Source organism: Ornithorhynchus anatinus, chromosome X1, assembly GCF_004115215.2.
Source record: "Ornithorhynchus anatinus isolate Pmale09 chromosome X1, mOrnAna1.pri.v4, whole genome shotgun sequence".
In the NCBI taxonomy this organism is placed as follows: domain Eukaryota; kingdom Metazoa; phylum Chordata; class Mammalia; order Monotremata; family Ornithorhynchidae; genus Ornithorhynchus; species Ornithorhynchus anatinus.
Genome location: NC_041749.1, coordinates 79,538,855 through 79,599,802, shown reverse-complemented (window position 1 = coordinate 79,599,802; position 60,948 = coordinate 79,538,855). Strand labels below are relative to the sequence as shown.

The following is a 60,948-nucleotide window of genomic DNA, read 5'->3' as shown; positions in this document are numbered from 1 at the left end:
TCAGATATGAGGGGGGAGGGCGTTTCAGGCCAGGGTCAGGACATGGGTGAGAGGTCAGTGGTGAGATAGATAAGATCAAGCCACAGTGAGAAGGTTGGCATTAGAGGAGTGAAGTGTGCGGGCTGGGTTGTAGTCGGAGAGTAGTGAGGTGAAGTAGAAGGGGGCAAAATGATTGAGTAATTTGAAGTAATTGTAAGGGGTTTCTGTTTGATGTGAAAGTGAATGGGCAATCACTGGAAGATCATGAGGAATGGAGAAACGTGGCCTGAACGTTTTTGTTGAAAAATAATCCGGTTCGCAGAGTGAAGTATGGAGTGGAGTGGGGAGAGACAGGAGGCAGGGTGGTCAGCAAGGCAGGATAGAATAAATGCTTGGCTTAACGTGGCAGCAGTTTTGATGGAGAGGAAAGGACAGATTTGAGTGGTGTAGTGAAGGTTGAACCTACAGGAGTTAGTACTGGATTGAATATGTGGGTTGAATGAGAAAGGAGTCAAGTATAATGCCAAAGTTATGGGCTTGAGAGACAGGAAGGATGGTGGTGTAGTCTGCAGTGATGGGAAAGTCACGGAGAGGACAGGGTTTGGGCTGGAATATAAGGAGTTCTGTTTTAGACATGAATAAACCTATACACACAAGTACTGAGGGGATGGGTGTAAATAAGTGCTAGTAATGGCTGGTGGATTTGTATGTTTTGGGTTATTGGAGATTAAGTGGGGAAGGCTTGTTGATATTTTATTATCCCAATCAAGCATTTAGTTGATGGCACAATTAAATTCTGGAGGTTCCTCCTACTTCAGAGAGTAAAGTCAAGGTTTTCTTTCACTGAGTTTTATTTTAATAGTATTTGTTAGGCTCTGACTATGTGTCAATCACTGTTCTGAGCATTGGGGTAGATACAAGTTAATTAGGTTGAACACAGTCCCTGTCCCACATGAAGCTCACAGTCTAAGTAGGAGGGAGAACAAGCAAAGCTGAGGCACAGAGAAGTTAAGTCACTTGCCCAAGGTTACACATCAAGAAATTGGCAGAACTGGGATTAGAACACAGGTCCTCTGACTTCCAAGCCCATGCTTGCTCCAATAGACCATGATGCTTCTCTGTGCATTTTTTTTATCATTTTGTAGAATGTAGGAGAGCTTTGAATATAAGGATGGCTTTGGTCTGATGGATTTGGGAAAAGAGGGAGTTCCAGACCATAGGGAACAGACGAAGTGTGGATAGAGAAGCAGAAGAATTCAGAATGAGATAAAGTCAAGGGGTTAGTGAGAGAGGAACAAAATGAATGGGCAGGAGAATAGCAGGTGAAGAGACCAGATGTGTTAAATAGGGAGAGGTGGTGGAGAGCTCTGAAGCCAGTGGAAAGATTTTGCTTGAGGAGAAAGGAAATTGCCATTGTAGGGTTTTGAGGAGTGGAGAGGTGTGATCTGAGCAGTGCTTCAAGACTGTGATCCTTGCTGCAGTGTGAAGTATAGATTTGGTGTGAGGGAAAGGTTGGAAATTTGGCAACTAGTAAGGAAGAAAAAATGGTGGTATTTGTTAAGCGCTTACTATGTGCCAAGCATTGTTCTAAGCGCTGGGGGAGATACAAAGTTATCAGGTTGTCCCACGTGGAGCTTCATCCCTATTTTACTGGAGGAAAGAACCAAGGTTGTGGACTTCTTGAATAGGAAGGGGAATATGTTTTATATGTAAATAATAATGTGCCATTAACTATCGTCTATGCTACCTTCAGCCTTCTGGGTGCCCTTTGAATCATCATCATTATTAGTAATAATAATAATGATAATAAATATAATAATTGTGGTATTTGTAAAATGCCCCACATGGGACAACCTGAATACCTTGTATTTATCCCAGTACTTAGAACAGTGCTTGACACGTAGTAAGCGCTTAACAAAAAACTATCATCTTCTAGACTGTGAGTCTATTGTTGAGTAGGGATTGTCTCTATTTGTTGCCAAATTATATTTTCCAAGCGCTTAGTACAGTGCTGTGCACACATTAAGTGCTCAATAAATATGATTTAATGAATTGAATGAATGAATCCCCATTTTACAGATGAGGTAACTGAGGTCCAAAGAAGTGCCCAGGGTCACACAGCAGACAAGTGGCGGAGTCAAGGTTAGAACCCAGGTCCTTCTGACTCCCAGGCCCATGCTTTATCCACTAGGTTATGCTGGCTCTATTTATTTACAATTTTGGCCTATTGGAGTTATCATTAGGAATATAACAGCAAGAGGAGCTAGATCAAACAATTTATCCCACAGTCTAACTCATTTTCTGTTTCAGCTTTTCAGGAAGGGAGTTAATCAAAATCATTTTACCAGGTACTGTTATTTTTACCCCAAACACATATTTTCCTGGAAGTCAAACAGTTAATTTGGCTCTATTTATCTCCATTAATAGCACAGATGCCAACTCAATGGGGGAAGATGGAAACTGTTGCCCTTGTGGATTTCCAGCTTTGGGAGCAAAGTCATTGTCGTCACACCTACAGTTTTTAGGACTGATCTCCAAGCCTTGCTCATCACTGATCTCTGACAAGACTTGAGAGTTTACAAGCAGGGCAGAAAAGACTAAAATTAGGTGTCTGATGCGTCAGATCTTGGAGTTCCAACCTGCCCAAGGTTGGGACTAAAAACCTTCATCGTCATCAATGGTATTTATTTAGTGCTTACTGTATGTAGAGCATTGCACTAAGCATTTGGGAGAGTACAATACAGCAGAATTAGTAGACACGTTTGCTGCCCACAAAGAGCTTACACTCTAGAGGGGGAGACAGACATTAATATAAAATCATTTAGGGATATGTACATTAGTGCTGAGGGTGGGGTGAATAACAGAAAAAACTTAAGCGAGCAATATGTGTTGTGTGTGGTTTCAGTATTAGCATTACAGATTGTGCTGAAAAATAAAGAGAAGAACTTAGAAAATAGGGAGTAGATTGAAAGAGAATGATTTAGATTTGCTCTCTAGGCACCATATCACGTCTAAAAGCACCTGCTGTCAGAGTCAGTGGCCCACCTTCAAATCCCGCCTAAAATCCCACCTCCTCCAACAACCTTTCTCCAACAGCTTAGTAGTTCCCAGATACTTATCACTCCTTCAGCATCCTTTTGTCCTTATGTATTTATTTATGCCCATCCTCAACGTATACTTTTTCAATATTTCTGTGTGTCTCCCTCATTATAACGTGAACAGGAAATGTGTCTTGTGCTTCTCGAATCTCCCAAGTGTTTATTTAGTACAGTGCACCGCACTGCGCAAGCCCTCAGTAAACACTATCACTCCTGACTGACTACTAATACATATTTTTTTGGAATAAAAATATTCCCATTTACCCTTTTGCTAATAACAATAATAATAATAATTATATTTTTTAAGCACTTACTACGTGCCAGGCACTGTACTAAACACTGGGATGGATACAAGGAAGAAGAGTTGGACACAGTCCCTCTCCCATGTGGGGCTCACAGTCTCAATCCCCCTTTTACAGATAAGGTAACTGAGGCTCAGAGAAGTGAAGTGACTTGTCCAAGGTAACACAACAGACAAGTGGCAGAGGCGAGATTAGAACCCATGACCTTTTGACTTTCAGGCCTATGCTCTGGCCACAGGCCACACTGCTAATCAATTACTGGTGTTTACTGAGTGCTTAGTCTGGGCAGAGCAATACTATGAAGCTGGCCTGAATTAGGGGCAGGCAAGGATTTAGCCCAGGTCACAGTACCATTCCTCAACTCAGTCACTGCCATGAACAAGCAGAATTTGAACCACCCACCAACCATTTTACTACCCTTCCCCTGTTTGTACGCAGAAGCACTTGAAGAACATCCTTTTTTTTAATCGTCTCTCATCCTGTGACTACTTGAAATAGACGGGTAAAGTCAGTGTTTACTCTGTGAATCTGGAAACCACACCAAATGCCTGTCTCCCCCTCTAGGCTGTAAGTTCTTCGTGGGCAGCAAACGAGTCTGCCAACTCTGTTGAACGCCACTCTCCCCAGCACTGAGTAGAGTGCTCTGCACATATTAAGCGCTCAATAAATACGATTGACTGAAATGTAGTCACCGCCCTATCCCCAACCAAGCCAGAATCTGGCTTATTTCTGTGAGGTTCCATTACAAAAGGTTAAAAAACACCTTCGGTAGAATTTGGTCTTTCCTAAGCAGTCAAGTGAGCAGGTGCCGGGCAGGTCGATTGAACCCTGGCCCCAGTGGAAGTGTGTGCGAGATTCATTCGTTCAATCGTATTTATTGAGCGCTAACTATATGCGGAGCACTGTACTAAGCGCTTGGGAGATTGTCATCGAAAGCGTCTCCCCCCTAGACAGTAAACTCGTGATGGGCGGGAGACGTGTCTGTTTATTGTTATAAAATACTCCAAGCGCTGAGTACAGCACTCTGCCCGCAGCGCTGAAGCAATACGAACGAACGAACGAATGAAGGGGGTCCGCTTTTATCCTTGCTATCGACGGTTCTTCACGCCCGAACCATGTCTTTCCTTTCGCTTGAAAAGAAGTTCATTGCCACCCTGTTTTCTCGGGGCGTCTAGCGGGAATGCCGCGCTGGAACGTTTATTTGTCTTACGTACTTCAGTCCCTCCAACCGCATTTGTGAGGCGCTTGCCTTTCCCCGTCGGCTAGTTCCATTCCGTTGGTCAGGGCCGGAACAGGGTGGCACTTCCCAGGAGCTCCAAACCAGCGACGTCTTTCGAAGATAGGGGGCAGAGTGGGCGGTTGACCGTTGGCCTGGTAGATCGGGGGTGGGGAGAGCTGTTGCTTTCAGTACGTGGCCTTGAACCCCTATTCTGTTGCTCTCATTCGCCCGATTCATCCTCATCCGGGGTTGGAGGGCATCGGTGCCCCCTGTCTCCTTAATGAAAAGTTCATTTTAATGACCCGTCTGGGACACGCCCGGTCCGGCACCATAGAGACTCCGGTGGGAATCCCTGCCTCGGGGCCAGGTAGAGACGAAAGGCCGGGGGGAGACAGGGCACCACGAGGCGTTTGGCTCGTACCGCTCTCTAGCAACCGTCGCAGTAGCGTTCTCCCCTCCCTCCCCCCCCTTTCTCCCTTCCTCCCTTTCCCCCTCCCTCCCTTTCTCCCTCCCTCCCTCCCTTTCCCTCTTTCCTCCCTCCCTCTTTCCCTCTTTCCCTCCCTCCCTCTTTCCCTCCCTCCCTCTTTCCCTCCTCCCTGTCTCCTCCCTCCCCCCGCCCCCGCCTCCCCCGGTCCCGAGGAGAACCTGGCACCGTTGAGCCAATCGGGAGCCTCCCCAACACCGCCCCGACGGCTGGCCCCGCGCCCCGTGGGGCATCTCTGCGCCCACAGCCATTAGGGGCGGCATCGGTTCGGCGCAGCCTGGTCCTCCGTCCCGGTGCCGCCGTCGTCCACGAGGTCACAGGAGGGCTTTGGCAGGCTCGTCTCCGCCCGGGCTGCTTTGGCCTGGAGGGGGTGTCGAAATATGAAGGTTCGGGGGGGCAGAGGTAATGGGGAGAGAGAGGGAGACGGGAGGGGATGGCGAGCCGAGCGGACGGCGGAGGGAGAGTTGGGAGCGGGATGGGACTCGGACATGGAGTCCCAACTTCGGGGTTTGGGGACCGGCAGGGAGGCTCCTGGGTTTAGTTTTCCGGGTTCCAGTTGCAGCCACTACGAGCTTTTGGGGGGTGGGGAGAGGAATCCTCCTCTCCGCGGTCTAGGTGTTCCCGCGTAATCCTTTTCCCTCTCTTCCCCGCTTTGCCCGGGGGCTGCGTGACCCCCACATTCCTGTACTTAGCCCCACATCTGCCTGGGGCCGGGGCATTTTCGTTTGGACAGTCGATGGCACCATCTGTTGTTGCTCTCAGGGCAGGTGAAACAGCCCCTTCGTGTTTTGATCTCTTCCTACTCTTCCCCACCCCTCTACCTGCATTGCTTTGGGGGACGAGATTTCCCCCCGGGGTGAGCTCGTTATGTGTAGGGGTTGGGTCTGCCAACTCGATTGTATCATATTTTCCCAAGTGCTTAGCCCAGTGCCCTGCACGGAGTAAGCACTGGATAAATAAAATTGATAGGAGACTTAAGCTTCCCGTCTAATATCGCCACCCCTTCATCTTCAAATATTCCCTCAATCCCAGCCAAGGCTCCAGCTCCCAGCCCAGGTAGAGAGAGGAATCAGTCAGCTAGCAGCATTCTTTTAGCACCTATTCCGTGCAGCACACTGTACCGAGCACTTGGGAGAGCTGAATAGAGTTAGAGAAGTGGAATGTGTGGCATGTAACCTGCATCCCCGGCCCCCTCAGGTTTGCCCTCCAACCCTTCCTTCTCCCTTTTGGCAGGGGGGTTGGGGATGCTCCGGTTGCATCTCTGAGGTAATTTATTTTAATGTCTTTCTCCCCCTTAGTCTGTAAGCTCCCTTGTGGACAGAGATGGTGTCTACCTATTCCATATATCGTACTCTCCCAAGCACTTAGTACAGTGCTCTTCACAGTCAGCGCTCAGTGAATACTGTTGATTGACATCTGCCACGTTTTGTAATTAGACTTATCCTCTGTCTTTGCCTCCCTAAAGTTCTGACTTCAGGTAGCAGTAATTTGGAAGTTAATGCGTTGTCACTTGTCTCTCTTCTCTCCGTCACAGCTCCCGGTTCCAAAGCCTGGATAGGCATCCATGCTTAGAAGATGGCATTTCATGCATCAAAATTAAAAGATAATACCAAACTCAATCCTGCAGCAGATTTGAAGGAAGAAGATTTGTCTAAGCCTACGTATTTCTCCGACAGAGCCATTTATGAAAGCAAAGAACTGGACAATGAAGCCGAAGAGCTGGAGCATGAGGCCGAAGACGTGGACCTTAAGTCCGAAGAGCTGGACCATAAGACCGAAAAGCTGGACCATAAGGCCAAAGAGCTGGACCATGAAGCCAAAGAGTTGGACCGTTGCACCGAAGAGCTGGAACATTGTGCCCAAGACTTGGGTCATCATGCCCAAGACCTGGGTCATCGCTCCCAAGAGCTGGGTCATTACTCCCAAGAGCTGGACATTGACACCCAAGAGCTGGATGTTGACCCCGAGGACCTGGATGTTTACACCGAAGAGATGGGCTCTGAGACCCTACTGCTGGACCCTGAGTCTGAGGGGTTGGTCCTTGAGGCTGAGAAGGTGGACCGTGAGACAGAAGAGGTGGACCATAAGGCAGAAGAAGTGGACCATAAGACCCAAGAACTGGAACGTGCAGCCGAAGAGCTGGACCCTAAGCCTGAAGACCTGGGCCCTGAATCTGAAGATCTAAGAGATTATCTTGGTAGGGAGGGTGGCTTGCTTTCTGACCAGGCCGTGTTGGTGCCCTGCACATTAGCCATCTCCGTGGCCTTCCCAGAGGTTACTGGTAGGTATTGAAGAAGACCTATGACACCACTTTACCCCTTTAGCCTTCTAAGTCTTTGGGCTTCTGTCAAAACGACACGGGTAGTTAGGAAAGCCTCTCCCCCCCCCCCCCGTCTCCCCGCCCCCCACAAAACAGGGTGGCGGAATTTGCGGTTGAGTGTGGGACCCATTGCAGCAGCTGTTCCAGCATTGGGGAAACTTAGCAGTTGAACGGGGGCTCTTGCAAGTGTGGGATCCAGGTCAAAAGAACTGGTTGAACTGTCCTTGCAACAGTGTTCCAAGTACTAAACTGGAAAGTAGACACATGGTTGTAATTCAGTAGTTTTCTAGTCCTGGTTCTGAGACTGATTCTGTGGCATTGAATTAACCACTTTTGTCTTGTTTTTGGCCTCATTTCTCTGATAGATAAAGGATAGTAACGTCAAACGAATACATTAGTCTAAGGAAAAAGGGACAGTGTGTATAACCATGGTGGGAATCTATTTTCCCTTGCTGTTTGTCTTCATCATCATCGAAAGCATATCTGTATGTGGCATTCTGCTAGGCACTGTACAAAATGAGTTAAACGTATGGTTCCTGCCCTCTAGAAGCATATCATGCAAGGGGTAACTTTGATGCTAATGGACATATTAATGACTTTAAAGTCAAATGAACAAGCACCGAATCAATCCATAATTGTATACATAACTAAACCAATATACGTGTTAACAAAGGAATAAGGGCACTTGATGGGATGGTGAGGGAAGAGAAATGAGCAAGTTGAAAGTTTAGACATTGTGGAGTCTCAGGTAGAGAAAGGTTCATTGTGGAAATATTCACAGACCTCCAAATAAATAGACTTAGAGAAGGAAAGAAAGAGGAAACCTTCGGCCAGTAATTATTTTAAAATGAAGTATGGCTTTTAAAAGTGCATATGGTCACCTCAGCCCCACAACACTTGTGTAAATGCCCATCTCCTTTGCTATTTCCTTTAGTTATAAAATAAATTATAATTTCTGTCTGCCCCTGCAGACTGTAAGCTCCTTGTGGGCAGGGATCGTGTTTACCTACTCTATTTTATTGTACTTCGCCAAGTGCTTAGTACAGTGCTCTGTACACAGGAAGCACTATTGATTGATTGACTGATACATATGGTCATTTTGGGAAAATCGCCTTATAGTTACCATTCGACCAATCGCATTTGTTGAGCGCTTAATGTGTGCAGAGTGCTTGGAAGAGTCCAGTGCAACAGAACTGGTAGACACTTTCCCTGCCCTCAGCGGGAGTTAATGGGTAAGGGGGTTGATGATTTGAAGACAATACCATGGCGTTTTTCAGTACAAATTGTATAGTTATATTTTGTCTGCCATTTGCCTCTCATTGCTATTTTATTGTATTAAATACTATAAATTTACAGAAACACAAAGTTCAGTATGGCGCAACAGCATGGTTGGGGCAGAGGCTGGGCAGCGCATACCAGTTCCACTTCTTGACTGACGCCAAGTGGATCCACACAACTGTTTCTTCCACCACTGAAGCCCGTCAAACGGCAGGGACTGTCTCTATCTGTTGCCGACTTGTTCATTCCAAGCGCTTAGTACAGTGCTCTGCACATAGTAAGCGCTCAATAAATACTATTGAATGAACTTGTATCATTGCGGATCATGTTGTACCTGAACAGATTCACGGTGTTGGAAGAATGTTCCCTACTACTTCCATTGTGTTATATTCTTGCTGTGTATTGAAACGTGTGTCAGAGCAGACCTGACTTTGATTAAATCTCAGTGCTATTCTTCTAGTAATTTCAAAATAAATATTTGGATACTTCATAAGGGTTAAGGCAGCATGGCCTAGTCATGTCCAAGATTGAGCTCCTTATCTTCCCTCCCAAACCCTCTCCTCTCCCTGACTTCCTCGTCACTGTGGATGGTGCTACCATCCTTCCCGTCTCACAAGCCCGCAACCTTGGTGTCATCCTTGACTCTGCTCTCTCATTCACCCCACACATCCAATCCGTCACCAAAACCTGCCGGTCTCACCTTCGCAACATCGCCAAGGATCCGCCCTTTCCTTGCCATCCAAACTGCTTCCTTGCTGGTACAAGCTCTGATTCATTCATTCATTCAATAGTATTTATTGAGCGCTTACTATGTGCAGAGCACTGTACTAAGCGCTTGGAATGAACAAGTCAGCAACAGATAGAGACAGTCCCTGCCGTTTGACGGGCTTACAGTTTAATCGGGGGAGACAGACAGACAAGAACAATGGCAATAAATAGAGTCAGGGGGAAAGACATCTCGTAAAAACAATGGCAACTAAATAGAATCAAGGCGATGTACATTTCTTTAACAAAATAAATAGGGTAATGAAAATATATACAGTTGAGCAGACGAGTACAGTGCTGAGGGGATGGGAAGGGAGAGGGGGAGGAGCAGAGGGAAAGGGGGAAAAGAGGGTTAAGCTGCGGAGAGGTGAAGGGGGGGTGGTAGAGGGAGTAGAGGGAGAAGAGGAGCTCAGTCTGGGAAGGCCTCTTGGAGGAGGTGAGTTTTAAGTAGGGTTTTGAAGAGGGGAAAGGAATCAGTTTGGCGGAGGTGAGGAGGGAGGGCGTTCCAGGACCGCGGGAGGACGTGGCCCAGGGGTCGACGGCGGGATAGGCGAAACCGAGGGACGGTGAGGAGGTGGGCGGCAGAGGAGCGGAGCGTGCGGGGTGGGCGGTAGAAAGATAGAAGGGAGGAGAGGTAGGAAGGGGCAAGGTGATGTAGGGCCTTGAAGCCTAGAGTGAGGAGTTTTTGTTTGGAGCGGAGGTCGATAGGCAACCACTGGAGTTGTTTAAGAAGGGAAGTGACATGCCCAAATCGTTTCTGCAGGAAGATGAGCTGGGCAGCGGAGTGAAGAATAGACTGGAGCGGGGCGAGAGAGGAGGAAGGGAGGTCAGAGAGAAGGCTGACACAGTAGTCTAGCTCTGATAATATCCTGACTGGATTATTGCATCAGCCTCCTCTCTGATCTCCCATCCTCCTGTCTCTCCCCGCTCCAGTCTATGCTTCATTCCGCTGCCTGGATTATCTTTCTACAGAAACGCTCTGGGCATGTCACTCCCCCCCACAAAAACCTCCAGTGGTTGCCTATCAACCTTCCCATGAAACAAAAAACTCACTCTTGGCTTCAAAGCTCTCCATCACCTGGCCCCCTCTTACCTCACCTCCCTTCTCTCCTACAGTCCACCTTGTACCCTCCGCTCCTCTGCCGCTATCCTCCTCACGGTGCCTCATTCTTGCCTGTCCCGCCGTCGACCCCTGGCCCACGTCCTACCCCTGACCTGGAACGCCCTCCCTCCTCACATCTGCCAAACTAACTCTCTTCCCCTCTTCAAAGCCCTACTGAGAGCTCACCTGCTCAAAGAGGCCTTCCCAGACTGAGCCCTCCCTTTCCCTCCCCCCTCCTCCCCTCCCCATTCCGCTTACTCTCTCCCTCTGCTCTACCCCCTTCCCCTCCCCACAGCACTTGTGTATATTTGTATATATTATTACTCTATTTTATTAATGATGTGTATAATTCTATAATTCTGTTTATCTTGATGGTCTTGATGCCTGACTGCTTGTTTTGTTTTGTTGTCTGTCTTCCCCTTTAGACTGTGAGCCCTTTGTTGGGCAGGGATTGTCTCTATCTGTTGCCGAATTGTACATTCCAAGTTCTTAGTACAGTGCACACAGTAAGTGCTCAGTAAATATGATTGAATGAGTGAATGAATGAATGAAAGAGCATGGGCCTGGGAGTCAGAGGACCTGGGTTCTAAGCTTGGATCTGTCAGTTGCTTGGGACCTTGGGCAAGTTTCTTAGCTTCCCTCTGCCTCAATGTCTTCAACTCTAAAATGGGGATTAAATACCTGGCCTCCCTCTTAGATAGACCCATGTGGCACAGAGACTCTTCAACTTGATTAAGTTGTACCTACCCCAGGGCTTAACAAATGCCATAATGATTATAGAACAAAGGATAGATGTGGTCCCTGCCCATTGCACAAAAACCCCAGAATTCATAAGAGAAGCTCATGCTATAGGAAGGCAGGGGCTCAATAAACACTGTTTAAGATGGCAAGCAAGCTGAGGGGAAAGATGGATCCAAGTTTGATGCCAAGGTATTAATGTACAGTGATATCTAACTTATCCCATTTAATTTTCTATGTAAAGGAGGAGAGCTTGCTTTTCCAAATAAGACTAAAATTAGTCTTCATTGCTCTTGAGGCTTACAAGTTTTCATGGTTGCCTTCTAGCTACGAAGCAAAAGAACCTGCTTGCAGTGGAAAAAAAAAAAAGCTACCTGAAGTAGTTCCAGGAAAACAGCCACGTTTCTATCACATTGAATATTGCCTTCTACCAGATGATGAGGAGCCCACACGTGTTGATTTGATGCTCTTCCCCAAGGTGGCCAGATTGTTCTTTGAACCTGAAGTCCAGGTAAGAGAGGTATATTAAATTTAAACAATTGCTAATTGTAGTTATGTGTACTTTGTTCAGCCACTTGTTGAATTACTAAACACTTAGCCAAGTTAGTAATAGAATGGTTTAGTAATTCAGAATCTGATTTGAAAAGGGATTTAGCCATGGTGGGTAGATTACTACTTCTCCAAATGCCATTGACAACACGATGCTTCTATTTTATGAACAATATTTTGGAATTTTACTTTTAAGCATGATGTCTTCAATTTTTTAAAAAGTTTGTGTACTATAAAAATAGTCTTAGCGAAATGTAACTCTTAGTCATGATTTGATCAAAGGAAAGAGAAGCAGAATATGTTATTAGAAATATAAATGATATAAAATGGTCTGATAGGAACCTCAGGGCCACCTGATTCTCCCTTTAGTTGCACTGGAAGAGAATTCAAAATATCTAACTCTGGAAAGACCATGTTCTTAAGTCTGGAGCATATATTTGCTGTAACATTCAACTGCTTCAGGGTTAGTGTAAGTAAGATATGCATGTTGGAGACCAGAAAAAGGATCATTCATTGGGTGGCACCTTTCCCCAAGGCCATACCAAATTATTTCTTGGGCCATCATGTGGCCATCCTGAATACAAATCAATTTCTTCAGGTGTAGTTGCAAAATCTAAAGCTAAAACTAAAATATGGACATGCTTGGGCTCTTCTTTTTAACATCAAGAATGTTAAAAATGTTATTGAGAGCTTACTGTGTACAGAGCACTGTACTAAGCACTTGGAAGAGTAAAGAGTACAGTACAATACAGTTGATGGATACGTTCCCTGCCCAAAGGTGCTTGCAGTCTAGAGGGGGAGACAGACATTAAAAGAAATCATGGCTATGTACATACAAGCTGTGGGGCTGAGAGTGGAGTGAATATCAAGTGCTTAAAGGGTACAGATCCAAGTGCATAGACGATGCGGGATGGAAAAGGGAGTAGGGAAAGAGAGAGATTAGTTGGGGAAGGCCTTTTGGAGGAGATGGGATTTTAATAAGTCTTTGAAGGTGGGGAGAGAGGTGGTCTGCCTGATGTGAAGGGGGAGGGAGTTGCAGGACAGAGGGAGGATGAGGGCAAGGGGCCATCAGCAAGATAGCTGCGATTGAGGTTCAATGAGTAGGTTGGCATTAGAGGAGTGAAATGTGTGGGCTGGGATGTAGTTGGAGATCAGCGAGATAAGGAAGAGTGCCCGCTTGAGTGCTTTAAAGCCAATGGTAAGGAGTTTCTGTTTGATGTGGAGGTGGATGGGCAGCCACTGAAGATTCTTGAAGAGTGGGGAGACATGGACTGAACTTTTTTTAGAAAAATGATCTGGGCAGGAGGATCAAGTATGGATTGGAGTGGGGAGAGACACAAGGCAGAGAGATCAGTGAGGAGGCTGATACAGTGTTCCAAGTGCGAAATGATAACAGCTTGGCTCTGGGTAGTAGCAGTTTGAATGCAGAGGAAAGGGCAGATTTTAGTGAAGGTAGAACCAACAGTATTTGGTGACAGATTAAATATTTGGATTGAATGAGAGATGAGTCGAGGATAATGTCAAGGTTATGGGCTTGTGAGATAGGGATGGTGGTGGTGGTGTCAGCAGTGAGTGGGTGGGAGGACTGAGTTTGGGTGGAAAGATGAGGAGTTCTGTTTTGGATATGTTATGTTTAAGGTGTCGGTGGGACCTCCAAGTAGAGATGTCCAAAAGGCGAGAGGAAATGAGAGACTGCAGAGAAGTAGAGTGGTCAGGGCTGGAAAGGTAGATTCCGGAATCATCTGTGTAGGGACAGTAGTTGAACCTGTGGGAGCAAATGAGTTGGCCAAGAGAGTGGGTGTAGATGGAGGATAGAAGGGGATCCAGAACTGAGCCTTGAGGGATTCCCACAGTTAGAGGGTGGGAGGCGGTGTGGAGCTTGCAGAAGAGACTAAGAAGGAGTGGGCAGATAGGTAGAAGGGAAATCAAGAGAGATCAGTATCGGTGAAGTCAAGATTAGATAATATTTAAAGGAGGTGGGGGTGGCCCGCAATGTCAAAGGCTGTTGAGAGATGGAGGGGGATTAGGATGGCATAGAGGTCATTGGATTTGGCAAGAAGGTCATTGGTGACTTTAGAGAGGGTAGTTTCTGTGGAGTGAAGGGGGCGGAAGCCAGATTGCAGGGGGTCAAGGGAAGGATTTGGATGAGAAGTAGACTAGGCATCTCACCCAGAGTTTGGTAGGAGGGTGGTAGGATGGCAACTGGAGGGGGCCGTAGGGTCAGGGGAGCATATTTTTAGGATATGGGCTACATAAGCTTGTTCGAAAAGTTGGGAAGGAGCCACTGAAAAGTGAACATTTAAAGATCAATCAATCGTATTTATTGAATGCTTTTTGTGCTCAGAGCACTGTACTAAGCCCTTAGGAAAGTACAATATAACAGAGTTGGTAGACATGGTCCCTGTCCATAAGCTCACAGTCTAGAAGGGGAGACAGACATTAATATAAATAAATAAATTATGGATATATATGTAAATGCTGTGGGGCTGAGGGAGGGGTGAATGAAGAGTACAGATCCAAGTGCAGGGGAGACTCATGGAAGAGATGTGCTTTTAATAAGGCTTTAAAGGTGGGGAAAGTGATCATCTGTCAGTTACGAAGAGGGAGGGCATTTCAGGCCAGAAGCAGGATGTGGGTGAGAGGTCGGTGGCAAGATGGCAAGATAGACGAGATGGAGGTACACTGAGTAGGTTGGCATTAGAGGAGTGAAGTGTGAGGGCTAGGTTGCAGTAGATCAGTGAAGTAAGGTAAGAGGGGGCAAGGTGATTGAGTGCTTAAAAGCCTATGGTAAGGAGTTTCTGTTTGATGCAGAGGCAGATGGGCAACCACTTCGGGGTTCTTGAGGAGTGGGGAAACAGAACTGAACATTTTTGGAGAAAAATAGTCTGGGCAACAGAGTGAAGTATGGACTGGAGTGAGGAGAGACAGGAAGCAGGGAGGTCAACGAGGAGGGATAAGATAAGTGCTTGGATTAATGTGGAAGCAGTTTAGATGGAGAGGAAAGAGCAGATTTTATTATTATTAATAATAATAATAATGATAATAATTATAGGACTTGTTAAACTCTTACTGTGTGCCAAGCACTTTTCTTCTAAGTTCTGGGGTAGATACAGGTTAATCAGGTTGGATACAGTCCCTGTCCCACTCACAGTCTTAATCCCCATTTACAGATGAGGTAACTAAGGCACAGAGGAGTTTAGTGATTTGGTCAGGGTCACACAGCAGATGGAGTGGGATTAGAACTCACGTCCTCTGACTCCCAAGCCCGTGCTCTTGCTACTAGGCCATGCTCCAGTGTTGTGAAGGTTGAACCAACAGGATTTGGTGACAAATGAATAATAATGTTGGTATTTGTTAAGCGCTTACTATGTGCAGAGCACTGTTTTAAACGCTGGGGTAGATACAGGGTAATCAGGTTGTCTCCCATGTGGGGCTCACAGTCTTAATCCCCATTTTACAGATGAGGGAACTGAGGCACTGAGAAGTGAAGTGACTTGCCCAAAGTCACACAGCTGATAAGTGGCGGAGTTGGGATGAGAACCCATGACCTCTGACTCCTAAACCTGTGCCCTTTCCACTGCTTCTCAAATGACACCCTAAGGGAATTACATACCTTCGTAAAGGGCAAGGGACGTGCTTTTCATTCAATAGTATTTATTGAGCCCTTACTATGTGCAGAGCACTGTACTAAGCGCTTGGAATGAACAAGTCGGCAACAGATAGAGACAGTCCCTGCCGTTTGACGGCCTTACAGTCTAACCGGGGGAGACAGACAGACGAGAACAATGGCAATAAATAGAGTCAAGGGGAAGAACATCTCGTAAAAACAATGACAACTAAATAGAATCAAGGCGATGTACATTTCTTTAACAAAATAAATAGGGTAATGAAAATATATACAGTTGAGCAGACGAGTACAGTGCTGAGGGGATGGGAGGGGAGAGGGGGAGGAGCAGAGGGAAATGGGGGGAAAAGAGGGTTAAGCTGCAGAGAGGTGAAGGGGGGGGTGGTAGAGGGAGTAGAGGGAGAAGACGTGCTTAAAATGGAAGTGTACACAGCAGCGTGGCTCAGTGGAAAAGAGCCTGGGCTTCGGAGTCAGAGGTCATGAGTTCGACTCCCGGCTCTGCCCCTTGTCAGCTGTGTGACTGTGGGCAAGTCACTAAACTTCTCTGTGCCTCAGTTCCCTCATCTGTAAAATGGGGATTAACTGTGAGCCTCACGTGGGACAACCCGATTACCCTGTATCTACTTCAGCGCTTAGAACAGTGCTCTGCACATAGTAAGCGCTTAACAAATACCAACATTATTACCCTCATAGCAGGCAGGGCTGTGCTGAGGGAGTTCAAGAGCCCTCTCAATTTGGGGGAAGGGCCCAGCCCGAAATTGGGCCAAGAGGTTTAGCCAACTCATCCGAAGGACACCCTAAAGGAATTACCCCCCTCAACATTTCAAACCGTGGTCCAACTAATTGATTATGTGGGTTGAATGAGAGAGATGAGTCAAGGATAATGCCAAGGTTAAGGGCTTGTGAGACAGGGAGGTTGGTGGTGCTGTCTACAGTGATGGGAAAGTTAGGGGAAGGACAGGTTTGGGTGGGAAGATAAGGAGTTCTGTTTTGGACATTTTAAGTTTGAGGTGTTCGTGGGGACATCTAAGCAGAGACGGTTTGAAGGCAGAAGTAAATGTGAGACTGCAGAGAAGGGGAGAGATTGGGGTGGAGATGTAGGTTTGGGCTTCACCTACATAGAGATGGTACTTGGGAGCAAATGATTTCTCTAAAGAAGTGGGTGTAGATGGAGAATAGAATGGGACTCAGAACTGAGCCTTTGAGGGAATCCCGCAGTTAGAAGTTTGGAGGCAGGGGAGGAGCCCGTGAAAGAGTCTGAAAATGAGCAGCCAGAGAAATAGGAGAAACAAGGGAGAAGAGGAGGACAGGGTCAGTGAAGCCAAGCTTGGATAATGTTTCCGGCAGAAGAGGTGGTCGATGGTGTCGAAGGCAAATGAGAGGAGAGGTCCAAGAAGATTATGATGGAGTAGAAGCTATTGGATTTGGCAAGACGATCATTAGTGACCTTTGAAAATTACAGTCGGGGGGAGAAAAAGGGAGGAGGCAAACATATTGTTAAGGAGTGAAGGGATAGGGTCAGAAGCACAGGTGGAGGGGGTAGATTTTGAGTGGTGGAGGGACATCTCTTGAGATCCTGCTGGGAAAGATGGGATAGTTGAAGAAAGGACAGGAGGAGGGAGGCACTGGAGAGGAGCAGGGGTGATTTTAGGGCAATCATGCTTCATGTTTCCATTTTGTCTATGAAATAGTTGGCAAAGTTCCCAGGGGCAAGAGATGTGGAGTTAGGGAATCAGAGGGCTTAAAGAAGGAGTTAAAAGTCAAAAACATTTGGCACCTGCAGTGTCAATAAGGGAGAAATATTATTTTTGGGCAGCGTTGCAGTAGGTGAGGAAGAGTTGAGTTGGACTAGTTTGGCTTGATGTCTGGATTGCTGCCAGCAGCGCTCTGCAGCTTGAGCACATGAGCAGAGGAAATGTACTCTGGAAGAGATCCTGGACTGGTACGAGATAGAAGAATGAGGTGCAAGGAAATTGAGGTCAGTGGAGAGGGCAGAGTTGAGGGCATAGATTTGTGGTTGAGAGAGAGTAGATTGGGTAGGGAGACCAAATGGGGCATGATGACTTGGGATAATCAGAGGGCTTCGAGAGATAGGAGGTCTCTTAAGGAGAAAGGACAGCTTTGTGGGCAGAGGGTGTGAGGGAGAGAAGGTAGATGAGGAGGTTGTAGTTGTAGTGTGGGATTACAGAATTGGTGGGGTTAGAGACTGTACATTGAGTAGTGATAATGAGATGAGCCATGTGTCCAGACTGGTGAATGGGTGAGATGGGGTGGAGCGGAGGGTGTTGGAGTTGAGGAGTGAGAGGAAACAGGGGGCTAGGGTGGCGACAGGAACATTGATGTGGATATTGAAGTCCCCAGAGATCAGTGTAGGGCTGAAATAGGAGAGAAGAAATGTAAGAAAGATATCAAAATGGTTCAGAAAGTTGAAAATAGGGTCCAGGCAGTAGATGACGGTGACCAGTAACTGGAATGGGTAGCATGGCCTTCAAAGGAGGAGGAAGAGAGGGAGGGAAGGGGAGGGCTGGTGCAAAAGCGACAATGAAGGGAAAGAAGCAGGCCAACTCTTCCCCCTTTCCCATAAGCAAAGGTCCTTGAAGTGCAAAGTTCCTTGAATTGTTTATGATCACCATATTTCCCTCCTTCAAATTGTGATTCAAGCATAAGAATATACTGATTGACCCCATAATATACTATCTTGATTTCTCTCCTGTAAGTAGTGCTCTGTGTCTGCTCAGAGGTTCATGCTTTGTGTTTCCATTAGGGGCTAATAGATTTTGGTCACTTTTTAATGGTATTTGCCATCTAGGTTGGGGAAAGGGGTTGGAAATTTTTCCAATTTTCTCTTAAATTCTTTGTTCTTTTTATAAAGGGGAAATATTTTGAGAACTTCCCATTAGATCATAAGCCCCTTGAGGGCATGGCTCATGTCTACAATCTCTATTGTACTCTCCCAAGTGCATAATACAGTGCTCTGCACAGAGTAAGTGCTCAATAAATATGATTGATTGATTGACAGTGACCTGGATAGTGGGAAGGCCTCTTGGAGGTGATGTGCCCTCAGTAAGGCTTTGAAGCAGGGGCGAGTAATTGTCTGTCAGATATGAGGCGGGAGGGCATTCCAGGCCAGAGACAGGATGGAGGCAAGAGGTCGGCGTTGAAATAGACGAGGTCGCTCCTCAGATACCTCAGCCCAGGGTAGGATGATTTTACTGTGGACCTCGAAGCAAGGTTTCCAGTCATAGGCAACTGTCTCTAGTCCCCCAGAGTACTTAGCAGGTGAAGAAGCGCAGGATTGTCTTGAAAGCAACAACACTGCATGCTTCCTTCCCTATGGGCTATACCTGTTTACCTTTCATTCATTCATTCCATTGTATTTATTGAGTGCTTAGTGGGTTTAAAACACTGTACTAAGCGCTTGGGAGAGTACAATATAACAATAAACAGGCACATTCCCTGCCCACAATGAGCTTATAGTCAAGTCTGTATCCTCTACTGGCATGATTCTTAGTGTACTTCCAGTTGGCTAATGGTCAGGTAAGCCCCTTTGACCTTGAAGCCAAATTGGCAGAAACATTTAGTTTCACCCTGTCTCTGTCCTTGGGTAGGCTCTCCAACTGAAAGTTGGGTCCTCAGAGATGTGGAGTGGGCTTCCTAAGACAGTTGCGTAGTGTCCTCAAGCCCAAATGGAGTTTAGGGGGCAGTTGGGGGTCATCCAATGGCTGATCAAATCCCAGCCTGGCAGGCATCAAAATCAGCAGGGTATTTTTTTACTGGTATTTATTAATCACTTACTATGTGTCAAACAGTGTTCTAAGAGCTGGGATAGGTATAAGTAAATAAGGTCAGACCCAGTTCCAGTCCCTGTCCCACATGGGTTTCCCAGTCTAAGGAGAGAGAACAGGTATCCTCACTTTACAGTTGAGAAAACTGAGGCACAGAGAAATTAAGTGACTTGCCCAAGGTTACACAGCAAGCTGTCGGCTGAGTCAGGATTAGAACCCAGGTCCTTCTGATTCCCAGGCCCATGCTCTCTCTACTAGGCTATGCTGCTTCCCATTTGAAATGGCTGCCTTAGAGGTATAGTTGAGAAGGGAAATTTCTTTCAATCACTCATATTTACCGAGTGCTTACTGTATGCAAAGCGCTGTACTAAGCCCTTGGGAGAGTACAATAGAGTACAGTAGACATGATCCATGCCCTCAAGGGGTTAGCAGTTCATGAGAAGCAGCTTGGCATATTGGAAAGAGCATGGGCTGGGGACTCAGTGGTCGTGGTTTCGAATCTAAGCCCTGCCACTTGTCTGCTGTGTGACTTTGGGTAAGTCACTTAATTTCCCTGTGCCTCAGTTACCTGATCTTTAAAATGGGGATTAAACTGGGAGCCCCACGTGGGACAACCTGATAACTTTGTATTCATTCAATAGTATTTGTTGAGCGCTTACTATGTGCAGAGCACTGTACTAAGCGCTTGGAATGTACAAATCGGTAACAGATAGAGACAGTCCCTGCCCTTTGACGGGCTTACAGTCTAATCGGGGGAGACGAACAGACAAGAACAGTAGCAATAAATAGAATCAAGGGGACGAACATCTCATTAGAACAATAGCAAATAAATAGAATCAAGGCGATGTACATATCATTAACAAAATAAATAGGGTAATGAAAATATATACAGTTGAGCAGACGAGTGCAGTGCTGAGGGGAGGGGAAGGAGCAGAGGGAAAAGGGGAGCTCAGTCTGGGAAGGCCTCTTGGAGGAGGTGAGCTTTAAGTAGGGTTTTGAAGAGGGGAAGAGAGTTTGGCGGAGGTGAGGAGGGAGGGCATTCCAGGACCGCGGGAGGACGTGGCCCAGGAATCGACGGCGGGATAGGCGAGAATGGGGGACGGTGAGGAGGTGGGCGGCAGAGGAGCGGAGCGTGCGACGTGGGCAGTAGAAAGAGAGAAGGGAGGAGAGGTAGGAGGGGGCAAGGTGATGGAGAGCCTTGAAGCCTAGAGTGAGAGGTTTTTGTTTCGTGCGGAGGTTGTATCTACCCCAGTGCTTAGAACAGTGCCTGGTATATAGTAAGCACTTAACAAATACCATTATTATTATTATTATTACTGTGTATGAACTTTCATAAAACACCATTACTGACTCACAATTTCATTTGTGGAAAACAGAGTCTACTGAGGTCTCTAGGGCAAAGTTTTCAAGAATGGAATGTCGTATAGTCAAAAATCACTCTCCCGTGTATTGCTGTATCTCTCAGGTGGCTTTCATACATTTTTAATGTTTCTATAATAGTGGGGTTTTGTGATTTAAATATTTTTGATTATAATAATGATAATAATGGTATTTGTTAAGCGCTTACTGTGTGCCAAGCACTGTTCTAAGCACTGGGGGAGATACAAGGTAATCAGGTTGTCCCATGTGGGGCTCACAGTCTTAATCCCCATTTTACAAATGAAGTAATTGAGGCGCAGAGAAGTTAAGTGACTTGCCCAAAGTCACACAGCTGATGCGTGGCGGAGCCGGAATTAGAACCCACGACCTCTGACTCCCAAGCCCGTGCTCCTTCCACTAAGCCAAGCTGCATTCATTAAGTTGATTGTAATATTTTAAAGTGTCTATTATGTGCTGAGCCCTCTAGGTGGATACAAGATAATGAGATCAGACAGTGCCTGTCCCTCATGGGGGCATGGTCTATGAGGTAAGGAGAGCAGGTATCCTATCCCTATATTACAGATGAGTAAGTTGAGGTTCAGAGGGGGAAAGTGACAGGTCAGTGGCAGACCTGAGTTTAGAACCTGGATCTCTGTTTTCACTTTCTCACCTCCTCTTCCTTACATTTTTTCTTTGCTTTTGTTCTGTTTTTTTTTCTTCCTCTATGTGACTGGGATTCCACAGAAAACAATGAGCACAGAGCAGCGGAGGTTGAGCCGACTGTCATTGATTGTCACAGTGAGTAGATTTGCAATTCGAGGCATTTGACAGAACTGAGGATCTTTGTAAATGTAATCATTATAGTTGTATTGTACTTGTGGGGAGGGAATGTGTCCGTTTATTGTTATATTGTACTCTCTCATATGCTTAGTACAGTGCTCCGCACACAGTAAGCATTCAATAAATATGATTGAATGAATGAATAGGGAATATAATATATATATACACACATATATACGTATATACATATATTCATACATGAATGTATGAACATTCATACATGTTCATGCAAGTGTTCTTATTATATGCGACCCCCAGCTAATCATTCATATTTATTGAGTGTCTACTGTGTGCAGTGCACTGTTCTAAATACTTGGGAGAATATAATAGAAATGATTCGTGACCTCAAGGAACTTACAGCCTAGCAGGGGAGACACATCAAGTAATTTACAGATAGCAGAGAAAGGAAAAGTAGATAAGTAAGTATGTATTATATGTGATGGAGGTGGGATCATTTCCATGTAAGAAATTTTAGAGTTTTTCTATTCAGTAATTTAACACTTATTTTATGTCAAAACGAACCCATTACCTGTAGCCCTTTAAGCCTGTCTACTGAAATGAACAGCACAATTAAATCTAGGAGCCAAAAGGTAATTTCCCTTGAAGGAGAAGAGGAAAAGAAAATAATTGTAAATTGTAATGTTAAAACCTTGATTTTTACATATATATGTATGCAAAAAATGTAAATTGCTTTCTAAAGTATTTGTAGTAATTTTACACTATTTTCAATCTTCTTGCCTTTAGTGAATACCCATTTTTTTTCCCCTGGCATAAAAATCATACCATTTGACTCTTATTTAATTAGTCAATCATTTACTCATATATGTTTGACTATAAATGACTAAAAATGAAATTTACTCAAAGGCCTTGGACAGGTTATGATTTTTACTTGAATTTTTATGATTTCCTCAAACCCCAACAAATCCCCTTACTTTCTTTTGGATTCTCTTAGCCTTTTACTTATGATCTAAATATGTGTATGCTGCATGTTTTACCTCATGATGCTTTGGTAAATTGTGATTCCTTCAAGTTTAAAAGATGCTTAATAATTTTAAAGATTCCGAGAGGGAAGTTTCTGTCTTCTCTCTGTAGCCTATCTAGTGTTTGACAAGCAGGAGTATCTTTTGAATTGAAGAACATGAACTTGAGGGTTATGATTTGCTCAGAATTTTCTCTGATTTAACCATATTATTTAACAGATGTTGGGGGAATAAAATCACTTAGCCGCCTTCCACCTGTGCGGGATTGGAAGTTGGACGGAAAAGGTGGCTGGCTTAGCCTAGGAGAGCTGGATTAGCTGTCTTCAGACATTTGGCCACCCTAAGGGAGGCTGCTCCCAATGCACATATTGTTGTGTGTGTTATGCAGAGCATGCAGCATGATGTAATGATGTCCCACAGTAGTCCGCCTGAACCCCCAAACCTAGAGTGCCCCCAGACTCCCTTACTTTGGAATTCTTGGTTTCCCCTTCCAGGTCCGTGTTAAAAGACATGCCATTTCCCATCAATCAAACACATTTATTGAGCACTTACTGTGTGCAGAGCACGGTACTAAGGACTTGGGAGAGTGCAATATAACAGAGTTGGTAGTCAGATTCCCTGCCCAAAATGAGCCGACAGTCTAGAGGAGGAGAAAGACAATAAAGCAAATAAAGAAATTACAGATATGTACATAAGTGCTGTAGGGCTGAGGGAGGGATGAATAAAAGGGTACAAGTTCAAGTGCGAGGGCAGCCCAGAAGTGAGTGGAACTCAGAAGGAGGAAGGCTGAATGCCTTCAAATTTTCAACGGCTTTGCAGCTGCCTCCTCTGACAGGGTACCCTGAGTACTTGCCGTCTGAAGCTGGCCCTGAGGGGAACCAGAGGATTGATGGATTGATAGATTGATTAACTTGAAAAAGCTGCAGGTGGAACTGGACTTTTCAGTCATGGCTCTTATAAGAATCCTCCACAGTTCAGTTGGCACTCTGTGCTTCCAAAAACCAAATTACCAATAATAATATTGACTTGCCTTAGCTATGGTTTTCCTGCAGTTAAAACCTTTTTAATGATTTTTTTGTTTAGACTATGAAACCATGGTATGAAAATGATCATATATGGGTATCGTGGAACCATACTTTCAAGATGAGTGTTACAAATGCCTTTTTGAAAAAGCTACTTCATCACAAAATAACCCTAAAAATATGGGATTCCAAGGACAAACTTAATCCAAAGGTTAAGAGAGGTAGACCAAGAATTTCTGAACAGCTGGATGAATTTGACTATGTTGGTAAGTTAAATGTTCAAACTTAATTCCAAATGTGTATAAAGACATATAGTCAAGCTTAGAGTAAAAACCTGTTTTCTTTTATCAAATTGTATGACACTCATATGACCACTTTTTTATGGGGGACATCCATTGTTTTATAGTTTATCTCCAAGGGCCTCACTAAGAATGCTAATCCTTGCATGTCTTCAAAGTTTTGTGAGTTTGTCTACAGGTATTCAATTTAAGTATTTTCAAAGTGGTGGGTTGCGAATGAAGTTTTTTGCTTGTTTTTTTTTTTTTGAAGAGTCTAGCAGTGTTTAGAGATGGGGTACCATTTCATTAAGATATCTTTGCAGTTTTGCTATTGTGGCATTAAGTGTTGTGCTCTGAATTTAAGTTCTGGAAGTAGGACAATCTAGGACTGATGCTCTGAACTTCATTTAAATACCAACCTTAATGTTTTGGGCCAAAAATGACAATTTTTATTTGAACAGGAACTGAATGTAACTAACAAATTTCCTTATGTGTTGAAAACTGCCAAGTGTTTGAAATTGTTTGTGAGCGTCAACAGGACCTGGGTAAATATATGATGGTTTAAATGTGATCGCTTAACATTTTAATTTTAACATTAACTTTGACCCTCTGTATTAAGCTGAAACAGCGTGGTTCGGTGGAAAGAGCCTGGGCTTCGGAGTCAGAGGTCATGGGTTCGACTCCCAGCTCTGCCACTTGTCAGCTGTGTGACTGTGGGCAAGTCACTTAACTTCTCTGTGCCTCAGTTACCTCACCTGTAAAATGGGGATTAACTGTGAGCCTCACGTGGGACGACCTGATTACCCTGTATCTCCCCCAGCACTTAGAACAGTGTTCTGCACATAGTAAGCGCTTAACAAATACCAACAGTATTATTATTATTATTATATTATCCTTTCAATTGCATGAAGTGGATAGAGAAGTAGAGAGCAAACACTTTATTACCTAAACTTGCCTAAAGTCAGAAACCAGGGGAGGTTGGTTCCAGGAAAAGTACTTGAAAGCTGACTGAGAGAGAAAGCTAAAGGGGAGGAAAACAAAAACCCTGGAGAGTGGCGTTTAAAAGCAGAACCACTAGCAAAACCAGGGGAGATATGAGAATAATAATAGCAGTGGAATTACTACTACGAATGATTGTGGTATTTCTTAAGTGCTTACTAGGTGTTATGCACTATTCTAAGCACTGGGGTAGCTACAAGATTATCCTATTGGACACAAGTCCTTGTCCCCCATGGGACTCATGATCTAGGTAGGAGAGAACAGGTACTGAATCCCCATTTTACAGTTGAGGGAACTGAGGCACAAGAAGGTAAGTGACTTGCATTTGGTCACACAGCAGGCAAATGGTGGAGCTGGCATTAGAACCCAAGTCCCTTGGCTCCCAGGCCCATGCTCTCTCTACCAGGCTGCTCTGGGAGTAAAGGAAGGTAAAATACCAAGACAAAACCCACCAAAATGGAGTCTCAAACTGCTGTGACAGCTAAACGGTGAAGTAGAGAGTGGAAAAAGAGCACAGATGAGCGATGGTAGGGCCCTGTCAGAAAGTAGAGGAAACAAGACCAGAGTAAGAGCAAAGAATAGCCAGAATCTGACTTAGAATGTGGGAGGAAAGATCACTGAAGAGAATGAACAGTCACTAAAACACATGCCTATCTTATGTATATCAGTGCCCTCAAGGAAACCAGAAAAGAGAACTGAGAGCAATGAGGCTTTGGTTATAAAGTGGTGGGGCAAAACTAGCATAATAAAGAGACACCATAGTCCTCAAGAGAATGAGAAATCATCAGTCAGGGCTCAAACTGCAGACAGTTTGGGCCAAGCTGGAGGGTGATAATCAACCAGTGGTATAGGAACAGCGCTAGTGGACAGTGAAGAGCCACACTAACAACTACTGAGAAATTGCAAGAAGTGACTTAAGACATTATAATTCTCTTGAGGGGAATTGGGAGAGTGAAGACGTGATATAACATCAGCAACATCCCTAGAACATGAAGTGGTCCCAATCAAGGAGAAAGATGCTTTAAACTGAGACACCAAACACAGGGATAAAAAACACCAGTCCTCTAGACTATTAGCTCACTGAGGGCAGGGAACATGCCTACCAACTCTGTTATGGTGCACTCTCCCAAGCTCTTAGTGCGGGACTCTGCAGTAAGTGCTCAATAGAGGTGATTGATTGAGTGATTGAATGGAGAATGAGAAATGTAATGCAGGAGAGCTGTAGGCCTGTTTTGATATCCCAAGGCCTTCAGGGAACTCAGGGGGAAGAAGGGTAACTGAGAGCATAACCCAGGGGCAAAGTGTATCAAACAGTTAATCAGTGGCAATTATTAACCACTTAAGGGTGCAGAGCACTGTACTGAGTACTTGGGAGAATACAGTACAAAAGAGGTGGTAGACACCATCCGTTCACACAAGCTTAGAGTCTGGGGGAAAGATAGGCATTGAAATATATTGCAAATAGGGGAAATGATAGGGTGTAAGGATATGTACATGAGTGCTGTGGGCCTGAGGGTGGGGTTAATATCAAGTGCTTAAAGGGTACAGATCCAAGTGCATAGGTGACGCAAAAGGGAGAGTGAGTAGGGGAAATGAGCACCTAGTTCGCAAAGGCTTCTTGGAGGTAATGTGATTTTAAGGGGGTTTTGGAAGGTATTGGTCTGCCTGATATGAAGGGAGAGGGGGAGTTCCAGGCCGGAGGGAGGACGTGGGCAAGGGATCGGTAACGATAGACAAGATCGAGGTACAGTGAGTAGGTTGGTATTGAGGAGCGAAGTGTGAGGCCTGGGTTGTAGTAGGAGAGCAGCAAGGTCAGGTAGGAGGGGGAGATTTGATTGCCTTAAAGCCAGTGGTAAGGAGTTTCTGTTGGATGCGGAGGTGGATAGGCAACAGTTGGAGGTTATTGAGCAGTAGGGAGACATGGACTGAATTTTTTTTAGAAAATGAGCCTACAAGGTCAGAAACTATAATGGAAACACACTAAGCCTTTAAAAAGAACACAGAGACAGAGGGTTAGGTTCTCCCTCCTGCTTAGACTGTGAACCCCTTACGGGAAAGGGACTATGTCCAACCTAATTAACTTGAATCTACTCCAGCGTTTAGAACAGCATTTGACACATAGCAATTTACAAATATTTTTAAAAAATCAGTCACCTGGCAGTCACAGATTAGCCAAACCTTAGAGGGAAAGGGTAGAAAATTAAGATCAGCCAGCGGTTGGCTGATCCCCTTCAGAAATTGATGAGGTGGGTGAATATGGAGATAACCAAGTCCCTTACCACCACACACCAAACACCCCTGGCACCTGGTGTTCAAAAGGCAAAAGCAGAGGGCAATCTAATAGCCTTCTGGTATACACAGGCAAAAGAAGAATTGGAGTGCTGGAGGATGAGGAGGACAAGGAGTAAGGTAGCTGAAAGAAACTGGAGTTGTAGGTAATCCCTGGGAAGAAAGGAGGTGATTGGGAAGGAAAAGGAAACATAATGAAAAATGGAGAGAGATAAGTCTTACCGATAGTTCCTCAGGCCTCAGCTGGTTTTACCCAAGAAATAACTAGTTTGGGTTGTGATTTGTTCCACAGTTCTTTATTTCTGAAATTGAACTGTACCACAGGCATGTGCACACTTCACTTAAACATCAGCACTTAGAACAGTGCTTGGCACATAGTAAGCGCTTAACTAATACCATCATCATCATTATTGAGTTGCGGATGTAGTCTTTAGAACTGTATCTCACTTTGTGTGAGGCCATACATTTTACATGACAAGACTTCCGTGATCCCTCTAGAGTTTGCATTTCAAGCCCTCTGGCCTTCAAAAAGAACTAGCAGCTCTTACCACTGCTGTCTATTCAAAAAAATAGTGCTATCAAACTAGCTCTGTTTTGGAAGAAAAATCCCAGCTCGAACAGGGCATATTGTAATCGTACGATCTCTGAACTTCCTGTTCTTTGAAGTGCTTTTATTTCATTTTTTAGGAGTGGAATATTTAGTTTCGAAGCAAAGAGAACTTCTTGAACAGCAGCAGCCAAAGCCCAGCGTTGTTAAAACGAAAGATAGTAACGTATTCCGTCGGCCGGGTAAATTTTCAAGACACCCTAGTGCTGGTAGGGTGAATGTTGTGCATTTTCTCCTTGCTCGCTTCCCCATTGCATGTCAGTTTCATGTAGCTTGTACTTCATTTAGCCTTTTTTTGCATTTATTTACCCTTTTATTTAGGGGAGGGAATTTCATTCCTTGTGTAGTATCATGAAATCTTTGTTAATATTATTTACAAAGTTTTGTGAAACAGTCAACTTGATAGAGAACAGTAGAATAGGTAGACACAATCCCTGCCCTCAAGGAGTTTTCAATCTAGCAGGGGAGACAGACACTAAAATAAATTACAGATAGAAGGAAAACAACAGAATATAAGGCTAATAATAATAATAATGTTGGTATTTGTTAAGCGCTTACTATGTGCCGAGCACTGTTCTAAGCGCTGGGGTAGATACAGGGTAATCAGGTCCCACGCAGGGCTCACAGTCTTAATCCCCATTTTCCAGATGAGGTAACTGAGGCACAGAGAAGTTAAGTGACTTGCCCAAAGTCACACAGCTGACAAGTGGCGGAGCTGGGATTAGAACCCATGACCTCTGACTCCTAAGCCCGTGCTCTTTCCACTGAGCCACGCTGCTTCTATATACGTGGACTTAAGTGCAAAGGTGACGCAGAAGGAAAAATAGGGAGGGGAGATGAGAGATTAGCCAGAGAAGGCTTCTTGGAGAAGATAAGATTTTAGTAGGGCTTTGAAGTTGGGGAGAGTGGAGATCTGTCAGGTAAGGATACAAGAGTTCTAGGCAGGAAGGAGGTCGTGAGCAAGGGATCAAGATGAGAGATGAGAGATGAGGTAGAGACATAGTAGGCTGGTGTTAGAGGAGCGAAATGAGTTGGGATGTAGTGAGAGAGGGGCAAGAATAGGAAGGAGGGAGAGCCTTAAAGCTGATGGTAAGGAGTTTCTGTTTGATGCAAAGATGGATGGGTAATCACTGGAGGTGTTTGAGGAGTGGGAAGATACTTGCAGATTGATTTGTTAGAAAAATGATTTGGAGAGAAAGACACGAAGAAACACGCATTATGAGTTTGGTATTTCACTTGTAGCCAATAAAAAAGAACTTCTATTTCACTAGTATACTTCCTGTAACTGCCTTAAAATAAAAACTGGCTTTTAGAAAGCAAGCTACCCAGAATCAAAATGGAAATAGATGATCTCTCTGCCAGCTGTCCCCATCTTACCTATTGACTCGCTTTTTCTTCTCAACTTCAACTTGCACTTTTTGTACCTCTCAAACTCACCTAGTACCTCACTTTTGACTCTCCCACCTCCAACCTCTGTCTCATGCCATTCCCCGAACTTGGAACTCCCGCACCTTCAAATCCACCAGACCACACCTTGGCTGTGGCCATATGCTTCGTGGACATCATAAAGTCCTCCTAAAATCCCAACTTCTCCAGAAAACTTTTCCCGATTAATTCACATTACCCAGTTTTGCATCGGACCAACACTCACCCTTAGCGTTTGGAGCTTGTGTACTTAAATCCTATCCTCAGCACCATGAGAAAAGGTGTATTTTTGTTCATTTTTTATTAAAGACCTCCAGGGATGGAGTTGCCGCAACCTCCTTGGTAGCCTGTTCCAATGTTTTTACAACTCTCAAAGTCAAGAAATGCTTCCTATTGTCAACTAAAATCTCTCCTGCTTTAATCAAATAATCAAGGATAATTATTGAGTGTTTACTGGGTACAGAGCCCTGTACTACGCACTTGGGAGAGTACAGTATAACAGAGTTGGTAGGCACGTTCTTTGCGCACCATGAGCTTATAGTAAAGTCTCTTTCCTCTTTTTCAGTCCTCAGTGGACTTGGAGCAGAATTGATCTGCACCTTCCCAAGAAAATCCTTTTTGAAACATGGTTCAGTTAGCCTTCTTTTCTTCAAACTAAACAATTCCAATTCCTCTAACCTTTCCTCATAAGACCTTCTTTCATTCCTTTCATCATTTTGGTCACTTTTCTTTGGTTGCCCGCACATTTCTCTCAACTCTTTATGAAGTGTGGTGACCAAAGTGGACACAGTAAGGGGCTGACGAATGCAGACTATAGAAGAAAAATGACTTCTCGACTCTTGCATATTATATTTAGTACATGTTTTGCACATGCCCTTTCCTCCTCCTTTCCCCAAGCCCTGTAGCCTGACCAGTCAGTCACTTCCTGGGCTGTTAGCCAATCAGAGTGCTCATGGTTGACCCAGAAAGGAACACTCTTTTCTATTGTGAATGTACAGAAAGTATTATTTTTATGTCTGTGAAGAGAACAAATCATTGAATGAAAAGTCAACTAAGAAATAGCAGCCATACCTAGTGTACAGCATGATGTGAAAGTATTGTTCCTTTGATATGTAATTATTATGTTCCCATAATGTGCAAAATCCAAAACTTTGCAGAAAATGTGATGAACATTGTCATTACATCTTCCTTTATATGCTTTCCACTCTGAAAAGCAGTTATCTTCCTTCTTTCCCTAAATTGCTTATTTTTGAAACATTTGCCAGTAAATTCAAAATTACCCCAATCTTATGTGTGTGTATTGGTAAGTTCCATTTTGATTTTGCTGACTGCATGGTGATTTTTGTTTGGAACTTTGGCCTTTTCTCAAATTTCTATTCACCAGGAAAGCTTATTTCATTTAATTTCTGGTTTTATTGTTTGGAGTAATTATTGCAAGTGGTTGATAGATAACTTACAATGCACTTATAGCAGCAATTAAAAAGGGAACCATTTTATAATCTGCAAACCATGTTCCAATCAAGCAGAGAGCAAGGCTGTATCCAAGGAAGCTAAAGAATGTGCGAATGAATCAACTCATCCTTCCAGTGCCAAGACTGTTACATCCTCGACTACAAAGGCAGATGACTCAATAGTCACTCGGTAAGTATGCCTACTGTTTACATCTCTGGGTGCATTACTACACTTTTGATGGGGAGGAGGAACAGAACATGGATTGAAGCAGCTCAACAAGGTAAAGCCCATACTGGAAATATGAAAAACAATGTATATTCCATTTTGCCAGAACACATGGTTTTACTATATGTTTTGGATAGAATGTGACAGAGTCAGGGAACATTATTCTGACAACACACATGTACCTAGATATCAGTTGATCAATCAGTGGTATTTATTAAGCTCGTATAGTGCAGAGTACTGCTCTCAGCTCTTAAGGGAGTACAATTCAATAGAGTCTGTGGACACTGTCCTTGTCCTGAAGGAGCTTAGAGTTTAGAAACCTTAATTTGCTGACTGCCCAGGGCCAGCCCTGATTGGGATCAGAAACAGAAGGGGCAGTTTGGCTGACCCAGGGTAGTCCAACCAGGGGCAGCCCATCCCAGGGTTTGATGGTGTCCAGGATGCCCTCACCACCACCTCCGTCCACCCCAGCACCTAGCTAGTTACTCACTCATAACAATAATAATAATGTTGGTATTTGTTAAGCGCTTACTATGTGCCGAGCACTGTTCTAAGCGCTGGGGTAGACATAGGGGAATCAGGTTGTCCCACGTGGGGCTCACAGTCTTAATCCCCATTTTACAGATGAGGGAACTGAGGCATAGAGAAGTTAAGTGACTTGCCCACAGTCACACAGCCGACAAGTGGCAGAGCTGGGATTCGAACTCATGAGCCCTGACTCCAAAGCCCGTGCTCTTTCCACTGAGCCACGGTAATTATGGTACTTGTTAAGCACTCACTGTGTGCCAAGCACTGTTCTAAGCACTGGAGTAGATGCAAGTTAATCAGGTTGGACACAGTCCCTGTTCCACATAGGGCTCACAGTCTTAATCCCCATTTTACAGATGAGAGAACTGAGGCCCCGAGAAGTTAAGTGACTTGCCCAAGGTTACACAGCAGACATGTGGCAGAGCCGGGATTAGAATCCAGGGCCTTCTGACTCTCAGGCCCATGCTCTATCCACTAAGCCATGCTGCTTCTCACTCAGAATCACAGCAACAGCTGTGGGGAACCTCCTGCTCTAAGTGATCTGAGAGAAGGGCTGTTACCTGAATGACAGGGTCCGTGGGCACGGTACTGCATGGGGGAGAGGGAGGGGGAGGGCGAGGGGCGACAACAGGTAGGTATCCGCTGAGGCTTCTCCAAGGGCCGGAACTGGCAACTCTACCCCTCCCTGTTCTGGTGGGAGCAGGACCTACCAACTGGGACCTCGCAGCACCTAGGCCAGCAAGCAAGACCTCCCTGCACCCCTCATCCACCCCCCATCCCAGCACTGCCCATGCCATCTCTTCCCTCTGCCCCCCACCCAAGAACATCTTGACCTGTGAATGTCCAGGGCCCCGGGGCTCTGATCCCCAGTTCTGCATTTCAGTTTTGGCGCCTGCAGGAACATGGGCCTGCCCAAGGCAAAGCTGCAGTCGTGGGGGAGGGTGGAGTGGTCAGCTCTGGAGTGTGGGGACCTCCTGGGCCAAGTTGAACCATGGAGCAGTGCTGGGCGGAAAGCAGACAGGCAGGCAGCAAGGAGTGCAGAGGCTGGGCATGCATTATGAGGGACATGGTACGAGGGGGCCAGGCTCTTGGAAATGCCTGCTGTGCAGCCTGGGATTGGCCCTGGATTTTGCCAGAACTGCCCTGTGACTTGCCCAAGGTCACACAGCAGATGAGTGGTGGAGTAGATAGTAAAACCCAAGTCCTCTGACTCCTAAGCCTGTGTCCTTTCCACTAAACCATGCTCAAGAGGAGCTTGGACATTGTAATAATATCTAACAGATAATTCTGGAGAGAGACTTGAAAATGTTTAGTGAATTATTTCATTGTTTGATCCAATAGGAAAGATATACCTTATTTAGCTGCTCTGTGGGTTTGGTAAATCATTCTTCAACATTAACATTTTTTTTAACCTGTTTTCCATTGACTCTCCAGTAAGAATGTTTCTAGAAGCTTAAAAATTGCTGAAAAGAAAAGGATGTTGTATTACAAGGCAAAACAGCGATCATATTTTAGGCATTCGAAGCTGCAGAAGTCAATTAAAGAGATTAAAAAGCGTGCAGGTGAGTTTGTGGAATGAAGCAGAAGAGAAGAAAAGATAGTGAAAATATCTCATCATATATGTGTACTCTCATAGATAGACCATTGACTTTCACATGGATTTTACAGCAGCTCAGAGTGGGCAGAATCCAGCCCATAGCCTGGATCTGGGCCACTAAGTAATTCATTTGGGCCTGCCAGCCAGGTAGATCCAAATTAACAACTGATTGGTGAAAGTGACTGTACATTTGCTTGTGCTAGGTCCTAACTGTAAATGTAAATGCCATCAGCAATTCCAGTGCCCCTAGAGCAATGGTGTGCAGGGATTGCTGACTCTATCTGTACCAGTTTTGGAGGCAGTTAAGGACCACTGTGGGCAAAAGTACAGCCACTTCCACCACTTAAGCCCCTTCTATGCATCTGGGAAGAGCACTGGAGTAGATCTAGGCTGTAAGCTCATTGTGGGCAGGGAAAGTGTCTACCAACTCTTTCATATTTTACTCTCCCAAATGCTAGTTCAGTGCTCTGCACACAGTAAGTGCTCAATAAATAGAATTGATTGATCCAAGATAGGTCAGGTAAAAGCCTGTGTCCCCCAGTCTAAGAGATAGGGAGAGTACATACCTTTCTGTCAGTTTTACAAATGATTCCTCACCCAGGCACAGAGCAGTTGCCCCAAGATCACCCAGCAAGCCAGTGAGAGAGTTGGGAGTAGAACCCAAGTCTCCTGACTCCCAGTCCCATGCCTTTTCCACTAGACCATATTGCCTTAATTATGCCCATAAACTGCAAATGACACCAGGATTGTCACCCCACTTTAACTTTTTTGCAATTTGACACCAACATAAATAGACCTCTTGCAACCGCAACCCTCTACATGCTTAGCCCACCCTCATCCCTTCCAATACTGCACATCCTTTATTCTTACAACTCCCTCTACAAGGGCACAATAAACCCTAATTCTTCCCCTCCTTCCTCCCCTCCCCTTCCTCTCCAGCCACTTGGTTTGCAATACTACCTAACCAGGAACTGGTATCCCATATAAGGATGTGGGAGTTTGGTCCAACAAGGTCACCCTAATCTATCCTTATCAAGGAATTCCAGTACTCTTAGCTCCTATGAATGTATTAGCTTATTGTCCAGCAAGGCTACTCTAATCTGGGTCAATGCTCCATGTTGCAATGCGGGATATTGTTTGGTATCTTTGCTTTTATTGCATACTCCGGGCATTATTCATGTAGCAGTATGGCTGTTTTTGTGACTTTCTGGTATCTTCCTTCTATAACTTTGTTCTTTGTCTCTGCTTTATGCCCCATCTGTTTTTCAGTGATTTCCCAACACTCGTTTTCCACCTGAACTCATAAAATGACCGATGCGATCCCCACCTGACCAGATTTTTAGAACTTGTCTTCAACCAAAAATCATTATGCCAATAAAAATAACTAAACTGATGTCCGCAAATGGTGACCACTACAGAGGAAAGCTGCCATTAGTGGGAAGTGCTTCTCCTTTGTAGCAGTCTCAAATCCTTCTATTTTCCGTACTACTTGAGAGGAGAAGCATTATGCCAGTAGAAGGCAAGAAAAGTCCTGGAAAAGTCCTGCTGAGCTTTGGAAATTCTAAATAGGGGTCTCTTTTTATGGTATTTGTTAAGTGCTCACTAGGTGTCAAACCCTGTTCTAAGCGCTGGGATAGGTACAAGTTTATTAGGTCGAACACAGTCCCTGTCCTGCACGGGGCTCACAGTCTAAGTAGGAAGGAGAACAGGTATCCCTATTTTACAATTGAGGAAACGGGGGCACAGAGAAGTTAAGTGACTTTCTGAAGGTCACATGGCAAGCAGTTGGCAGAGCCAGAATTAGAACCTAGGTCCTTCTAACTCTTAGGCCCTTGCGCTCTCCAGTAGGTTGGCCCCTGCTTTTCACATAACCTCCCTGATGTAATTTCTCATGATATTCACTTAATCTTTTTTTTCCTCTTGGTGCCCATGTGTTCACAGTAGTGGATATCGGTTTACGGGTAGATAGTCATTCAGTAGCATTTATTGAATGCCTACTGTGTGCAGAGCATTTCGCTAAGTGCTTTAAAGAGTACAGAAGATGTAGAAGAGACAAAGAGGCTTGTCTGTATGGACTTTACAGTCTGAGAGAGGAGATAGACACAAAGTCATATACATTTAGGAGGAAGAGGAGAATGGAAATGTGGATAAGTAAGTCCTTAAATAGTAGTAGAGTGTTTTTAATTCAAATGTACAAATGTCCTACCGGTGACTGAGAGTACAAAAGTGCTGAGTTGGTACTTAATAGAATGTAATCCAGGAAGAGGAAAGATTAATCAAGAAATACCTCCTGGAGGAGATGGGATTTTAGGGGGGGCTTTGAAGATGGGGAAAGCTGTGATCTAGCAGATTTGAAGGGGAAGGAAATTCCAGACAAGAAGAAAGGCATGACCAAGAGAAAAGAGATGGGAGAGTTGAGGTACAGTAAGAAGGTGAGCTTCTCTCTAGATTGTAAGCTCCTTATGGGCAGGGATCATGCCTACCAACTCTGTTGTATTGTACTTTCAAGTGCTTAATACAGTGCTCTGCACACAGTAAGAGCTCAATAAATACTACTGATTGTGAGCTTGCAAGTAACAAAGAGCATTAGCTGGTGAGGAGCAGATGAAGGAAACTGTCCTCTTACCCCCTCCTCCTCCCTACTCCCTACTGCTCCCCCACCCAAAACTTCCCACCACTGCTGCCATTGGAGAGCAGCAGTGGGGTTGAGGTGGGTCAGCCAAACTGGGCAAGTGAAGGGACCACTCGCCCTCCAGAGGTGCCGGAGGGAGCCAAAGCAATCCATCCCTGTGCTGGGAACCATTCACACTCATAGTGACAGTAGTGAGTTGCACCAGAGCAGGGTTCCGGGTGCTGCACACACTTATTGCAGTCCCCAAGAGAGCTGAAGAAAAGAAAGATTCACCGCCAACCCATTTCAGATATGGAGCAGCCAAGGGGTGGTGATAAGGAGGAGTCAGCAGACATGGTGTTTTGCAACTCTGGCACCGACCCTCCCTCCATCATAGATGGAAACCAGAAAGAAATGTTTGTTTTCTCTATATCAATCAATGGAATTTATTGAATGCTTATTCTGTGCGGAGCACTGTGCTAAGCACTTGGGAGGGTGCAGTGGTGTTGATTGACATGATCCCTGTCCTCAAGAAGCTTGCAATCTAGGGGGGGAGGCACACTAAAATATATTACAAATAGAGGGAAACATACTCTCCCTCTCCCTCCCCTCCCTTCTCCTTTTTACCTCTCCCCCTCTCTCCCTCTTCCCTACTCCCTCTCCCCTTTTTCTCTCCTCTCCTCATCCTCTTCTCCCTCTTTTCTCTCTTCTCTTTAAATCCCTCTAGAAAATGGCCGTGCAAGTTACAATACTACCTTTAAAAGATTCTAATTCTTTGTATCTCATAATTACCTTTCCACAGTGAAGTAATATGTTACTGTTTGTTTAAATTATAAATTTCAATACAAATTGTGCAACTACTGCTCAACAGTTTCATTTTGTTTGGCTTTTCTGCACAAAGAGTTTGCCAACCCCCAAAATAAAATCTGAGGATACCAGTTCAGCTCAGACTCTCATCTTTTAAAATTATTTATTGAAGGTCCACGATGTTTAGAATTTTGTACTAGACATTTGGTGATGTACAGAGAAAAGTTAATTAGAGATAGTCCCTGATCACAAAAAGCACACGTTTAAAAGAAGCTTCTTTAGAAGCCTAGTGGAAAGAGCATGGGCCTGGGAGTCAGAGGACCTGGGTTCCAATCACAACACTGCAACTTGCCTGCGGTATGACCTTAGGCAAGACACTTAACTTGGTGCCTCAGTTTCCTCATCTATAAAATGGGGCTAAAAAATACATGTTCTCCCACTTAGACTGTAAGCCCCATGTGGGACAGGGACTATGTCCATTCTGCTTATAGTGTATCAACTGCAGTGCTTAGTATAGTGTTTTCCACATAGTAAGTGCTTGACAAATATCTCTATTATTAGGAGAGGTGACAGGGATATCAAGCTACAGTCTTCATTCTCCCATCCTCTGTTCCTTTTGGGGGTGGGGTGTGGGTGCCATAATGCCTTTTTATACTTTATTATATTCCCCATTGATTCTTAAAAGTCTTCATTTTTCACAGATTTCCTGAAAGCTTCAGTGCGAAGTAAAAAGGGTCAGCATCGAAATTGGCAACTATATGAATCACTGAATGAACAAATTCAATTGTCATTGATGCCCAAGACACAGACTATCTTGTTTATGCAGCTGGAGCTCATGCCTCTTTTTTCTGGTACTATATTACAATTTTTAGTAGATCAATCGATAGTATTTATTGAGCAATTACTGTGTGCAGAGCACTGTACTGAGTGCTTGGGAAAGTACAGTACAGTAGAGCTGGTAGACATGAACTTTGATCCCTGCCCACAAAGGGGAGACAGATATGAAAATAAATTTAAGATGGGGGAAATGGAGTATAGGGATTTTAAAAAATTATCCTTAAATATTTACTATATGAGGATTAAAATAATGCTCTGGAAGCCCAGTGTCTGCTCATAAAGCTCACAATCTTAATTATTCAGACAAATCAGAGCGATATAATATTTATGGACGTCTCAGTTATAAGGTAGAGAAGTTCTATCCTCTGGGGGCTATACGGTGGGAAGGTGAGAAATTAGTTGGGGAAGGCTACCTGGAGGGGATATGATTAGAGATGGGGAGAGCCATGGTCTGTTGGTTATGAAAGGGGAGAGAGTTCCAAGCTGAAGGAAAGTTGAGAATGAGGCACAGTGAGTGAGACCATTGTCTGACCAGTAAAATTAGCCCCAGCTCCCTCTCCATCTCCTTTCTTTTGCTGTAGTTTCTTGATGGAAATGAGTTTTTGCATACATACTCAGATACTTTCTTTAATATATTTGGAGAGCATAATTCCCCTGGTCTTGTTTCCCTCTTTTGATGATAGAATAATGAGTACACATCAATCAGTCAATCAATAGTATTTGAATGTTTACTCTGCAGTACATTGTGCTGAGTTCTCGGGAGAGTATAAACCAGTTAGCAGACATGATCTCTGCCCTTAAGGAACTTACAGTCTAGAAGTTGCAGCATCTTAGATTTACCGCTATTTCTTCTGAATCCATGAATTCAACCTCTAGAATATCTACATACTTGTTTTGCCTTAATTTCCTCTCTGTTTCCTTCACTTGACCAACAGTTTCTGTTCAGTCAGACCCTAATTACCCAGCTGCTGGTAGTCCAGGGGCTATGATTTGTTCTTAGATTCCTTTCCTTAACGATTCCTCTTGCATTAATTAGTTCAAAAATAATTGTGTTTTCCATAGAAGAAATTCTTCAGTATACTCGCTTTAGATTGCTGACAGTTCTCCTTACTCTCATTTAAATTTGGCTGGTTAGTATTTACAGCATAAATAATATCACCTAGATTAACATCATCAAAACCATGAGGACAATTGTCAGCAGTGTTTTGGAATTAGAATAGGCACGTGATTGTGAATACTCTGTCATTTTCAGAACTCTAACATCCGGATCAAAACTCACCCATCCAGAAGTGCACCTTTTATCCAGAAGGAAACCTTTTATGTGGCTCTCTCTCTCTTCACCTGGATATATATTTTTCTGGTGCTGCCACTAGTAATAATAATAATGATGGTATTTGTTAAGCGCTTACTATGTGCCAAGCACTGTTCTAAGCGCTGGGGTAGATACAAGGTAATTGAGTTGTCCCACGTGGGGCTCACAGTCTTTATCCCTATTTTACATATGAGGTAACTGAGGCACAGAGAAGTTAAGTGGTTTGCCCAAGGTCACAAAACAGACAAGTGGTGGAGCCGGGATTAGAACCCACATCCTCTGACGCCCAAGCCCATGCTCTTCTCACTAAGCCACGCTGCAGTCTATAAATATAAGTGGGGAGATGACAGACACCTAAAGAATGATGAAACAAAACACTAAGGCAAAATAAAGCAAATACACAAAGATCAGTAGGGTGCTGTGGTCAGAGGAGCAGAATTTCAGGCTCCTTGCAACTCCAAGTCCACAGTCCCAGCCGTGGTCACAGTGAGCACTACAGCAGCTGCTGTGGCTGCTTATCTCTTTCCTGCCAGGTTGGCATAGGGCAGGTTGGGATGGAGCTTCCTCAGTGAAACAGGGGAGAGCTTGGTGCAGCTTTCCAGGGTGACAGCTTTGCAGTTCTGTAAAGGAAGATACTAAGGAGCCTGGGTATCGTAGTAGGAAGGTGGCAGGGCTTCTAGTGGATTTGCTTGGCTCTGTTGAGGAGAAGGGCTGAGGGGCATGCTGCTGCAGCTAAGAGGCCTGCAGCCCTGGAAATTGCAGTGGGGAGTGGCGATGGGAGGGGGGCAATGACAGTTGTTTTGCTTGATCGTGTGGCAGAGAGAGAGAGGCCGAAGGGGCACGTTGCAGCAGCTTAAGTCCCCGCTGCTCGGTGTGCACATGGCATGTTAGGAGCTGGAGCCCTGGGAACCATGGTGGGAGGGCTGCGGTTACCGGTTGTTTTGCTCAACCATGGTGGATGGAGCCTTTGTGTCGTATGGCAATTCGGAGGATTGGTGGTACTTGAACCCCTTTTTGATTTTGCTTTATATCCACAGTGTGGTACTTTGAAACGATTGGTTATGACACCATAAGGGTAAAGACTGCCTCACGTGATCCTGTCATAATTCAGCACCCTTGCAGCTTACCTTCATATTCAAAGATAATGTTACTAACTATGTACTTCCATGTATGCATGCAGCAACCAGTGTATCCTCATTGTGGATACAGAAAGGTAGACTTTTTTTCTGAACTAATGTATTTGCCACTTGCAGCACTTGTTGCTACTTTGGAATCCACCATATGACATGCCAGACTTCTCAAAGTCTCTGTGTGAGGAGACCAACACCTCTTCTGAGAGCTACTGGTCTGTCTGCTACTGCTGTCTCTCAGCGGTACACTATCGTCCCACATTTATTTTGTGATTGTGCCTCATCAAGTCTTTAAAACATGTTTTTCTACCTTTCTCACTTTCAATTGCCCCAATTCACAATGCTATACAGCAGTTCCATGGACATTCTGTCATCCAATCTCTTTATGTGTCCGACCCAGTGAAGCTGGGTGGAAGTGAAAGATGCCTCAGTACTAGTAGACTGTTCTGAGACTTGATTGTAGGTAATTTGTTCTTACCGTTTGATGTTAAATATGACTCGTGAGTAATATCAATCAGTCAGTGGTATTTAATGAGCATTTACTGTGTGCAGACTGCTGTGCTAAACACTTGGGAAAATACAATACAATAGAGATGGTAGATACGATCACTGCCCTCAAGGAGCTCACTGAAACTGCTTGAGAAATTGCGTGGGCTTTATGTGGATCCAGGTCTCACAGTGAAATGTAAGATTGGACACCACTACCCTTTTGTAGTAGACCTTTAGTTTGGTTGGAAGTTTAATCGATCAGTAGTATTTATTGAGGGCCAGTCAGTATGTGCAGAGCATGATACTAAGCACTAAGGAAAGTAAGAATAGATGTAAAAGGCACAGCCCCTGCTCTCTGGAGCTTGCAGCTTAATGGGGGAGTCATGCAGGTCCAAATTATTTACTGATCATGAACAGGAGGTTAAACAAAGTTACAACTGGTAATAGCAAGCACAAGGAAACATGAATAAGTGAATCAATGGGGCGTGTCGGTCAATATATACATAAATGCTGAGGATGGCTGTGACTGCCAAGTTGACTGTTGGGAGGACATGACCTGGGTTAATGGAAATGAATTGGGGAATGCCTCTTGGAGGAAGTAAGATTTCAGGAGAGATTTGAAGCTGGGGAGAGTTTGTGGCTTGGCAGCTTAGAAGGGGAAGGGAGTTGCAGGCAGAAGGGAGAATGAGAGCAAGGGGTAGAAAGTAGGAGAAACAAAAGGTGAGGCACAGCAAAAAGGGGGTGAGAACTCCCTTTGTTTCTATGGTAGGTCCCCAAGTGCCTAGCAAAGTGCTCTGCACAGAGTACTTGGTCAGTACATGCTGTTAATGATGATGAAATCCCATTACATTTCCTCCCTATTCTATATGTTGAAGCAAAATCTAGATTATCATCTAAACAGTAAAACTCCTTTGTGTCTTGTACATTCAATAGGGTTAGTAGTAATAAGAGAAAACAGCACCAGGGACTACAGGCAATAAATTCAACTACACAAGGGACAACCTTTTTGTATGTGTGCCCAATGTGGGCCAGGGCAGTGATCCCACCTTGGTCTTTTCAGCCACAGACACACACACACACACATGCACGCACGCACCCCCCCCCATCAGTAGTATCTTCTTTAAATACAAAGGAAAGCTAGATAGTAGTAATAGTATATACTGAACATCTGCTGAATGTAGTGTACTCAATTGACTGATTGATTGATTGATTGATTGGGAAGTGGAAAATAAATATTCCCTGCCCACAAGAATCAATTCTGAATGTGTTCCCATTTTTCATAGCTCTGACTGCAGTAGTGATTACCTCAAAAATTGGAGCAAAAACTATGTATTTACATTTTAGTGCATTCTATTTCATATGGCCTCTTCTCCAGGGGTTCAGGGGTTGCTCAGAAGAGCATTGATTTGCTGTTGCTTTTGCTGTAGGGTGTTTTTTTTTTCCTTAAAGGGTCTACCCTCTTCAGCGGAACTGTGGCAGTGTGTATTGTGCCACAAAGCTTCTTCACTGGTGATAGCTAGCAGAGCCTTGGATTTTTTCAGCCTCAGAAAACCCAAAACTGGGTTCCTTAGCTTGACTTGGATGACAGGTTCCCGGCTTCTTTGACCTCCACAGTTTTTCATGATCATGATCAGGTCTAAAAGAGCGCAGGGACAATTAACCTGATGTACAACTGTCAATAAGGGTTTTTTCAGTGGAGTCTCTTCCCTTAAGTCTACCCTCCATTCTCCTCTGACCAATGTTAAGCAGGGCTTCTCCCCACACCTCAGTGAGCAGGATCCTAGAGAGTTAGCTGGGGGTGGGTGCGAGAGAACTAGTGCTTGAACCTGAATCACTGACACCTCCTTGCTCTTCACTTTCTCTCCTGTCCCAGGTAGAGAAATCTCTCCAGGGTCATGTCCACTGAGAGGGAGGGGCACAAGGCCTTGAATTGTCCTATCAGACTGGATGAAGTATGAATGGGTTTGTTGGGGGAAGAGTTTACTACTCCTGTCTTCCCTCAGCCCAGACTGACACTCCATCAGCACCTCCCACAGCACTCAGTTTGGGCCTCATGCACTAAGGAGCTCATTCCTCCCAGGAGTGGGACTCCAGAGAGCTGGTGTCACATGGAACAGTGCTCCATTCTGCTAATTGCCTTATTTGGCCTTACCTTCGGGATGACCCTGATCCTAGAGGCTGCAGGCTGTTGCTGTATTTCTTGCTTTGTGGTAAGAAGTTTTTCAAAGGGACCATCCCATCACACCTTATTAAAGCACTGGCACCCAACCTCCTTCCTTCCCTGACTGCCATCTTTAACCACTCACTCACCTATGGATCCTTCCCCCCATCCCACTTTCAAATATTGCTCACATATCTCCTATTAAAAAAAAAAAACACCCTCCCTCCACCCCACTGCACCCTCCAGCTATCACCCCATCTCCCTCATTCTATTCCTGTCCAAACTTCTTGAATGATCACCCTCCATTTCCTCTCCTCCATCTTCTTCCTTGAACTCTTGCAATCTGGCTTCCTCCCCCTTCACTCATTTATTCATTTATTCAGTCAGTCGTTTTTATTGAAAGCTTAATGTGTGCCGAGCACTCTGCTGAAGCTGTTCTCTCCAGGGTTACCGATGACTTCCTCCTTGCCAAATCTAATGGACTCTACTCCATTCTAATTCTCCTTGACCTTTCAGCATTTCTTGATGCTTTGGACCCTTTCCCTCACCCCTTCTCCCAGAAACTCTTTCAAACCTTGGTTTTTCTAGTGCTATCCTTTCCTGGTTCTCTTCCTGGTCTTAACTGGCCTCTATGTGGACTCCTCCTCTGCCTCCCACCCCTTAACTGTAGGAGTCCCTGAAGGCTCAGTTTTGGGTCCTGTAATCTCCATTTATAACCATACCCTTGGAGACCTCATCCGCTTCCATGTCTTGAACTACCTTGTCGATGCAGATGACTCCCAAATCTTCATTGCCAGCTCCATCTTTTCTCCTTCTCTGCAATCTCATATTTCCTTCTGCCTTCAGGATGTATCTACCTGGATGTCCTGCCATCACTTCAAGTTTAACACATCCCAAACTGAACCCATCTTCCCTCCTAATTCCTCTCCTCACCCCTACTTCCCCCTTAGTGTTGACAACACCACCATCCTCTCTGTCTCTCAGGCCCACAACTTTGGCATTATCCTTGATTCATCTCTCTTCTGCAACCTGCAAACTTAATCACCAAATCCTGCCAGTTCTATCTTCAGAACAGTTCCAAAATCTGCCCCTTCCCCTTCATCCAAAATGCTACCATGCCCATGCCCTGGTCCACGCCCTTGCCATATCATATCTTGACTACTGCATCTGCCTCCTCACTGACCTCCCTGCCTCCAATCAATAATCAGTGACATTTATTGAGCACTTATTGTATGTCGAGCACTGTACTAAGTTCTTGGGAGAGTACAGTACAAAAGAGTAGGTTGACGTGATCTCTCCCCACAAGGAATTTACAGGCTGGAGGGGGAGATAGACATTAAAATAAATTACAGACGGTTACACACTTGAGGGTTGTGGGTTTGGAGTGAAAATCAAAGTGCTTAAGGGTTACAGACCCAAGTGCAAAGGTGACACAGAAGGGAGGGCTTAGTCAGGGAAGGCTTCTGCTTGAGGGTCATGTAGCCTCTCCCTTCTTCCATTCATACTTCTCTATGCTGCCCAGATCATTGCTCTGAGAAAATCATTCTACCCACATTTCCTCGCTTCTCAGAAAACTCTAGTAGTTGCCTATCCTTCTCTTCATCATTGGCTTTAAGGCACTCAATCAGCTCTATCTATCAATCTATCAATCTATCAATCAACCATTGATTGTCCTGCCTGCCCTCCCTCCTTCCCTACCACACCCCAGTCTGGACACTTTATTCCTCTATCTCCAACTTGCTGCACCTCATTCTTGTCTCTCTCGCTGTCAGTTTTGGCTCATGCCATCCCTCCTGCTTGAAACTCCCTCTCCTTTCATATCTGACAAACCATCACTCTCCTGAACTTCGGAAAGCTAAGAAAATCACATCTCCTCCAGGAAGCCTTCTCTGACTAATCTCTCATCTCCCATCCTATTTTTCCTCCCTATTGAGTCTCCTATGGATTTGATTCCATATTCCCTAAGCTCTTAGGTACTCACAACCTGCCCCCAGCACTTATGTATATATCCTTCTACTGTAATTATTTTATTGTTGTCTCTCCGACTAGGTTGTAGACTTTTTAAGGGCTAGAATTGTGTCTTCTAACTCAAGTGCTTACTACAGTGCTCTGCACCCAGTAAGCGCTCAATAAATATGATTGATGATTTTATTGAACTGGTCTTGATGGTGTCACCTTTCCATGCTCATTCTTTATTTAGGTCAACTAGGTAGATAGTATTTCAGAAAAAATCCCATTCATTGTTTAGGTAGGTACTTTTAGCTGGAGTTTCTTGTTCCAAAAGGCTGAGATGTCCAAGAACTCCTTGCTGGTGCCTTCATTCTTGAGTTGCTTGACATTGGCCTTCAAAAATACTACAGTTTTTATATTCTTACAAAGAACGAGCTCCCTCTTCTGGTTGTCGTACAGAGACATTGTTACACTGTTTTTGGAATTAGGAATTATTCCTTTTTTTTAAGGTATTTTGAAGTGCTTACTATGTGTCAAACACTGTTCTAAGCACTAGAGTAGACAGTTGTTAACCAGTTGAGCATGGGGCTCACAGTCCAAATAGGAGGGAGAAGAGGTATTTAATCCCCATTTTGCAGTTGAGGAGACTGAGGCCCAGAGATGTTAAGTGACTTGCCTAAGGTCACACAGCAAGCAGTTGGCAGAAATGGAAGGATTTGGGCTATACTGCTTCTTGTGCAAAGAACAGTGTATAAAGAAAGACTGTAGATTATAATTTCATGGAAAGAAGAACAAGATCTCATTCTCACATTTCAGAGTGCTTTTTCAGAGTGCTTTTCCTGTGGGTTTTGCAGTGCTTTGTTGTCTATTAGGCCCTGAGATAATCAATCTGCATATGACTTGTATGAATAAGTAGTTTGATGTTGTGCATGTGTTTTTACAGGGAAAAGATATGTAGTTTGTCGCCTGCCTGAGAAATCCCTCAAAGTTACAGATTGTTTCCTGAGTTTCACAATCAAGACTCCTCTCATGACTGAGAAGCAAAAACAGGATTTAAACCCTCTGATTATTGAGATCAAGTCTGTCAAGTGCCTCCCGTTCTCCCATGCACCGGTCGCCAAAGTACAGGTAATGCTGGTGGCTACCCACTCCTTAAAGATCTGATCTTCAGATTACCTGATGTTCTCAAAATGGTCCAGAATATCCTTCCTAGGGTTGCCTTTTGTAATTCTCCCCATCTGCTAAATTCTGTCTCAGCAGAATCTGTAGCTCGTTTGCCAACACTTGGCTTCTTGTAAAGAACTTGAAATGAAATCAGTCAATCAGTGGTGTTTATTAAGGGCTTATTATGTGCAGAGGACTGTAGTAAGCGCTTGGTAGAGTACACTACAATTGTAGACACATTCCCTGCCCACAACAGCTCACAGTCTAGAAGGGGAAATGAAAGCAATCTTTCTATTCTGTCTCTACTACAAGAGTAATGGGCCAAGAATCAACATATTTATGGCACTACATTCATTAGGTGCTTATTGTATGAGGGAGCACTGGGATAGACCCAAGATAATCAGATCAGTCACAGTCACCCATGATGGAATCCATTGACCAAAAATGAAAACTTCTCATGTTTCAATTTCCTTGATTCTTTTGAGTTATGTGGACTATGAGCTGTTGATTCCTAAGAGCAAAGGAGGGGATGAAAAGGCAGTAGATGAGTTCCTTAGCTCAATCTTTCCTGGAAAATATGTTGAAGATTCCCACACCCAAATTGTTGCTTTGTAGCTGTTAAGTCAGAGGAACTGGATCAAAACATGGGGACCACATAGGATGTCTTAAATCAGCTTTATACCTCCTGAAAAATGATCCAGATTTCAATTGCATGATGATGGGGTCAGACCTATCAGACCCAACTCAGGAAATGAATTTCAGAGACATTGTCGATGGTCTTCTCAAAAGATTGGCCCAATGTACAGCAGCAGCAACCATAGTAGCATTACAGTGCTGGACATCATCAGGAGGAGGATGGGAAACAAAAAGGAAAGCTTGGTTCTGCCAGGATATAGAATCACGATAAATGTACACCTCGAATACTATGTACAGTGCTGGCTGCTGCATCTTATGAAGGACATGGCAGATTGTGTGCGCTGAGCCCCATCGAGAGAGCTATGATGTTCACTAAGCTATGAGAGAGTTAATGATGTTCTGCAATGTGCTCTTGAATCCAAGAGGATTTGGGCAAGGATTTTGCTAGCAATAGAGAGCAATGAGAGCCTAGTAAACTTTCCCTAGTCATTGCTCTCCCCTTTCTTCTCGAAGATAATGATAATGGTGGCATTATCAAAGCCTATGTTGTGGAATTTGGAAGAAGCCCGATATCGTACAAGAGGTGGGCTATCAAGACTGAAGAGATACAAGACTAGGCCAGCTGACATCAAAGCAGACACTTTTATACAGACCTGAAGAATGCTTATTGACTTCCATAAACAACAGTAGTATTATTGAAGAGTAGAGATGTCTCTAAATAATAATAGTAATAATAATTGAGGTATTTAAGTGCTTGCTATGTGCCAAACACTGTAGTAATGATGATAATAATAATGGCATTTGTTAAGCACTCACTATGTGCCAAGCACCGTTCTAAGCGCTAGCTTAGATACAAGGTAATCAGGTTGTCCCACGTGGGGCTCACAGTCTTAATTCCCATTTTACAGATGAGGTAACTGAGGCCCAGAGAAGTTAAGTGACTTGCCCAAAGTCACACAGCTGACAAGTGGTGAAGGTGGGATTAGAACCCACGACCTCTGACTCCCAAGCCCCTGCTCTTTCCACTAAGCCACGCTGCACTATGCACTAGGGTAGATACAAGATCATCAAGTCTGACACAGCCCCTGTCCCACATGGGACTCAGTCCAAGAAGGGGGGAGAAAAAGTATCAAATCCCCATTTTACAGATGGAGAAATCGAGGCAGAGGGAAGTTAAGTGACTTGTCCAAGATCACAGAGGAGGCAAGTGGAGAAGCAGGGATTAGAACCCAGGTCCTATGGCTCCTGGACCCATGGTCCTTCTACAAGACCATACCACTTCTTCATGAACAAGAAGGGACATGCTATTCAGCCACCTTCACTTGAACCCCAATGGTTACTCATTGTTCAGTGGTGCAAGGATAGATGGAGGTGGAAAACCAAATCAGGAAGGCCAAGCCATTGTTTGACATGGTGTCAGAGTGGGGCTTGAACATAGCATCAAGCTTCAATTCCAACTGAACTTCTACAGTGCGGTTTTCATACCCAACCTTCTTTAGCTCTGAAGCTTGGCTTAATCACAAATGTCCCGTGCAATTTCTAGAGCAGTTTCAGCCATGCTGCCTTTATCCCATACTTGCCGTCAAGTGGGAAGACAAGCATACAGACACCAGTCAACCTACTGCATAGAAGCAATGAATCAGTGGTATTTACTGAGTGCTTACACTGTGTAAAGCACTGTACTAAGCACTTGGGAGAATAGGAGACATGGTCTCTGCGCTCAAGGAGCTGAGCATCTAACAGGGGAGATGGACAGACGTACCCACAAATAGAGGAGAAAGAAATAGCACTATACCTGTTGGTAGCAGAATAAGCCAGAAGAAATAAGTGTGAAGATAAATTGAGAATATGCTTAAACACTAAGGTGTATAAACATTAAGTGCTAAGTATATCTTGGATGCATATGACCTGGGAAGATGGAGCTTTTTTGGGAATGCCTCTGGGAGAAAGTGTGGACTGTCAGGAGGGCTCTGAAGGTTGGGAGAGCTGAGGTTTTTTGGATTTGAAGCAGGAGGGAGTTCTAGGGAAAGAGTGAGCAAGGTGTTGGAGGTGGGAGAAATTAGAATGAGGTACATCCAGTTGTCTTATTACATGGGGGTTGCGTATTTGCAAAACTCAGTGTTAGAGAAAACCTGTGGTATAGTACTCACCCATTCCAACATCCTGTGCATAAAAATCAAGCCATTGCTCCAGTAATGTGGCACACCAAGCCCAAACAGGCTCGTGTTGTCGAAAGACTGTTTCCAAATTCCCAAATTGTTTCTAGCCAAAACGTGTTAAAAATGCATTGTGGCAGAGCTTAGTGTACACTCAGTTTGAAGGGAATGAAGAGTACGTGAACTGTGGGGTAGTGGGAAAAGAGAGCTGATAAGTGAAGGGGAAGAGATGATGGAGAGTCTTAAAGCCAAAGGATGGGAGGGGCTGCTTGGTGTGGAGAGGAATGAATAAGTAGTGGAGGTTTTGGAGGAGTGGAGAGATGTGTGCTAAATGACATGTTAGGAAAATGATCTGGGCACTAGAGTTAAGTTGTTACATAACTGAGCTGGAAGAAGGAGATCATGAACAGTGAGGACAGAAGTAGTATTTCAAAGGCGGAATGAAATAAAATCTCAGATGTCATGGCATGGATTAAAGCAGGTGGGAGAGAACAGTTGAAGACATCAGCTTGTCCTATAGTTAGAAAAAAGGACGATTTTCTTAGAGCAGTGATTTTTCCATAAGATCATATCACTGAGGGGCAGAACCAAAGCTAGCAACTGTGACTGTCAGTGTGACAGCACAGCAAAGGCGTGCCTTTTTGTGCCCAAGATCTAGAAGGGATTATCAGTCACACATCAGGTTTATCCGACACACACTGCTAAAAATCTCAGTCAGCAGAATCTTACTAGAGCTCCAGAGGATAGCTCAGATGTGTGTGCGTGTGCGTGCGGGTGTGTATCCACACTCACTGCAATAAATGGTGTCCTAATAGTCTGAATAATCCTCTCTGAAAGTGCCTAATATTTTTTTTTACTGGAGTAACTTGCACACTGGGGAAAATAGCCAGATGATCCCTACAGATGTGCTTCTGATTGTAAGACAAGATGACTAAAAAGTGTGTAGATGTGGGAAATTATTTGACTAATGTGCTATGGTAATACCATTTTAGAAAGACAATCAGATTTAATACTTAATGCTAAGTCTGCACGCTATTATTTATACAAAACTGAAGTGATAGTAATACTGTATGGTTAGCAATAAAGCTACAGGCTTGGCCCTCACATGTTTAAAAATAAATTAAATCTATTGGTCTTCCTTATGCCACTAAAATTTAAGTCATTCAAAAAAGATGGGGTGGGGAGACCCATTCGAAATGTAGATCTGGTGCTTAGGAAGTGTGATTGGTGACTAGCGTGAAAACAAGTCTGGGTAGTGAATGCTCCTGTAACTTTTCACTCTAGTGACTTGACATGTTTGAGCAATAGCCACCAACATCATGCTTGATGCAAGGCCCCGGTGTGGTGGAGAAGAAGAAAGGGAAATCTGACCTAGGAATCTGAAATCAGATGAGAGAGGCTAGAAAATGCTAGAGGCTTCTAGTGAAGAAAGGGAAACCCGACCCAGCAATCTGAAATCAGATGAGAGGCTAGAAAATGGTAGAAGCTTCTGCTAAGTCATAGCTCTCTTCCTTTCATTTACCACTGAAGTATTTTTTTCTTTTGTGGCTAACTGTTGCAAACCTATTCTCAGTATGGGTGGTAGATGAAGAAGTGCATATTGTGTGTGATGCCCTGCCGTTGTTCCAGTGGAAAGGGCCCTGCTCTGGGAATTGGGGGACCTGAGTTCTAGTTTTACCTGTGGTCAATGTGACCAAAGACCACAGAAGCACTTCACAATGTGCTGCATTCCTGCCTACCTACTTGTTTGCTGTACTCTGTGTTCTGGCAGGAACATGACTGGCAAAAATGAGAGAGTGTTAGTGGGCAGGAAATGTGTCTTTTAATTGTTATATTGTACTTTCCCAGGCGCTTAGTTCTGTGCTCTACACACGGTAAGTGCTCAATGAATACGATTGAATAAATGAGTATTGCCCCACAGGTCTCTAGCCCCAGAACCAATTTCTCTGTGAAGATTCTCGGTCCCGAAGACTCAGGGCTGAGGCTCAGCCATCATTTTTGACGGGAGACTAGATAATCATGAGTGAGTTGCTGCTTTCGGGTCTAGAAACTCATTAAAATGATTATGATTGTTTAAAAATGTGAATGCAAGCTCCTTTAAGTATATTGACTATCAGTAAGCCCATCAGCGTGGCTCAGTGGAAAGAACACGGGCTTGGGAGTCTGAGGTCATGGGTTCTAATCCTGGATCCGCCGCTTGTCAGATGTGTGACTTTGGGCAAGTCACTTAACTTCTCTGTGCCTCAGTTACCTCATCTGGAAAATGGGGATTAAGACTGTGAGCCCCGCATGGGACCTGATTACCCTGTATCTACCCCAGCGCTTAGAACAGTGCTTGGCACATAGTAGGTGCTTAACAAATACCAACATTATTATCATCTAAAAATTGTATTTGTGCCATTCCCCATCAGCTCTTCAAATAATTATGGAAAACATACCAGGCTTCGTGGCTCCTCAAGCCTCATATGAGTCCTTCTGTGATATAGCAATCAATCAATCATGGTATTTATTGAGCATTTACTGTGTGCAGAGCACTGTACTAAGCACTTGGGAGATCACAGTACAATAGAGTATACCCCCGAAGACCATCCTTTATCTCCATTCAGTACCCCATCTTGTAGCCACAAAGTTTAGTCTCCAATGGACTAACAGGTCCTAATATGAACCATGGCCTTTGCATTTCTTTGGCCCTGTTGCTCTCAGTCCTCAAGGAGGTGAGAGAGGGCAGTAGCCTTTCTTTTTCCTCTGAGATAAAAATCTCAGCCTTTCCCAAAGGGATCCCAAGAAACATTAAATTAGGCAGAGATTTTCACCCCTACGATGATCCATTACGCATTCGGGAAATGACAGTTCCCTAAAAACATGAATGCATATCCTCCAGACCAGATTGTTACATCCTCTCAGCATCTGCAGTCACCAGAGGTCTTGCAAATGTGAACCCAAAGATCAATATTAGCAATAAATGCCCTATTACATTTGTTTAATGTGGGATTTTATGGTGGCCATAATGGAAATGTTGGGTTTCTCATTTCATTATGTGGTACCATGCTATCTTTTACAAAAGGAAACTACCTAATATGATCATTAGGTATTCCCAGTAACTTCTGAAACATGACAGAGAGTGGTGTTTGACTATTTGAGTGTTGTGAGTAGTGTCTCATAGTTTTGAAGATGCAGCCTTGAGGGATTGTGAACTTCCTCTCTTTTCGGTCTTCCCTTGATCTTCACTGAGTCCTCTTGGTCAGGGTAAAGTGATGATATGGCAAGGCATTTTGAGAAGCAGCATGGCCTAGTGGATAGAGCATGGGCCTGGGAGTCAGAGGGCCCGGGTTCTAATCCCGGCTCTGTCCCTTGACTGCTGTGTGACCTTGGGCAAGTCCCTTCTCTGTTCCTAAATTACCTCATCTGTAGAATGGGGATTAAGACTGTGAGCCTCATATGGGACATAGACTGTGTCCAATGTGATTAGCTTGTATCTGCTCCAGCGCTGAGCACAGTACCTGGCTTGTAGTAAGTGCTTAGTAAATACCATTAAAAAAAAAAGATTGAGGTACATCAATCTTGGAAGTTCAGAAAACTTGAACTGCAGATGATTCTCTTCTTCTCTTCTGTCCCTATAGGAAATGTTTGTTCCTGTGTACTGTACATACCAATTTCATAACGCTCCTCCTCATCGGACTCGTGGACAACCCCACGGAACCCACGTTTATTTTCAGGATGTCAGTGTGATCCTAGCAGGGACAATCGATCCTTTTGAGCTGCAGGAATACCTGAAGGGGCCACCAATGAAGGTGGAAGTCCATGATAGAGACAGAAAAAGAGAAGTTTATACAAAGAGGCCTTCATTATTTGGAGAGGGTCTGGAGAATGACAAACCGAAGGGTGTGAATTGTGCCTTCAATGAACAGAAAAAAATTGACATGTGGGATCCTTATGGGATCGCTAAAGTCAGTCTGGCTGACCTACTTCTTGGCCAAAGGCTCATGAATATCTTTGTGCCTATTCACAGCTGCCACTTTCCTGACTCAGGAGACTACCCAAACAAACACAGGCTTGGGAGGATTTCAGGAGCTCGGTCATTTGCCTTTGACCCATGGGCTCCCCCAGTGCCTACAGACTATTATTTAGAGTCAAATTCACTTCTTAAATTGAGAGTAGAAATTGCAGTTCCACTTAGGGCAGGAGCAGAGCCGGAGTATGGTAAAATGGCTGGTGGACAGTTTGGCCGCATGATTTACATTTTTGATTCTGTACAAACCACCGCCTTGCATGGTCTGCTGCGGAATATCATGGAAATCAATGCCAAAGAGTTTGGCTTGGATATCTATTCTGTCACAGCTATTCAGAAGAAACCGGCAACTGTTAGGATGCAGTTGAGAATGAAGAGAAATCCAAACTTGGATGTGATTACCGGCTTCCACTTCGTGGATGGGAAGATTCACCTTTTTGTTTTGGAGGGACTGAGAGATCAAGGAATAAAGAAACTGTGGGAGAGACTACCATATCAGTAGGTCATTTTAATAATTTTCCATTCATATTGCTTTTGGTTTTTTCCATTTTTAAAGAATTGTCCTCCAAGTCTGATCATTAGGTAGTCTCTTTTTTGTGGGTGCTTTTTTTTAAATTGACTTGGCTACTACTAAAAAATGAAAACTCCACAAAATGAATTGGAATGAAAACATTAATAATAATAATAATAATGTTGGTATTTGTTAAGCGCTTACTATGTGCAGAGCACTGTTCTAAGCGCTGGGGTAAACACAAGGGAATCAGGTTGTCCCATGTGGGGCTCACAGTCTTAATCCCCATTTTACAGATGAGGTAACTGAGGCACAGAGAAGTTAAGTGACTTGCCCACAGTCACACAGCTGACAAGTGGCGGAGCCGGGATTCAAACCCATGACCTCTGACTCCAAAGCCTGTGCTCTTTCCACTGAGCCATGCTGCTTCTCGTACATTAGGAATGTACGGTGACCAAATCAACTATACTCTAGTTTGCTACTTGCTTTACAGGTCTGCCTGTCTTGGAGATGTGCAGAAAGGTAGATTTAAGTCAAGGTTGGTAATTCAGTTGACTCTTAAAATGAAGTGCCTTAGAACAACTTGATAGTTAAGAAATGGTTGGGTTTTTTTTTTTTTCCGTAGCTAGGAAACCTTTTTCGGTAAGAAAAAGGAAGGACTTTGAATTAGCATTTTCCTGAGGATAACTGATGTGGTCTTCTATTTCAGAACTCTGAAAAAGCAAGATGGAAAACTGAAAATTCTGTATAACTCAAAGCTGTCATTTCACCAGCGCTTGTACCCTGATCTGGATGCTGTCTTGTGTCGAATCTGCCTCTGCAAACCTCTGACCACCTTAATGAAAGAGTCAAAATTTTTTATCAGGCGTATGGTTCCTCAAACATGTTTCCAAACTTTAACCAGGTTAGACGCTAATGAGTCCTAGATTGTGCTCCACTTTGAACTGCGTAGGAGTGTTAGATGGTGGCAGTGGGATGAGCACAGGTCTGGGAATCAGGACACCTGGGCTCTAGTCCTGGTACCAGCCTGCTGGGTGACCTTGGGCAAGTCACTTCTCTGTGCCTCAGTTTCTTCCTCTAAAATGAGGATAATAATGCATGCCTCCCCCTATCTCACAAGGATATTATGGGGATAAATGAAATAATTGACATTCAAGCACTTTGGAAATATACAAAAAAACAAGGAGTTGAGGTGTGGTGGGCTAGCCAGGCCAGACCCTAATTGATCCAAAGGCAGAAGTCATTTATTAGAGTAGATGAAATGCAAATAGAACTGGCAGTTCCTTCAGAAGTTCCAAATCCCTACCTCTTTTGCATACATGTTAATCGCTCACTCGATGATGTTACCTGGAGCTCAGACAATTTGCAGGGAGGAATTGGGCAAAGGGATGAGGTCAACCAAAGATTAAAAAGCCACAAGGCCAGGGAATAAAGATCTCTCCTCTTGCCTGATTTTCTGACCTGGAACAAGGTGGCACCTCATTCCTGTTGGGCCAAAGAGAAGACCGTGTGGATGGCCCAACCAGATGGGAAGCAGTTAAGGAGATTTTAGCAATAATTTGGGAGTTAGGATCCCAGCCGAAGTTAACTGTGTGTTTAAATCCCGGATTTTCTCTAAGGTTTTAGAGTGCTTTAGAGTGCCTTCCCAGTCTTTGAAAAGTTGGGATGATGTGCCTTTGCCCACTACACTCCTAATAATAATAATTATTATTATTATTATGGCATTTGTTAAGTGTTTACTATGTGCCAAGTAACTGTACTTAACTCTGGGGTATATACAATCAAAGATAGGTCCCACATGGGGCTCACAGTCTAAGGAGAAGAGAGGACAGATACTGAGTTCCCATCTTGCAGATGAGGCCCAGAGAAGTTAAGTGACTTGCCCAAGGTCACACAGCAGACAAGGGGTCGAGCCAGGATTAGAAGTCAGATCATCTGGCTCCCAGGCCCATGTTCTTTCCACTAGGCCATGCTGCTTCCCACTCCTGTGAAGATGGGTTTTCTTCCCAATAATGATGGATGGGAAGGGATTAGGGGGGCACCCAGATACTCTGGTCCTGCCCTAAGGATTCTGATGAAGATTTCCCTTCCCAACTGCTGGGGTTAGATTCTCCAAAATTCCAGCAGATGGAAAAAAAAATCAAAAGTTTAAGGGACAGGGGTGATGAAGGGTAATGTGGCTTCCATCACAATGGGTAAAAATCAAGGTTTGTGACAAGAAAAAAAATCACATAGTATTGTTTTAATGCTGTTAAAATTACAAGGAAAATCACATCAATCAATAGCATTTATTGAGCATCTACTGTGTGCAGAGCACAATACTAAGGTACTAAATATTTCTGTGACAGTGAGATTAGAGTTGCTACTACTGTAAATTCAGTGTTGTGTACCCAATGCAATGATTCACTATGTCTCACAATCAGCATTACACAGGGAACTAATAGTTATATTTAATATATTGTATAGGAGTAGTGGTAGTATTCATTGAGCACTCACTAATGCAATGGACTATAGTGTTTGGGAAATATAAAAACAAAGAAGTCATAGGTTTCCTACCCACAAGGAAGACACAGACATAAAAACATTTACATTCATTTAATCATATTTATTGAATGCTTACTGTGTGCAGAGCACTGTACTAATCGCTTAGAGCACTGTACTAATAGCTTAGCACTGTACTACAATTACAAATACAATACAAATAGAGTAATCAAAATAAATACTCATAAAGCAACCCATGTGCCTTGCTGCTTTTCCAAAGTGTGACTTGGGCAGAGGAACTTGGGCCCAGGAGGATCTGGAAAGAGCATGGACCTGGAAGTCAGGGGATCTGGTTTCTAATCCCAGCTCCTCCACTTGTCTCCCATAAGTCACTTTGCTTTTCAGGACCTCTCTTACCTCATCTGCAAAATGGGGATTAAGACTACGAGTCCCAAGTGGGTCAAGGACTGTGTCCAACCTGATTAGATTGTATCTACCCCAGCGCTTAGTACGGTGCCCGGCACATAGTAAGAGCTTAACGAAGACCATTGAAAAAAATATTTGAATGTACAGCTGAACAAAGGAATATACAAAAGTGCCAAGAATGGATATAAAGTACACAAGTGCTACTAGATATGATTGATGGGTTTATATGGCTTACAGTGCTGGTGGTGAATCGGGGAAGACTTGTTAAAGGAGTTGCAATTTTAAGAGGGCTCTGAATATGGGAAGGGCTGAAGGGCTTTTGGATTTGGAGAGGGAGTTCCAAGATGAGGAAACAGTGGGTGTTAGGGGATGAAGGCAGGATAGTTGAGAGTGAGGTACAGTTAGAGGCTTTCCTTGGGAGGACAAAGAGAATAGGTTGAGAAATAGGGAGTAAAGAGTGCAGATGTGTAAGATGGGGTGAGCTTTAAACAGTTTCAATAGCTTCCTCATAATGCTAATGAAGCACTGATACAGAAACAGTAAGAAGCAGTAATTGCAGGTGTACAGAGTGAACAGACAGCCAGCTTGAAATAGCAGGTCTAAGAAGTGTTTGTATGTAAGTCGTATTCGGAATGGACATGCCTAACTGGGGTTGGCTAGGGAATCCCGGATAGATGAGAAAGGGGACTGGTGAAGTTTTGGGGTTGTGGAAGCCAGTGTCTAGGCTGTGGCAAGAAACCATTCCATCAGATTTGGAGTACCAATGGCCTGGGACCTCACCACAGAAGAGATCCTGCTCATAATCCCCTTGAGTGTCATTCTAGTAGGGATATAATAATAATCACTGGTATTTGTTAGTAATAATAATAATAATGGCATTTGTTAAGCACCTACTATGTGCAAAGCACTGTTCTAAGCGCTGGGGAGGAGACAAGGTGATCAGGTTGTCCCATGTGGGGCTCACAGTCTTCATCCCCATTTTACAGATGGGGTAACTGAGGCCCAGAGAAGTTAAGTGACTTGCCCAAAGTCACACAGCTGACAAGTGGCCGAGCTGGGATTTGAACCCATGACCTCTGACTCCCAAGCCCGAGCTCTTTCCACTGAGCCACGCTGCTTACTATGTGCCAGGAACCGTACTAAGTGCTGGGGTGGATACGAGAAAATCAAGTTGGACAGAGGCCCTGTCTCACGTGGGGCTCACAGTCTCAATCCCCATTTTACAAATGAGGTAACTGAGGCTCACAGTCTCAATCCCCATTTTACAGTTGAGGTAACTGAGGCATAGAGACCTAAAGTGAGGATATGCCAAGTACTCCTATGTTTAAAGTGTTTGTCCACATTATAATTTATATAATGTCTACTTGGTTCAATTGCAAAATCTTGTAGTGTGTTTTTATTATAAACTGGTAAAATGCATAGACAAACTGACATTTAAACTGATTTGAAAATATTTCTCTTGCCAGTAGCAAATGTTTCAGTTATTTCTAGTAAACCCTTGATTTATTTTTGTCTTGGTGTTTGTCTTTGTCTCTCACTGTGAAAGATTAAAAAATGCTTTTCAAATGGTATGTGCCAAAATATATATCAAGGAGTACTATATAGCTCAGTAAGTTTTTAATGGAGTGTAACGTTTTATGGCTGTTTAAGAAGACAAGTGAACACTGGGTTAGTGACTCTGTAGTGCTGAACCTAGTAATTGAAGAGATCTGGATCTGGATTTTGTGCTGCCTGGGAAAGATGAATGAAAAGGTTTTTCCACTGATCATCTATTATAGGCTTTATAGCATCTATCAGAGTACTAAGTTCAAGGATGTTTTACAAGGAGACCTATTGCCCTCGTCCACAATGGTCAAACTTTTAAGCCAGGAGTTCGTGATTCCAATTAAAAAAAATCCAGTCATTCATAAGCCTCCACTGCCAAGCAACGTACCACTGGCTTCTTCAGAGAAAGAAAAAACTCCGACTAAATCACACCTACCATGTTCTGAACCAGAAGACCATCAAAAGAAATATGAACAATGGAGTAGGAACATGGGATGGAATAAACAGAACTATGTGCAGGTAGGCATCCTTCCATACCATTTTTATTAGTTTCTCATATTATCACCTAAAATTTTTAACTTCATACTGTTGTTGCCCAAATGAATTAATATCTTTAATAACACCATTCTTGTTCAAAACCTGGGCAGACTAAGCTGGTCTTGTTTTAGGAGCCTTTTTATTTCACCTAAGATAAAACTAACCAGGATAGGAATCTCCAGTGTAAATGAGAGTAAATATATATACCTGTTGCTCTTCAGTAACAACGTTACCCAGGTGTGTCCACCTCATTCCTGGGGGCAGGCTGTGTATGTAGTTATACAAGTCAAATTTTTAAAAGCAGCAACTTAGTAGTAAATGCTTTGTAAAATTATTAGCAATCGCAGGAAATGTTTAAGTAGAACAAAAGTAAATGAAATCATTGAATACAACTATATTACTGTTGGTGGAAGGAAATTGAAAGAGCAAAGATGACTCTTGGGGAAATTCATGTTTAACCTGCCTTTACCTCCCCTTCCACTTTACCCCTTATCCCTTCTCCTCTTTGCCCATTTCTTCCCTCCTCCCCCTTGTCCCTTCCTCTCCTTCCCTTCCTTTCCCCTTACTCCCTCCCCTTCTTCTTCAACTTTTCCTCTCCTTCCTCCTTTCACTCCTTCCTCCCTCCTTACCACCTCCCCTTTTCTCCTTCTCCTTCCCTCTCCTCTTTCTCCCACCGACCTCACCTCTCTCCTCAGACATCACCCAGGGACTCATACTTCTACTGTTTTCACCCAACTGTCCACTGCTATGTCCCATTTTTGAGGCTTCATTGTGATATAACTAGTTTTCTCTGTCCCCTCTGTTTTTGGTAACCCCATATCAGCTTAGCAAAGGACAGTTATTTGGGTATGCAGCTGTTATCCATTCTCCTCACATGTCCTTTTTAGTCCTATCCAGTAAAGAGGTGTGATATGGCTAATTTTCCTTTGATAGAGTTGGACTGATTGTGTTCCAGCATTTCTGTGTTTATGATCCAATCATGTCTTCTGATGCTGATAATAACTGTGATATTTGTTAAGCTCTTACTGTGTGCCAGGCACTGTACTAAGCACTTGATTCTATTTATTGCTATTGTTTTTGTCAGTCTCCCCCGATTAGACTGTAAACCTATCAATAGGCAGGGATAGTCTCTATCTATTGCCAAATTGTACATTCCAAGCACTGAGTACAGTGCTCTGCACATAGTAAGCACTCAATAAATACTATTGAATGAATGAATGAATACAAGCAAATCAGGTTGGACACAATCCCTGTCCCACAAGGGATTCACAGTCTTAATCCCATTTTACAGATGAGGTAATTGAGGCACAGAGAAGTTAAGTACTTTCCCAAGGTCACACAGCAGTATGGCATGTACATTGGCAGCAGCAGTCATTGCTGCTGACAACCTCACCTATCACCCTGCAACTTCTGTGGCCCCATTTTGTCCTCTCAATCTGCTCCCTCTAATCAGTCCACCCCTGTCCTTCCTTCCCAGCAACATCCCCATCTCCCTCCATATAACTCCTGCCCACCTCTTGCGCTGCCTCCACGGTGCCCCTGTTATCCTGTCCCAGCACTGCTCCCATCCCCCTCCCCCAACATGGGCCCCTGTCGGCACACTCCCATCCAACCCGACCCCAACCCTTCTGCTGTCCCCTCCCCCAACACCTCCCCAACAACCTCATCCAAGTGCGGCCTATAGAATCCCCACTCCATCATGAGAAAGCTCCCTTCATCCTAGATCTGTTCCTGACCCAGTAACTGCTCCTCCTCACCATCACTGAAATCTGGCTCTCTCCAAGCAACACTGTCTCCCCCACCGCTCTCTAGAGGGGGCTTTGTCTTCTCCCACTCCCCAAAATGGGGAGGAGTGGGCTTCCTTCACACTCCCCAATGCTGCTTTTACACCATTCCACTTCCCCCATCCTTCTTTTTCCCTTCCTTTGAACCCCATATCATCCTCCTGTACCACCCACTTCAGTTATTAGTCATGGTCATCTAATAATGTTGGTATTTGTTAAGCGCTTACTATGTGCAGAGCACTGTTCTAAGCGCTGGGGTAGACACAGGGGAATCAGGTTGTCCCACGTGGGGCTCACAGTCTTCATCCCCATTTTACAGATGAGGTAACTGAGGCACAGAGAAGTTAAGTGACTTGCCCACAGTCACACAGCTGACAAGTGGCAGAGCTGGATTCGAACTCATGACCTCTGACTCCAAAGCCCATGCTCTTTCCACTGAGCCACGCTGCTTCTCATCTACCTCCCCCCAGGTCCCACCCCCAACTTTCTGAACCATTTTGATCCCTTGCTCCTATTCCTTCTCTCTTTCTCCATCCCTACAATGATCCTTGAGGATCAATGTGGATATTCCTGATGACCCTTCCACCGCCTGTTTCCTATCACTCCTCAACTCCACTGACCTCCTGCTCCACCCCAACTCACCCACTCACCAACTTGGACACACACTCAATCTCATCTCTAGTCACTGTACAGTCTCTACCTTCACCAACTCTGAAATCCCTCTATCTGACCACAGCCTCCTCACCTGCCTTTCTTTCACACTCACCCTCCCCTCAAATCTGTCCTGTTCCCTCACAGAGACCTCCATTCTTTTGACCTGCACCAAATTTCTCAAGTCATCATTGCCCCATTTAGTCTTCATTCCCAAGCTACCTTCCATTGACGACCAAATTGACACCTTCAACACCACTTTCTCTACTGAACTCCATTCACCTACTCCCCTATCCCTTCACTGATCTCTTACTACTAACCCACAGCCCTGGATCACCTTTACACTCTGCTTCCTCTGCTCCCGTGCATGAGCTGCAAAATGCTGCTGGTGGAAATCCAGAAATCAGGCTGACATCATCTATTTCAACTTCATCCTTGCCTGCTTTAACTCTGCCTGGCAGCATTATTTCTCCATCCTTATTGATTCCCATGTCCATTGCTCTTGCCAGTTGTTTCGCCATTTAATTCCCTCCTCAAATCCCCTGTCCCTCTGCCCATCCCACATGTCTTGTCCCTAATGACTTGGCCATATACTTTATGGAGAAAATTGAAACCATCAGGCATGATCTCCGTAAAGTCCTTCCTGTTCCTCTCCAGTACCTTCTTCCCCTTCTTTGATTCTCCCATCTTTCCCTGCCGTATCTCAAAAGGAGATCTCCCACCTCTTCTCAAAATCCAAAGCCTGCACCTGTGCTTCCAACCCCATCCTTTTGCACCTTATCGAAGTGCTTGGCCCCTCCTTTCTCCCCTTCCTAATCACCATTTTCAACTGTTCACTTTTCCAATGGCTTTTCCCCCACTGCTTTCAAATGTGCCCATGTATATCCTATCCTAAAAAACCTTCCC

The 60,948-nt window shown here is 44.3% G+C and overlaps 2 protein-coding genes across 3 annotated transcripts; both read left to right on the top strand.

The window, feature by feature from the left end:
* Positions 1 to 4,662: 4,662 nt before the first annotated feature.
* Positions 4,663 to 11,696, top strand: LOC114806425. Of its 2 annotated transcripts, none has more exons than XM_039910122.1 (3): positions 4,663 to 4,965; positions 6,617 to 7,363; positions 11,613 to 11,696. In XM_039910122.1, the coding sequence occupies exons 2-3, from the start codon at positions 6,658 to 6,660 to the stop codon at positions 11,666 to 11,668; spliced, it is 762 nt and encodes a 253-aa protein (XP_039766056.1). In that variant the 5' UTR covers positions 4,663 to 4,965; positions 6,617 to 6,657; the 3' UTR covers positions 11,669 to 11,696. The 2 variants fall into 2 exon arrangements, with proteins under 2 accessions (XP_039766056.1, XP_028906329.1); XM_029050496.2 differs by lacking the exon at positions 4,663 to 4,965 and adding an exon at positions 5,284 to 5,484.
* On the top strand, positions 11,657 to 34,335 carry CFAP92 (cilia and flagella associated protein 92 (putative)). Its single transcript, XM_029050497.2, has 7 exons — positions 11,657 to 11,796; positions 21,348 to 21,401; positions 23,507 to 23,711; positions 27,699 to 27,827; positions 30,567 to 30,684; positions 32,683 to 32,810; positions 34,115 to 34,335. The coding sequence occupies exons 1-7, from the start codon at positions 11,749 to 11,751 to the stop codon at positions 34,141 to 34,143; spliced, it is 711 nt and encodes a 236-aa protein (XP_028906330.1). The 5' UTR covers positions 11,657 to 11,748; the 3' UTR covers positions 34,144 to 34,335.
* The last annotated feature ends 26,613 nt before the right edge of the window (positions 34,336 to 60,948 follow it).

Excerpts from the sequence above, each read along its gene's own strand:
- CFAP92 (XM_029050497.2), top strand. The coding sequence starts at position 11,749 with ATGCTCTTCCCCAAGGTGGCCAGATTGTTCTTTGAACCTGAAGTCCAG. Across the intron at positions 21,402-23,506 it reads GACTGTCATTGATTGTCACA|ACTATGAAACCATGGTATGA; the intron begins GTGAGTAGATTT and ends TTTTTTGTTTAG. Across the intron at positions 30,685-32,682 it reads GATGACTCAATAGTCACTCG|TAAGAATGTTTCTAGAAGCT; the intron begins GTAAGTATGCCT and ends TTGACTCTCCAG.
- LOC114806425 (XM_039910122.1), top strand. The coding sequence starts at position 6,658 with ATGGCATTTCATGCATCAAAATTAAAAGATAATACCAAACTCAATCCT. Across the intron at positions 7,364-11,612 it reads GGCCTTCCCAGAGGTTACTG|CTACGAAGCAAAAGAACCTG; the intron begins GTAGGTATTGAA and ends GTTGCCTTCTAG.